A 72,089-nucleotide genomic window follows, 5' to 3' on the forward strand; every position below is an offset into this window, starting at 1 on the left:
ACCGAGAGTGAGATGGGGGGACGCGGTGGAATGAGATACGATAGTGGATGTGATGAGAGAAGAGGCACAGAGTAGACGCACGTGAAAATCTGAACAGTCGACCCCACACAATCATGAGACTTGTGGATTTGAAAAAGTCCCATGCTATTTATAATTTAGTCCTCAGAAATATAGGTTGCAAGAATTAAGGAAAAACCAAAAGTAATAATAGGGAAATTTGTAAATGTCTGTTCTTAATGTTTAGCATACTTCCCAACATGCAACAAACTTGAAATTTGGCATGTGGGTTTCTTCCAGACTGTACACAATGCAAAAAGTATAAAAATAGACTTTTGTATTTGGGGGGGTGGGGGGGTGCAATAATGCATATATATTGCACGGCAAGTGAGCGGTGACGTTACATCAGTGATGTCACCCGCATGCGGCAGCGTCACACAGTGTGCCTGCTGACGTCACGCACCCCCCCCCCCCACCCTCCGCATAGGCCGTGTATTAATCCAAGACAAGAATCCAAGTCTCAGGCGAAGCCGGGTCGCAAAGCTAGTAATTTCATATAAGTGACCACGAGTCTGACATTTAACTCACTTGCTGGCTCTGCGATCCAACATTTGCATCGCAGGCAGCTAAAGGGTCATGTTTATGCAGCGTATTAGTGACGGGGCTGGGATGTTAATCTTACTCAAGGGGCAACAACCTCGGTCTAGAACCCAGAGCCTCAGATTATGGCTCAGTGCCCTGAGACAAACATCGGTCCACAGAGCCGCAGTCATCTCTCAAAAAATAAACACGAGTGTGTAATTACATGTGCATTGCCCTTTTAGATATAACTTGTTTATTGATGTATCATACTTTATTTTAAGCACTCCCAATCGTGTGCAATGATCAACTCGGTACAACACGTGGATAATATCAACTGAGACAACACATTTATACATCTTAAAGTTACTACACAACCAATTGCCATGATCACAATAATTTATTCTTTTCAATAATACGTACCTCTAATTTTTATTTAATGGTTGCGAGTTCATCAAACCTTACGTTTCATAAGATTCTCATTGAGAAAATATCAATCATAATTGCTATTGCACATTGCTACAGATGGGTTCAGGTGAGTATACAGAGCACTGCTTCATTGTTCTCTCTGAGAGCAAGGTTATTGCTGCCTGCTGCAAGTATCCGTGTCCCTATGTGAGTGTGTGCCTCTGTTTTTAGTAAGGACGAGCACATTTTTGTTCATCACATTAACCACCACCTCACGGACCTACACAGGTCTCTTCCGCGAGGTCCACACATTGACGGGAATGCAACATTATTTTAATCATATGCAATTGTAACGATGTGCAATGGCTTGTTGCGTTGCGTGCTCGTTGGATTAATTTTTTTTTTAACATTATGGTTTTTAATATAACGTTTCAAATATATACGCCAATTGTATTTTCTACTATTTTTCTAATCGTATTTTTGTTTTAAATATGCTAAATCTGAACTCCGGTCATCCTCGCAGCGACTTTTGGCTAACCATCGAAAAAAGCCCGTCACCGCATTGCACACTTTCATGATGCGCGTCTTCGGCCGTCTGGAAAGTTCTTCCTTCAGATATTAGGAAACCACTGGAGCTATGCCCTTTGAAATCTAGATTTAAAACTCATTTCTTGAGAGCAGTTTTTTTTGTGTTTAGTTTGTTCTTCCCCCGCCCGGTTGGTTGTACGATGCGAAATTAGTTCAACACACCTGCAACTGGAATGGTAGTCGTAGCATAATAGTAATTATGATAATTATCATCATCGCCATCCATAACAGTGCACTGCTGAGTGTAGGGCTTCTCTGTGCTGTGTAGGTCACATGATCTGTTGGAGCGGGCTTGACCACACTGGTCAATGCGGGTTTCCAGGGATGGAGGTGGAGGACAAGACCGGTTTAGATATCACTCACCACTGACATTAGGTGTGGCTGAGACTAAAACTCAGGACGCTGGATATACAGGCTGCTTCAAAAACATGTTAACGCTGAGATGAGGCTAACGTTTTTAATGGGAAAAGAACGAATACACTGTAACATGATAACAAATGTCATGTTAATAGCTTCAAAAAGTAAGTCTCCACTTGTTCGACATCATTGTCAACACATGTCTGGAATCTTCTCCAGGTGGTCTCCAGAGACCGGAGGCACATTTATTGTGGTGTTCTTGCAAATTCTCAGAAGTGTTAACATTCTTTTGAAGCACACTGTATAGCGAAGTGCTCACCACTGTTTCCCCACTCAACTCCATTAGTGTCATAATGATAGTTCATATTATTGGAGTGTAACAATGTGTCTTTGGTACAATGTATATTATTGCGATAATCTTAGTACTGCAACTATACGATTTAAATCAAACACTGCACTTAGCCTCTCCTTAGAGCACACAGAATGGTTCTGAAAGGCACACATTGGCGCAAGTATCATTTGTTCACAAAGTAGAGTTCATGAGCAAAGCAGGATGGAATGTGTATTCTACAAAAAGCCGAGCCTAATATAGAAAATGCATTTCACAATTGAATAACTATCAACAATCACATGTGCTCGGCATTACTGATTCAAGTATTTGCCATCGGTAAAACAAGTCTTATGATAACAAAGTAATGGACCGAAGAAAACAATGTTATATGACTCCAATTTTACATGTTAGTTAATATAATGTTTGCACACGATTATTAAACGAATAACTGATATCTTGAAATTCTAACCATAAAAGGGAAACAGTACACAGACTTAAATTGTTCTTGTTTACTTCTTCCACTTCTAGAAGCTGAAAAAAAATATATCCATAATTAGCGTTAAATATATATACACACAAAAGTGTGTGGTTTCGACTGAGTATATACCACATTTGTGAATTCATGCATCAGAAATAAAAGGACGCAGCTGCTGGAAGAAGTGTTAAACGGAATGTCAGCTAGTCGATTGAACGCACAACGTGGTGGAATATGCAAAGAGAAGATGCGGCAAAGAATGTTACAGAGTAAATATTGCACACAGCAGCAGAGTATCACAAGCAGGAGCTCCAACATTTGAATGTATTCATGATCATTATATGAACCTTATGGCGGGACTCCGGGGTCCTATAAGCCCCCGGCTCTCGCATAAACTGCGTTGCGACGACATTTTATGTCTGTTGAAGGCGAACGACACGGCGATCAATTCCTCTCGACGAGCTCTACACGATGTGCTAATCAAAGTTTAAAAGTTTTGTTTTTTCTGCGCATTCGTCCTCGCTGCTGCGCTTGGACGACACGACAACAGAATGATCCGCGCCAGGCGGGTCGCGGCGTTTATGTGCGCGGTGGAACGGAGTCGCCAAAAATAAATTACGATTTTGACATCTGTTTATTCGGGACCCCGGAGTCCCGCCATAAGGTTCATATAATGATGTTTATAAATCGTATAAGGTAAAGGTGCAGCCCTGCAATTGCTTGCTCAGGCCACTTATGGTGGAAGGGCCTCCACTTGAAAGTCTCCTCGAGAGAGTCTCCCTATAGAAAGTAGTAGCGGCCTACTCTTCCATGCTGATCAGCCGTCTTGGAAGAGGTGGAAGTACCCACATTTTACGCCACCACATATAATCTGACAATCGACTGTGCTGTACCCAGAGGCGTGGTGGTGTGGGGGGGGGAATTGAAGAAACTTGCATTGTTTCAACTGTCGTGCCAGGTGATTGAATCGAACCAGCGATCTCTGGATTTCAAGTCCAATGTGCAATTACCACCGTGGCAGCATAACGAGTTCAGTAGATTCCTTTAATTATCTCCATTAAGAGCCGAACGTAAGGGTAGTAATAAGCTGTAGTAATATAAAAAGTTTAAGGAAATGTATTTTGATGATAACAATATTGTAGGTGACTGCTGATTATTATGACATTGGAGATGGTAACGGTTAGTCTTGCAACTATTGGTTGATTTATCGTAACTTCAACGAGTAGAATTAGAAATGGGCATACAATTTGTGTGCCAATTGCATGAATAAATAAGTTCGCACACGTGCCTCAAAAGGTCTGTTAAGCGCACCGGATAGAGGTCGACGGGAATTGATGACATTATCGTTGATGCTCACCGCATCATACAGGGCACACCCTGTGGGGAGTTTCTGACAGTCTGGTGGCCCAGTATACAAACATTTTGTATAAAGAAATGTTCTACAATTGATCAATTTAAGCAATTAATGATGTTAGCACTAATTCTGATAAACCTAATATTATTATTCTTGGGTCTTTCGGTAAAGTCACCTATATTGATGTTTCGATCGCAACACAAGCAATCGTCATCAGGAGAAAAAAGAGTGGGAAAGCTGCTGAGGCAGGCTCTTTTAAAGGTTTGAAATGGGTGTAGCCCAAGGGTCATAAGTGAAGTGGGTGGGGCTAGTGATGTTAAAGTGAGAAATTTGCATGTAAATGTAAGATCGGAGAGCTACCTCCATAACGACGAAGGCGCGGAGGTGGCCATTGTATTGTGAGAGATTAGCATGTCAATGTCAGGTGGCAGAGCCACCGCCACATCGAGGACATGAGCGATGGTGGCTGTGTTAGTGTGAGACATTTAACCTGTTAATCTAAAACCAGAGAGCCGAAAATAACTACTAACATTTGAAGGTAGGATGGAAACATCACAGCCAGTTATGACTTAAACTGGTTAATAACGTCCTTCCAATGATTTCTCAGTTTGTACCCCTCTTCTCAGTTGAAATTGTGTTTGTGTCTATATATATGGATGGCTTCATGAACAAATCTTTGTTGATAGCCAGTGGGCTTGCAAAGTGCCTTCGTATTAGAGAAATTAATTTCGTGTGAGCCCACCACATTAAAACAATGGTCCTACCGTGTTTCAGATCTGCCTTATGTTCACGAACACGGTCCGAGACATATCGCTTAGTTTCCCCAATAATATTATTATTGTTTGAAAGTGATGTTGATTTGATGCGTTAGAAGATTATATTGAAGAGGGTGACGGTGGATATGACCTTAAGGATATTGATCACAAAGCGCCCTCTCCCCTCGCCGTCATGGGGAAGCAGGGGGAGGTGGCGAGGTACCTGGGTGGGGTGGTTGGGAGTTTGGGATACCAGAAAACATTCCATTCGAAATTAAGCCCTGACATTGATCTTGTCGATGATGTTCATCACTACTGCAATAACAAGGATTAAGACACCGACTCAGTTCTCTGTGCCTACACATCTGGCAGGTACTGGTCCTCAAGGCCAGGCATGTATGTGAATCCCACAAAGGCGTCCGCAGCCTCGTCCACATTGGCACAGACGGAGCTCGTGTCGCTCGACTGTGCCATCGACATGGACAGCGGCTCCGCTGTGAAGGCCGGGTCAAAGTTGTGCAGGTCACAGGGTCCACTCTGAAGAGACAAAAGCACACACATGGTTGGGTGGTGGCGTAGTGGTGAGCACAGTCACCCACATAGTGGCCACGTGAATTGTCACTGCTGCCCGTTGCTTTCTGCTTACATATTCAACGACACATCGTCAAGTTAAAAGGCCTCGCTACTTTCATTCGACATTGCTCGTCTCCATGAGTGGCTCTTATTCAGTGGGGCGACATTACACGTATTTTTCAAAGGACAATGACTGTCCATTTCCCACAGAGTGGTACTCTTTTCACTGAGCTCAGTTGGAGGAAGGGCTGAGTCTGCCCTAAGCAAACTCACCAGTTTGGTTCAGGAAGGAAGGTCAAAGACCCTTAGGGACATGTTATGCCAATGTTATAACACGTAACAAAAGTTCGAAAATGATTCTCATCACAATTAGCAATATTATTCAGAATTGTGGTTATTTACTTGTAGGCTTTCTATGTATTTAGTGCAGAAGACACACTCGATACAGATGGGGGCAGCCAAAAGACCTGCCATTGGGCAGAGGTACAAAGGGAAAATTGGCAGTAAAATGGAAGCCTCCAACCTGAGCAAGTTCTTTTAGTTTGTGAAGGGATATTTGGACCACACTCTGGCTGGTCTTGCAATATGCACATTTTATATCTCCGTGGTATTGTCTGTATTAACTCACCACGCCAGGATTATATGGAGAAGGGATTCTCTTTGCATCCAGGTCATTCCAGTTGATCGTGGAGAAGAACACGTGGTTCTTAATTTCCAGCTGCGACAAAAAGAAGGGTATGATAGATTCACTGTGTCCAGCTCAGCACGTTACGCTGCACAGTATTCATTAAAAACCCATTATATTGAGTATTTAGGCACATGAGCTTGACCTAAATTCCACAGGTATTTGCTCCTGTAAAGCAATACGGCAAATGTACATTGGTTTCACGATTATCACAAATTGGCAGTGTTTATTTATTTCTTTTCTGTTTCCATATATCTCTCTCCAGTTCAGATATCACCCACCACTGGTGTTAGCCACGTCTGGGTTCATACCACAGTGCTATAACCACCGCACCATCTTTCCCCTCCTCCCCAACATGTTTATGAAATTCACTGGCATAAACATCTTTGTGCTGCGTCCCGTGAGGTAGCCATGGGATGAACCGAGGTCCATTTGGTGGAACACGCCCAAGCGAATGACGTGAAAAGGCCTATTGCAGTGGCGCAGTGTCCGTACGATGTCGCTGGTGGCCCCCAGCCGCTGGTGTGGGTCCTTGTGCAGGAGCCCCTCCAGCACGGAGATCGCCGCGTTTGTGGTGCAGGGCCTCAGCTGCAGCGGCTGGTGCAGGATCGATTCGTACATCTGCTTCAGGTTCTTGCTGTAGAACGGAGGCTGCGGCACGCACGCGCACACGCACGCACGCACGCACGGAAACACACCACGAACCATCGACGTCACCTTGAAGTCAACAGAGGCAAGGCCCTCTTGCATAACGTATGCACGAGCGTTATGATTACTGCAATTATCACTCACAAAATTAACAATTTTTGTATTTTACCAGGTAAGGCCCACTGAGCTATATCGCTCTTTTCCACCTTTGCTATCACGGTTATGATTCCTGTGTCAGTATTTCTGAACTCGACAGTTGTTCCCATGCTGGGTGCATGAGCGCGCAAGCTGTAGTGTAACATGGTGGATGGTAACGGTGGTGGTATGTGTGTATGTTTAACTTCTTTCACACCGTACGTATCCATCCAACTGTGCCAATCGGAGGTGTAGTAGTGGTGGTGGTCTCGTGCGCGTGTCGTCTGCGAGAGACCCTCACCAGCCCATAGAGCATCTCGTAAAGCACACAGCCCAGACACCACCAGTCCACCGTCCGGTCGTACGGGTGCTTCTTCAGAACCTCGGGTGCCAAATACTGGTGCACAAAACGCGAAACACGTGCAAAGTCCGACGCGAGGAGTAAGCGACTGAATTACTATTTGCACCCTTTTGTCAATAGACTGGTGGGTGAAGGCCTCGCCAGTCATGGCAGTTGCTTCACCGTATTTCACCGCTCTGGTTCATGAGAATTGGTGAATGGGAGTCACAGTCCCAGTTCAGGTCTCGCCCACTACTGATGTTAGCCATGGCCGTGAATTTACCTTGGCATTGGTGCACAGGTTGGCGCACTGCTATGAAAGCCAACAACCTGAGTTCGATTCCTGGCCACAGCAGGCATCAGTGGCTAGTGGTGCCAGAAGCTGGGTACCCACCCTCTCCAGCAACGCACACCATCATGGTGAAACAAAGTCAAACAAATCCCCATAACCATAAACGAAAGAGAATATGGAGGCCTTCATCCCCCAGTGGATTGACAAAGGGCTGTAAATTGTTATTTTTTAATGAATTTTCCATAGATGTAAAATAGGTGCTCAGTAACAGCACTTCCTCTTTACAAGTCTATAAAATAACAACGAGATCTTTGTCTTCATGCTGCAGGTACAGTTTATGCAAACGTTTTACTTGATTTGCTAATGATAAGGCCATGCATTACATTAAATAGCAGCACTTATAAAAACAGGATGGGCGGAAGGGCACACTCCTGTGAAATGCAAAAATGGGGTTTAGGTATAAAATGGGCAAACGAGTCCCGTAAAATACAGGATGGGTGAATCACGCCCACAAAATCAGAACGGACACATTCATCTTGTAAAACCCAACAAAATGCTGGACACCACACCTCTGGGGTCCCACAGAAGGTGCAGGTGGTGCTGTTTGGGTCGATGCCTTCCTTGCACAGCCCAAAGTCGGTGAGCACGATGTGGCCCTGTGTGACAACAAACAAACCGACATCACGCGGTGAAATATTCCATTACGCATTGCCATTTACATCTTCATTGAACACGCCTCACTGCTGTAGCATTTTGGTCCAGAGAGGTATCCTCAGACCAATTAAAAAGTATACTACTTATAATAATGACCCACCTTCCCTTGTCCAGAAATGCATCACTGAGTCTTAGGACAATTTTTCAGGTGGTTCATACATCGGAACGATTGGCTAAATAGCGTTTGGCTAATGGGAGAACACTGGAATGTCTGGAGAATATACGAAAGGATAACAAATGATAAACATCTGCGGGAATAACACTCGAAGGTCCACAACATAAGGGTCCAATCTACGTGCAGTACTGCCATCTTCTGGCCACATAAGCCCAGTCAATGGGTTTCGTAGTTTCACAAACTTGTGTGAGCTACCAATGCTCGCCTCTTAAAAGTGCACCATCCAAGGGTGGCACAGTCGGGTTTTTTACAATCGGGTTTAATTTTCTTTTTATATTAAACCCGATCATCTGAGATTGGGAGAAATCCGGTTTAATTGGTTCTAATTGCAGAACCGCACTTCGCCAACTTCTCAACGATGGGCTTCATCCATTCCAAGCTAAGGAACTCACTGGCGCCCACGATTGTGGAGAAGCTCATGTTCATCAAGACCAACCTGCCCACCGCATTCTACGACTACCCCGTGCCCGACGGCCCCGAGTACGATAGCAGCACCGACGAGGAAGCAGCCTAAGCCTATCAGACTTTCGTATTCATTAAACCAGGTTTTAATTCCCCGAAATCGGGTTTAATTGTATTAAAGAAAAAACCCGATGCCTGCCGCTGGAAAAATCGGGTTTTTTCCACCCATGGCACCATCATGCCTGGCTCACATTTTTGTGAGAAACCAAATGAGTTTAAATTGTGGAGGTAACCGGGTAGCTCAGAGGCCAGAGCGCTGAGCTGGCACGACTGAGATTCGGGTTTTGAATCTGGGAAGCTGCCCGTGATTAAACCGCGTCCCCAAACCGTCGCGGTCGAGTGTCTCACGGCCCCCAGTCACAATGGATGGACAGGAAAAACCCAACCAAATTGAGTTCGGGTTTTTCCACTTGATTTGGCTAAATTCCAGCGCTTTCATGTGCCAGAACACATGGGGAAATGTGCCCCCTACTGTGTAAAGACTAAAAGGCCAAATTAAGGTTATTTTTGGGAAGTCTGCGAAAATCCTTTTTTTCTTGGACCGTTCCCTGTCACACGATGTTATCCTCTCTGTGAGATTTCCAAATGGAGTGGTCATCTCCTGACATCATGCCCATAGCAGAAAACTTAAATTAATTTAGAAAAAAAAAACGCAGTATGCAGCATAAAATGCATTAAAGTAGCAGCGTACAATAGAACACTTTAATAAAAAAATAATAACAGGTTTTACCCTTTCAAACAATACGTTTCAAAGACTTGATTCCTTGCAAAAGGTTTCTATTTGATATTTGAACATCTTAACACCTGTTTAATTGCCAAAAAGCGTAAAACCTCTTCTTATTTTTTCTATCTACGTGGCTTTACCGAAATACCCAAAGAATAATTATTTTTCATACTTTGAAACTGGCAAAAAGGCCCCATGAGACAGATTATACAATAAATAAACTGCATGGAAAATATGTCACAATTATAATGTTATACTCTTATATGCATCCTTTTATAAGATTTTAATTAAATTTATTCAAAGTTATGATTCGAATTAATAATATATTTAGTCAAGTTTTTATTCTTTGGTTTACATTGCGTCTTGTTTGTAGAGCCTTTTTCCCTCCAATAGCTAAAGCTGCACGAATCAATATAAAAATGCATTTTTACACCCAACATTCGATGCATATAGCTTGCGTGAACAATCTATTTGAATTGATTGACGAATTAATGATAAGTGTAATACAAAACAGGGTCACCACCTCTGAGGTAAAACAAAAACAAACCCCGGGACATTATGGGAAGATGAATATCTCAAGATAGCGGAAGAAGGGATAACTAAATGTAAACGCATTGTCACAGCTCACAAAGCGCAGAACGCAGTTAGAATTTCGTTGGGCATAGACCATACATAGGCTGCCGAAATTCTAGTTACATTAACTCCTATTGGTGGGTTACACACAGTCATACAAAGCATGTATGTAATTCATTTACTGGCGTTCACTTGTTTAGGCAAATGCAATGTGGCAAAATGGTGATCATATAAATAATAGCACCTCCCATTAGTGCAGTTAGCTACATATGGTGCAAAAACAATTCAACATCACAGCATGGTTGGCTACGTATGGTGCAGATAATTCCATTTACCTGGAAGTCCAAGAGGATATTTTCTGGCTTCAAGTCCCTTAAAAACAAAATCAGACAATTGTAATGTATTGTAAAAAAGTCAAAGTCTAACAATGTAAACATACGGACTTGACTTCCTTCACACGACAGTGTCCATCACATGCTGTCCAGGGAACCCAGCGAAATAGATATGGCATCAAACTAAGCTACTCATACTCTTTGGTTCTTTCGGTAAAGTCACGTAGGTATAAAATCAATTAAAATTTTATTTTATTTTTATTTTACCGAAATAACCAAAGAGTATGGATTCCTGCAGTCACGAAAGCTTCAAATTAAGCTACTCATGATAAGGCAAGTAGCTATGCATCGATTCACATTAGTTCTTGTACTCTCCATAAACATCTACGTATTGCATTGTGCAGGGAAGAGTCGATCGTGTTTGGTTCGTAGATGTCAGAATGTCAGCTAAAGGAGGGAACAAGCCCAAAACGAAGTCCACTGCACAAACTGAGTGATGAATCAAATCGTGTATGTAGGAACTAGATGGACTTGTTGCATGGCAATCACAAGACCATGAGAGATGGTGGAAGCTTCTTCTAGCAGTAGATGGAACGTGGCTGATAATTAGAATTCAAAGTTGAACCTCATTACTTCACTTTGATTCTTTGCCACGGCTAACATCAGTGGCAAGTGATATCTGAACTGATTTTGAGCATCCCCCCTTCACCAACCCACTCTGGCTAGTGTGGTGAAGCACAGTCAAAACCCAAATGTCAGGGTGTGACGAGGCCCTCATCCAGCAGTGGATTGACAAATGGTTCTAAATTTGTATTTAAAACATAGAAATGTTGTTTCTAATTTGGTTAATGTAAACTCTGTAGCCGCTACAGGCACTGAACGTACCACAATTGGCAAAATAATATTCTTGGATCGAAGCGTGATCCTGAATCACCACAATTACACCAAATCGCAAGGGAGTGGTATAATCTTACACACCCATTTCTTGCAGTAACTGAAAAAGTTATGTTGTAATCAATAAAACACGCCCAAAATTATTAAATCACCTGCCGCTACGGGCTGATAGTACTTAAACACTGTTATTATCGACAACACACATGCTAACCGCATAACTACTGTGGGGAAAATTCAAGCTACTTTTTATTTTATTATCGTTGTTGCACGGGCCAGTTATAAGAAATGTTTGTGAATGATGACAGTGGCTGTGCAAGGGTAATAATGATTAACACTGCCCAGCGATTTCACAAACTGTCACACTTCAGGATTGTGATCAAAGGAACAATGTTTTTGACATGATGAAAGTGGCGGCCACGTCAATTCCCACACACGTGCATCGCAGCACATATTACGAGTTTAATCATTCATATTAATCGATGGCTTGTTACACCAATTGCATTTTATACTAAATTATGATTCACAGTAATTGTCACCAAACATCACGTTTTTCGAATAGTGGAGCTCAATAGACTCTCACCTGATTATATAAACAAGTTAAACGACATATTTTTGATTCACAAATGCTGTGAAGAAGGCCCGGTGCCTATGTTACGCAAGTTTTCCTTTTAAGGCAGTGTTTTTGACAAATGTGTTTTTGTTCTTGGTATTTGTACTTGTGCAACACACTGCCAACGCAGTATCACTAAATCATTATAATTTGTTAAAAATGGAACATCGTAGGTTACGTGAGCCCCTGATCACGTGGGCTCATTGCTCGCACAGCGTTGCTTTCAGAGTTTGAATGCGGCACAGACTTGCACTGCATTCAACTCTGAAAGCCACGCTTGGTGTAAAACGAGCCCCACCCCCCCCCCCCGTGTGCTCACGCACGCACGACGCGGCTAACTACATGCCACATGCAAAGCATGCGGGCAGACATTTTTAGCGCAAAAAAATAAAACCCCACGACGATGTCTGTTACTTGTTCCTGGACTGCTTCCAATCAGGACAGGTTTGGCCAGCATTCCATGTGAAAAAAAAACTGGCAGAGGCTATGTATGTGATCTTAGCTATCAGCATAAAAACCTGCCCCAGGGAGCCGGGGTTACGCGATTGCCGAGATTAGCACTCGTGGCAGTAAACGTTTAAGGGGGCTGTTCGACCCTGTTCTTTACGAGCAGCAGGAGGTGGGTCCTGGGTTGAAGCCCCAAGCAAATGCCAGAGACAGAACAGGTGATTTGCGCTGTGTAGGGAGTATGACAGCCTCAGCCTGGTCGCCAAATAAATGAAAGAAATTATGTATATACCTATGAAAAAATTGCATTTAGATTAATTTAATTTGTGTACTCAGTTAAATACATCCCAGCGATGAATGATTCGCGTGTGTTTGTAAAAAGACAAAGAGCAAAGCACTGTTTAATCCTCACAGACCACAGGCAGTGCCACCTTGTGGCTATGACGGGCTTTGTTGATTGGTATTTCTGGAATTTTTGAATGATACAGTAATACCTCGGTATAAGAAGTGGATGTGTTCCTGGAGCTTCATTCGTTAATTCAAACTTCGTATTTTGAGTAACTTATAACATTTAGCACTATGGAGGATGCGTTCCCAGCCTTCATAACTTACCATTTTATACTATAAATACTTCATAACTTACCATTTCATACAATACATACTTCATAATTTCGCATTCATATTGTTTATATTGAAAGTAATATATTGTATACAATAAAGTATTAAAGTTAAATACAAATTACATTAAAAAAAATCTGTGTACTCAATCCATATTATTATAATTTAATTCTTATTTAGTACTGTCGATCTATAAATCTATGTTTTACCCATGTCAGTACATTTATTATTTAACTTTAGTTTTCGTTTTATGTGTAAAATAATCGTAATTAATTAAAAGTTTGTTTCACCGAAACTTCATTTATCGAATGTACGCATATGGAGGTATTACTGTACTAGAAAACCGAGACGCTTTGTGTCATGGTGAGCGCACTAAACTTTGTATTCCAGTAGTCAACGGCTATATTCGGTGTCCTAGCACAACATTCGAAACAATCGTGCGAGTTTCTTAAACTCCCCCCTCGGAGCTCTGTCCACCCAGCAGACTAAACGGGTTCACCACAAGTTAGTCAGTTGGCAGGCCGCATGTCGCGGGCAATGTGTGGATATCCCCATCTCCTGCAACGTGCCCGGCCAGCGTGGAAGAGTAGACCAAAATACCCTCGAGATGGGGCTCTTTCCACTAGCAATGACGTAGGAAAGAAATTGCAGAGGTGCACCTATGCCCTGCACATAAGAAGCTGGGTCCACAAGATGACTTGATTTTTGATGTCTCAAGTAATCAAAACCAGTTTCCCAGCAGCAACAAACTTTGGTTGTTTGATGGAGGAACAGCGTTGGGGCTCCATGACCCACACAGTCACCTCAAACTGATAACGATGGTGGTGATAATGACGTTATGATGACGACGACGACAACGATGATAGGGGTTGATGTGATTATGGACTGGGTGAAGGTGTGTTACGTGGTTACCTGTACACAATGTTCAGGGAGTGGAGATATCCAATTGCGCTGCCAATCTCGGCAGCGTAAAACTGTGCACGAGATTCTGGAAAACTTCCCTGTCTCTGTAAGTGGAAAAACAGCTGCCAGCACACACACACACACAAACACACACAAGGTGAAAGATCATCTGTTCAGCCTCGACAGACTCCAGGCTGTTAGTGAGCATCAATTGCGTCTGAAAAAGACAAAACACCCAGTTGCTTTTGTCTCCACACTGGTCGAGTTTACATGCCATTGCAGGTATTCATTTCAGTGGCAATTGATATTTAAGAGGCCCACATCAATGTTTCGTCAGCCACCACAAGTTAAACATGGGATGCTGGTAATGCAGTGAGTTAAGTCACAAGCTGGTAAAGCAAATTAACTGCATAAACAAGAACAAAAGCCTGTATCACTTTCTGTGACATTTTATTTCAAGTTCAGTATATGAAGTATACTGATCAACAACAATAATATAAAAAAAAATATTTACAATCCTTTGTTAATCCAGTGTTGGATGAATGTCTCCCTTCACCATGTCAGCCATGAGGGTTGTTTGACCATACTTTACCACGCTGGTCAATGTTGGTTGGTTAAGGGGAGATTGAGGTCCGGTTCAGGTATCACTCACCATAGCCAGGAACCAAACTGGGTTCATTGTGCAGCGGATACATAAATACCGCAGTAATGATTTTGTAAAGTGAAAACAGAGACATTGCAGTGAGATTGAAAGGCTGAAACTGCAGACGAATTGTGATTCGATTCTGGATCATGATGAACATGTATATCCTGTTTCTTCTGTTAAATTTGTTCCATCAGTCTAATCATAACAAAGAAAATGGCAAAGTGATTTCCTGCTCAAATGAGCATTGAGAAAGTGTTAATATGCTGTACACAGCTCTTAGCCAGTGGTGGAAATTCCAGTTGATGTGACATGGCCGAGTCCATCCATTCGACGGCCACTGCTCATTCCTGACAAAGTGGTGTTTATTTTATCAACCCTGGAGGGACGATGGGCTGAATCAAGCGAGGATATGAACTCTCAACCTTCCGATTGCAAGCCACTCACTCGATGAGAACTGAGCCACCTGTCCAATAAACATGACAGTTGTACATAATCCACGGAAATCATAAACATTGCCATCGATTCATATACGTACTATTTTGGTTAGATTATCAGGAGTTTTTAGAATTGATTTTAATTGAAAAGTTGATGGACCACTACATGCCTCGTACCCACCTCACCACCGTTGACATAATCCATGACAAAGTACAATTTGTCTGCCGACTGGAACGAGTAGTGCAGGCCCACCAGGAAAGGATGACGCACATTCTTCACCAGGACATTTCTCTCTGCCATGATGTGCTTCTCCTAGTAGCAGCAGTATAGCAGCAGGACACAATCATGCAAAGGCAAAGCTCCCCCATATAGCATTAACAGACTGTTGGTGCAAGTGCTGTTAGCGAGTGTCTATGAAGACCGGCACGGCACACGATGGGGTGGGTGGCCAGCACCACAACCAACATTTACACATCGCACAGGTACTCATTTGAGGCTGAGTAGACCTAGGGGAGGCCTAGTACCGGTTCAGATATTTGTCACTGGTGTTGGCCGTGAGCGACAATCGTACTCGGGTCACCAAATTCGTGCTTACCGCGACACTAACGCTCCTCACTATCATGCGCGCACGCACACACACGTTTAAAGAAGGTCAATTTACTTATAATACTTACGCAAATGGAATGCAGCCATCATGAAATTGTCACAAACTGGATGTGCAATCCAGAGGTCGCCCTGTCTCTTTCCCGGTGCAGTAATTAGAATGGCAACTTTTCTAAACCTCCCTCGAGTGGACACTCTTCCGGCAGCAGTGGTGTGAGCGGTGCAATTTCAGTGTTCCACATTTATATTACCACACGTAAAAATACGTCTTCAATTGAAAACCAAACAGGAATCCCAGCGTACTTTTGCATGATGACATCACTATTGTTGTGCCTGTTCGGAATATAACCTTACGATGGCCACCCGCACAAAAGAGCCGAAATTGTGGCTTTTAAAAAAGATTCAATAGGACATTTTGTTTTGTACGATGCAATGGGATTTGCACTTAGTTTTGAGCATGTGTGCGAGAGCTCATCAAAATAATTTAAAGGATTACCTCCTTCTTTTGCAGTATTATTGACTTTTTCATCACTTTTACAGCATAGAATATCCCATCGCTCTTGTGTTTTGCAAGCAGAACCTGTGAACGACATACATTGCAATGTATTCATCTATTTCGTTGCTGTGTTTCGTTTATTGGTTTTTGCTTTCATAATTTTGGTCACCCAGTTCACTCTTGCAAATGAGTCATCCTGGTCTCTTTAGTTCTCACCTGGTTACACAAACACACTTGAATCTTGATGTGTTGGTATGTATAAGTGTGTGTGTGTGCGTCATTATTTCAGTATGCAGCCCATATTTCCCATCTTATTTTACATGTATAGAGCGCCTAAACTCAAGGCGCTTGATATCGTTTAAAAAATAAACGGTAACAGAAGAATGCTTATGATGACAGGGGCATGCAAAGATTGAGTAATGAGTGACCGCGATAGAGGGTACTTAGGGATCACGAAGGGGTGGGGGAGGTACGGAAAGGAGTGGAGGGGCGATGGGAGGGAAGAGGAAGGGAATGGGCAAAAGAGAAGAGGTGAGGTTTTAATAGAGGAACGGAAGGAGGTTAAGCAGGGGGACTGTGTGTGTGTGTGCAAGTTTTTCATCAGCAGCAGCACAATGAGCTACAAGCCGTGGCATCTCATATGATGTGACTGCCCTGTGTCCTGTTGGTGGGCACTGTTCCAAATGCACACACACCACAATTGTCCATGTATATATCTATTTAGATACTAAAAAAATACCTATCAAATACAAATGTTTACAGGTGTCCTGGAGTGATTATCAAATTACACGCGATTGCAGCACACGTGAAAAGTAATACACAGGAAAACAATGCACATGAATGGATTCTGTACCGCTTTCCAACGTGCGTTTGTCCTCGAAGGTGTTTAATTTGCGATAATAACGTTACCGTCCGAGTCGCACAATGTCATGACGACGTTATGCATGAGCATGGTGTATGATGCCATGGACTTTGCCCCGGGGGGCCTTATCCATTTAGCGCTCATTTTTTATCGGCAAGTTTTGGGCATCTTTTTGATCAATTTGGCCAGTTTTCAACAGGCTAAGTCGTACTGGGAGCACAACTTTATACCAAAATGCAATTTGCATTGGATGACCTCTACAATAGTTAGCATGACCTGCTGCAGACAGAGCTCATCAATGCTTTCAACCTGAGTTAGAAAACATTAAAGTTGAATACACAACTGAGCAATATTAATAAATCCATAGAATACCAAAGACACTAATGGATTGTAAGCAGATTATCGTTTACATTATGGGATGTACCTTTCCAAAACTGCCCTTTCCAAGGATGGTTAGAAAATCAAAGTCCGACGGCTTTGCCCTGTGGTGAGAAAAAACAAGGAAGACGTCTGCATGATTCTGTCACCAGCCAAATAGCTGAAACCTTGGTGGAGACATCTACTTATACGTTCTACAAAGCATGGGACATGTTAGCATATAATGGCTTACTCTTGCAGATGATGTCACAGTGTATACAATTACAACTTCACAACTGATGGAGCACTTTAGAAACAGACCGTGACAATATTGGCTTGTGGTTGGTATTGACTTTTAACTCTGAGAAAAGTGTCTCAGAATAATGGATAAAAACCACTCACTACCAGCTGCCGTTATGTCACCGAGTATTTGCTAAGCCAAGCATAATACGGCTGTTTGTGCACTTACTGTAGATTTGCAGAGGGCCCCAAGTTTATGTGGTCTGCATCATTCTGTGAAAATAAATATATATGTAGCTTTAAGAACAATATACAGTTCTTACATAACAGAGCACTAGTGTGGTGATTGCAAAGTAATTCATTCAAACCCACATCTGTGTCAAATTAATCTCATTATCAGTGTCATCATCATCATCATAAGTCTCATCTTGTCAGGGTTGATGAAGTGAGTTACACCGTGTGCAATTGTAATGATAGGTGGGAAATCGACAGCGCCGCCGGTTGCAAGGACAACCTGGGCTTTGGCAGAGGCATATGGGTAAAAACGATCGCTCCTTAGCAAATATTTCACCGTAGTGGAAAGTGTTCCAAGCAAAGGGGTGCGCTGGTGTCCAAACCCATGGCACAAGAAACCCAGATAAGTTTGAGTGATCGGGTCCTATGTGCAGTTGAGGTGTTATTTCATCTGCCTCTGCTTCTTTGTCCAAACAATCCCTCTTGTCTGCTTTCTTTATAGGCACGCCAACAATTCATATACTGTATCTACCAGCCACGGAATACTAGGAAACACGTACATTCAGAAGTGTGTTTCCTTGCTACAATCTGCTGTCTTACTGCTTTCGAAGCCGTAATTTTTGTAAAATTCTAGTCGATTTTAATATAAGAATATAAACCGCTTATTTTAGATTATTATCAACGTACAGGATTTGACAGAACCACTGGATTTGCCTCCGGTTTCGGCATTGTTTGTGTGAAACATCAAATCCAAGTTTATTTACACTGCTTCAGGAGAACTCCTCTTATCTACAGTGACGTGGGAGTTAAAACTTTGAGAATCATATTATCCACGAATGTATTTGTGAAATTATTCAATTCAGAATTTGCGGTTAATATTTTCCTGAAATGAATGCTGGGAAAAGGGATGGTCAAGATAATAGAAGTCGAGGGTAATAGGGCTGTGGATGAGAGTAATCCTACCGCATATAAGTGTCGCATTTCGATTGTGGAACGTAATAAATCAATACCATGTTTATGTGGTCTTCATCAGCCATCGGCTCCTGTGTCTGGTTCCGGGGGTTATCAAGTTGGAGGAATTTCCGTACGTCTGGACTGCACGACACAATGAAGCACACACACATAAACTCTTCCAATCCTGCTCATCATCATAAATATATATAACATATCACATAACATTATGTAACAAGCATCGGTGTAGTGATTCACGCAGTGATGAACTCAGTAATCTGAGTTAAAGTCCTGGTCACACCTAACATCAGTGGAGAGTGACATCTGAACTTGTTGTGGACCCTGCCTGCCCCCCCTCTTTATCAACACGCACTGACCAGCGTGGTGAAGTATGGTCAAAAAGCCCCCATAACCGAAACGACATGCAGCGGTGGATTGACAAAGGGCTGGAATTTTTTTTACATTATATTATTAGACAGTGTAAGATTAACCCCACGTATATATATACCACACACCCACACAATATACAAATTCCCAATTTAGACTTATAGACTGTTAGGACTACTTGAAATTGGGTCCATCTTTTTTAAACACCCTGTATTAAGGCTGACACGACGCTTCAACGGGTGGTGTGGCCAGAACCACTCCGTTCCACCTCTGTCTCCACTGCGTGTATCTTCATGTACCACACCAGGCACTCGTTTCAAGCTGAGTTGGCTTAGAGGTGGCCCAGGAAATCAGTATCCCATTGATGTTATCCCCGTGGTTACGGATTTAATTCAGGTCGCAAGGTTCATTCTCGTGTGCTAACCATTGCAGCACTAGTCCGCCCACCACCCACACATGTGTAATATGTCCTGCATATACACTGTAGTGAATATTCTACTCTACTCATAATAAGCAAACCACACTGGGCAATCAATGCAATAATCGGAACTTATGTTTAGCAATGCTTTTTAATAGCTCCGGTGACTTATAAAATAATTATTGAACCGAGTAGCCTCTGTGCATGCACGCATGTGGATTTGGCTGATACGGGTGTGGGTACGTGGCCCTCGCCAACATTCCTTGGGGCTGCGTGTCAAATTCAGTTGACACAACAATCTTTAACGTCACCTAAGTCCCAACGCGTGGATAATGTGCTGTATAAACAGACCTCTTTATTTATATGAAATAGTGAGGCATTTAAAGTGTTTTTTTCTTTCTTTAAATCTGCTATCACAATTTTAGCCTGATTGTGCTATCGCCTTCACGGCATAAGACGCAGAATCAATTTTAGTTTTTGATCTCCTCTCCTGCACCGTGTTCACTAGGTCCAAGAACTACAAACGCGTAATGATACTACGTTGAGGTTCAACTATCAGATATAATGCATCTTGTGATAAAATTGCATGTCCAGTAATGAGACGTAAACTCAAGACGTGAGATTATATAACCAAAAAAACATACAAATTGCCTGTTAAAACACACACGCATTCTACTTACGTTTGGCACATGCCGGGGTTTGACACCACTTTTTGCGTGAAGTCATTTAAACCAGTTTTCCGGTGTTTAAGAAAAGCTGAAGTAAAAAAAAGAACACGCATACATAATCACACACATATCCTCCCACTGGTCGACTTTGAGCACCATAACTGCCCCCTAAGTATAATGCCCTGAATACTGTACAATTTTGTTTGTCATGTGATGATGAAGTCAATGGTTGAAACAATAAACTAACTACACTTCATAACGTCGTTTATTTATGGGTGGCAATGCAGGATCTCAGGGGTACTGGCTCTGCCCTCCATCCCCTGAGCCACCAGGCCACCTTATTACCTCCTATAATTACCCAGAAATGTCTGTCCGTCCCGCACGTGACGTCACTCAACATGATGCCCCCCTCATTAATATTCATGAATGGGTGGATTTTAACACGAACGCAGAGGAAGGTCGAATTGAATTCAATAATTTATTGCGCAAAGTCGCTTCAGAAAGTGACGGTAAAAAATACATCTACGCAGCACAGTGCTACATCCGTGCGTGATGCCACTGAAAAATGAGGCCCCCCCCCCTTCATTAATATTTATGCCCGCGTGGAAATTTACACAAACGCACAAGGTCGCGCACTCCACATGCCGCACCCCTCCCCAATAACCATTAGCTGGTGACGTCACTCCACATTGGACCCCCACCCCGCATTAATAATCATGAGCTGAACAATTTTTCTATTGAATATTTCAGATTTACTGCAATATACACCCGTCCGACTGCAGGTATTGTGGTCAATGCAAACATGACTCCTTGTAAAAAAGGTGTCAGTTTTGTTGCCAGATAAAAGGGTAAAAAAACTATTATCATAGATGCAGTTTCTTGTTGATTTGAAGCTTTCGTGACTGCAGGAATCACTCTTTGGTTCTTTCGGTAAAGTCACGTAGAAAAATAATAATAGATCACGACGTTTCGATCGCCACACAAGCAATCGTCCTCAGGTGTGATTCTATCCCACCTATCCCACCTGGGATAGATTCTATCCCACCTGAGGACGATTGCTTGTGTGGCGATCGAAACGTCGTGATCTGTTATTATTTTTCTACGTGACTTTACCGAAAGAACCAAAGGGTACAGTTTCTTGTTTTCACGATTTCTTTTTTTATATCGTACGCATGCTAATTTATGTCGGAATTAAATTTGCTTAAAATCATTAAAAACCATTGTGTGTATTGTTTACTGTCAAATTAAGTTCGAGTCGCACGATAATAATTGTTTTGCCATGGAGCCTCATCATGATCACCATCATCAGCCATGGCCTATCCACTGCTGACACGATCCCTCGTGATATGACAATGCAACAATGTAGCTAGATTCTGCACACAAGTAGATCTCATCTCTCCATCTCCACGGTCGTTGTATTCTAGGGCATGCTCTGTCGTCCGTCACGACCACCAGCCGGCACCCTTCTAAGAATGCGTCCTGCCCAAGCCAATTTGATTCATTCAAAGGTTTTCGCAGTCACAGAGACAGTTAAAGGTACAACGTTAGTTACAGCAACATTAGAATATGTTTTCCAAGGGAAAACAATGGATTGGAGAAATAAAGGCATAAGCATACATGGAGAAAACATTCACAATATGAACAAGATTTGCTGATGAGATTGTAACTTTAACAACCAATGGCGATGAACTACGGGAAATAATTAAATTGCTTCATAAATATCCAATGCCATGAACAGCAAATTTTACAAACAGTTGAAAATATCTGTAGAGCTAGGACAGTCATAGAATGTGACTAAGATCAACATGATTCAGAAGATATTTTTTGGGGTCAGATCACGAAAGTAAAATGTGTGTCATAAACCCTCCTCCACCCAACACAGCAAACATGATATAATAAAGAGGTGGGCGACAGGAGGTTGCAGTGGTCTTGGAAAAGTGAATTTGATTATTACAAACAACATACCAAAGTGCAATCAAAGAATTAGATATTAATCCATGTACATTGCCTGCTATGACGTAAGGATTAGAAACATGGACATTGAAAAAGAAAATATAAGAAAGGCTGCAAATGGGCAAAAAAGTATGGAGATGGATTCTTTGAATTCGAGGAACACAGTTAGATACACCATATTAACTGTTCAGAGCACTTACAAATTGTAGCCGTATATCGATACATATTTGGAATTGCCATACATACCAACAAGCACTGTGGCAACTGCTCTCAATTTGGTGCACGATCGTCGTTTAGTTGGTTCATTCTTGACGGCCATGTTTTAGCAATGACAGAGGAAGGATGGTGGTAGTTCTATCCTATATGTTCAGCTCAAAAACTTCTTAAACATATTAAATATAGACGAAATTATGAAGCCACTTGGTTGCACAAGATGTCTTGGTATATTGGTTTACTCAGGATGTTTGATCCGTTTACGTTTGATCGTTGAACTAAATGTGGCTAAGTATCCACTAGGAATCATTGCCGAAGAGCAACATGAAATAATTTGCTTGAACGCAATCCAACACTACCAATCGGAAAAATAAGAAATCAGGTGTCACGCAAAAGTAAGCTGCTTTTGAAAAGAATAAGAACATCAACCTTTAAATGTTACTTAAAAAGGCCATGCCAGTTTTTTTTTTATATATAATGGACACAACTTGCAGGACGAAACCCTACAATTGTATGACTTTTCGTGCAGCACATCTCCTTTAGTAGACCTGTGCTGGGTGGCACGGGCGTGGTGGTGATTGTCGTTAAACACAGATGCCTTGTTTTATTTTGAAGCACATTCCTCTCATGCATTCCTTTATTCATTTTTGTCTTCATACAATGTCCTCCTGGACATGTTTATGACAACTACCCCCTCCCATTATCACGGTTGGCTATGTACTGTACGAAATAAGTTCAACGTATGTACATTTTGAAGTAATTTTACTAATCTCCCTCAATTATCAAATGCTCTAGATCAGAAATAGATTTGTTTTAAATAGCTTACATTTAATCGTCAATTTTTTTGTTAAACTAAATTTTAGCATAAAAAAATATAATTTGGATCCAAATTGTGCTAGAATCATCTGAACATATAGTGAAGTATTTTTTATTTATATATTTTTATCTTTCATTGCAGCTGGCCACTTGGTGGGTTAGACACTTTGGCCTTTGTTCAGCAACCATGATTAAAAAATAAATCTGGGTTATTGCTTTAAATAGCAGAGCCACACAATTTATCGTGGAACCTCAGAGCTAAAAATACATCAAAAACCTTGTGATATCCTTTAATGTTCTATATGTAGGCTGCATTTTCTTTAACTGTGAAGAGTGAGGGCCTTTCTTTGTACAGTTCTGCTGAATAACTGCGTAGCAATTTCACAAATAAATCCTTCAGTGTTGGAATGATACGACTTAAGTGAAGAATTATTTTTAATGACATTGTTTTTCATATGGGTCATTAGCGATTGACCTGCAACGGCCAACTCATTCCACGCAAGAGCTTGGTTTAATCTCAGGCTTCTATTAGTTTCATTTAAACCCAAGTACTCTGTAGGGATACCGTGTTTATGGAACGATTAGCATACTGGACTTGTATCCAGAGGTCATCGGTTTGGTTTCCCGGTGTATAAGTTCAAGCAATGGGCCACGTTCCTTAAATTTCCCTGCCACTGTCAACCTAGCAGTATAAATGAATACACTAGAGTATGATAATTGTTTTTTTACCCTTCTATCTGGCAACAAAACTGACACCTTTTTTTTACAAAGAGTCATGTTTGGATAGACCACAATACCTGCAGTCATAATGCAAACAAAAAACATAACTCTGATAATGTGCACTGTCCTTGAAGTTGATTGGTCCACACCCGAGACAGCTTTCCTTAGAGCCTAGTCTCACATGGGTTGGACCAGATGACGCTGTCTCGGGTGTGGACCAATCAACTTCAAGGACAGTGCACATTATCAGAGTTATGTTTTTTGTTTGCATTATGACTGCAGGTATTGTGCTCTATGCAAACATGACTCCTTGTAAAAAAAGGTGTCAGTTTTGTTGCCAGATAGAAGGGTAAAAAAAAACAATTATCATATTTTTTTTTACTGGAAAATAAGGTTCCAATGGTGTAAACAACAGAGTATGTTGATTGGCAGATCACGTGTTGTGGGGTAGAGTGTGGCTTCTCCAACCTATTCCAAAGACCTCTGGCCAACGTGCAAAAGTAGGAATAACACATTCTTTAAGGACTTTATAGAGTTCCCTTTAGTGGAGGCCCATGCGTCAACAGTGATGTGAGTAAGTAATTCCAGGGCTGCATCTTTAACTTCACTTATTATTGTGATATTGTAATTACCATTGACTTTTAGAGCCACCCAGCCATACTGGAACGATGTGATGGATACCCCCTACTGCAGTTGGTACAGCCTAACTGGCTCCCACCTGCTTCAACAACATAATATTACCAAGTCATGCTTGTGTGTAAATGCATAAATGACAAGGCCCTTGACTCATGGGTTAAGAACTATGTTAATGTGAATAATACCCTATGTCATGTGAAATGCAGGTTCGGTGTACGATTCACAATGTGTTGGCATGACCTTTAAAAAAAAGACTTGTGGGTATCACTGTGCAGGTTGTTGGAATATCATTCTTCGTTGTGCTCTCTTGCTACACTGCATTCAGTTTTTAAAACATCACCTTCAAATTACCCCTTGCACGTGACAAACAACCATGGGCCATACTTGCAGTGTCTGCAGCTGTCCCCACCAAGCACAAGGAGGAGCAGAGCAATATTGCCCCATGGAAGATGAAGTGAGATGCACACAGTTTATAAATATATGATGAACGCAGTGTCCAACGCAGTCCAATTACCCCAGGAAGCAGAACTGCCTGTTGCCTATGGGCAGATGGGATTCATAACAAGGTGGGTGATACTAGACCCAAAATATAATCCCTGCTTAGGGCACATAATGACCTTCATACATATATGGCGTGCGTGTGTGTCTTTGTCTGCACGAAAAAATCGTGCAGCCAAATCATCTCACCGGGATCAAAATGACTGCCAAAATTTCTTCTTGGTGGAAACTTGAGGTGCATCTCCGGGAATGTGTTCTTTAACTGTGCACACATTCAATAGCCACGAACCTGTTAGCTAAGAAACTGCATGTGTCAACCAAGATGAATACATCCATGCATGCGTCTGTGTAATAGTGCATGTGTACTTGTTGTCTGACAAAACAACCCCCCCAACTCCTCATGGCACCAGACGGTAACCCTGTTGTGTATTGTAAACAATGCTATTTGGGGAAAGGCTGATGTTAGCCAACTGGTTACGCTCACGTTATATTCAGATCCACGACAGTATCACATGCGGGCTCTGAACCCAAGTGAGCGGCTGGTAAACCCCTCCATGTATAGGTAATTCAAATAAATTGGGAGGCCCCAAGGGAGTGGGCATTAATGGCGTCCAATGACCAAACCCCATTTGGTATCAGCAGAGGACTAAAACTCCCTCTGGGGAGCCTCAAGAAACAAAAGATAATTGCTATAGCTCGCCACATGGGAAGTCTTAATGTTCGCTGGGGAGGAGAGCCTTCCATTTCTCTGTTGGGACCTGGACTAGTACCACATGGACCTCTGTGGAATCGAGGTCTTTCAGCCAAACTGGTTTTGGCTCTTGTCACTATGAGGAGTTGACCAATAACTCAATTTTGGGCAGGATAACATGAAAAACAAAGAGTGGCTCTTATTTGAATAAATAATGAATGAAGGGAGACTCTCAGCTTGCCAGTGGTGTGTGGGTGGCTGTGACTCCTGGGCTTTTATGGGCTTTCTTTTTCATCACCAGGAGGTGAGAGTGGTGGCAGTGGCTCTCTATGGCCCCACAGAAGATGGACATCTGTGGAGGGATGCAGGCAAGGCTGAAGAGTCAGATGCCTTATATAACCTACTCTCCTAGATGTTGGCCAAAGTTGCCCTTGAAGACAGTAATATTATTAGGTGACTTTATTGCCTGAGCGGGTCATGAACCTAGCACTTGGGCAGGGGTGATTTGAAGGCATGGGCCAAATCAGCTGAATAAGAAAGTTAGAAGACTCACTACGGGGGTAGGAGTTGACCTAGGACCCCATTCAAACCTATAAGTATTTTTTTAGGTAGCAATGTCACCGATGCTTAATGGAGAATGGCAGTTGGTATCAGTGGTGCTTTTTTTTATTAATTTCAAGCAGTTAACCCATAGCACCTGGGCCTGTGCCGTGACTTCCTGCCAGTGAGTGTACGATGCTTCATCCATATGGCTTCAAAGAGCACCTAGCCTGGTACAAGCACTGTGGTGATGTCACCAGCACTTAGTGTAAAATAGCTGGTATATGTGCGTGCATTGGAAGTTATGTATTAGTATTTAGCATAATGTTATTGCACTAACAGGCAGTGACCTTTGGCAAATTCCTTGCTGTGAAGCATGTGAAGCATGACGCCATTGGTAAAGATTATGTGTACCTGCCTTGCACCTCTTCTAGGTTGCCTTAGCCCAAATTAAGTTAACCATCTAGTATGTTTTAAGTCAGTCCTGGGGAAAGCAAAGGAAGTGGATGATGTGTATTTTTAAACACAACATCTCCTTGGGTGCCATAATAGCTTTAACAGGTTCCTGCTAACAGCTTTGGCTCCACGTGAGTCTGTGTATGCTGTGTGCCCATGTGAGTGTGTGGACGGTTACGAATACTCACGCTCTGGTACAGCTTGTAAAACTCGGCATAGCGACCCAACACAAACCAGGACTTGCCCTCGTTCGACACGACCACTTTATAGACCTGAAAAACACCCAGTCAAGATGTTGTTTAATGATTACACTGGTCAACACACTTTTTCTGGAATGAGGTATTCCAACGTTTTTAAGGTAATTTTGGGGTGCTGATTCCAAATCTGGCATCAGTTTTTGTCTATCACATCAGGTTTTTGAGATATCAACTATTGCATTTTCAATAAAAACTGCAGAAGAAAAATATTAAATAAATGTGGATATCTACATAAAATGATATTATAAACACACTATCCTAAAAATACAGCACCATATTTTAACACTAAAGCAGTCAGTGACTCGCAACAACTTGCAATCATAAGTAACAGAGTTAATTTCGGGTAAAATCAATGAAAATCGGGTATGCCGATAGCATAAAAATGAGATGTGATAGAGCAAATCTGAGATCAGATTTGGAATCAGCACCCTGAAATTAGTCTAAATCAGCTGCAAAAGTCCAGGCCAGAATTTTTTGTTGTTGTTGACCAGTGTTATTATTGGTATCACTAACATTACTATTACCAGCAATAATCATCAGCGTGGAAGAGTAGACCAAAATAACCTTTACAGAGGCTCTCTAGAGCTCGCTCTAGCGGAGGCTGCTCGACCAGCAGTGGCATGAGCGAGTAATTGAAGAGCTGCACCTTTACCTTACCTTATTCGTAAATTTAACTTTTTCATCACTCATTCAATACTGATACAGGTAAAGTGTCCTATTAAAAAGATATGCAGACCATTTGATTAACACGGCTCAGAGCGTTAAGATGCTGGCCACCTCAATTTTGAATTGGGATGTGTGTACTCCCCCAACGCGGCAGAAAAAAACACAAAAGCATCAACATTTACAACACATAGGTCAAAATGGGTTATTTAAAAAAAATCTAATCAACAACACTGCAAGCTTAGGTCATCGGTTACATTGGGTAATATGAGTATATTCTTAGGTGTAAATTTCTGACTGGACCACGTTATTCATTACATGTTACTTTTAGGAAAGGCTTTCTGATTAAAAATGAAAATTCCATTCCTTATTTTACAGATATTCTGAACGTTTCAAAAATGTATAAATGCAGTATGTTTATATGATGTAAATTATATGAAATTATATAATTATACATTGTACCAACCAAGATATTACGTGTTTGCACGTAAAATAATAATGATAGGGTACACGCACACTACAGGAAATCAATAGGGTTTTGTGATGTTAACACACCCCCAACCTAGCATTAAGCTTATTTTGAAGCCATAACCCAAGGGCATAACGTAAAATAGCTTAAGTGCCTCGATGTTATGGGCTGCTACAGTCTATTAGAAACCTAATAAGTCTGTGTGTACATTTAATCACCCATTCGCAAAACCTCTTGACTTCCCCTCGTGTGCACAGTGAGTTAAAAGGAAAGGGACTAAAATAATATAGAAACAAAGCAATCCTCGGAGAGTCCAGGATTTTTAAGAAAACAGCCACGAATTTTACATTATTTTGGTAACATCTCAGCACTTGTCTAATTAGCGTTGCGAATAGATTAAATTATGATGATGGACCAGCATTTAAGTGTTTTGCTTGCACATAAGTGTTGCCTGAAGGCTTAATTACAATAAAGGCTTTGTTCAGTTTGGCGAGACACTGGTCCTCATTTGTCAGGATCGATACAATGAAGGTCTGTTCCACGGGTCAAAGAAAATAAGTCTCAGAGGGGCAATTTAAAGTTTCATAATGAGTTTGGTTATTTCTTTGTGAAGTAAACAGGGCACTTGAGTGGTTTTGGCAGGAATGTTCCCAGAATTAATTGCACGTCAATCTTGTTACGGCTGTTGAAGAAAAAGAGTTGATTTCAGCATGACTTGGGCATAACAACAATCATTGGCCAAACAGGATTGATAATTAACCCAGGGGACATTACAACCCAAATTTATACTTTATGTACAACTATTTACATCCATGTGTCAAGACAAACTTCTGAGACAAACTCGTATACAGTAATGAAATGTCATAACAATCTACAGTGGATAATCTAGAAACGTTCCAAGTGGTGGTGGTACCAAAATATAACGCTATTGAAATAAGACTCTGCGTTTAATAAAATAACACATTTCATATATTTTCTCCGGTCTTGGATCCGTCAATTGGTCATGTACAGTAATAATAGTAACAACAGAACATAGTGCAGCATTGATTTGCTGATTAAAGAAAAAGTGAGGCTTGAAACTTTACCAGGAGTGTCCAATTAGAAAATGTATACTTCAGTACTTTTGCAGTTTTCCCCAAAAAAGGCAACGACCTGTACTGCTTTATTCAAGAACCTGGGTTCCATTCCGGTGGGTGTCTCACACTTGTCGAGTCTCATTCCCTATGCGATCCAAGACCCCAGGCTCTGAGTTGCTAGATTGTAGGTGCTTGCCACCATACACGGCTTACAATCACTACTAGTTCAGTGTTCTAAAAGGTTTGCATGCTCGGTGGCGAGATGTTAACTACCTCGCCTGGTATATAGGAGTTTGTGGGTTCCATCCCATCCCTGACGCCTATATATTTGGAATTTGCATGTTCTCCCCGTGGTCGCATGGATTTTTCTCCGTGTCCTCTGGTTTTCCCCCTCCACATTTAGAATCGACATGCGTTTATAGTATTTGGCTGCTATAAATTTCAACGTAAGCCAACACGTTGAGCTATCATTTGTGGCCAGGTCGCTCTACTGAAAAAGAGCTATGTAGCTAAGGGGACCTTACCTGGTGAGATACAAAAAATAGTTCAGAAATAATAGTTTAAATAGAAATGCTTTCCGTGATCGTTTGAACAAAGAATCGGCGGTGCTGTTGCTGTGCGGGTGAGCACGGTGTGAATTTAATACGTAGGCTTTCGTGACCAATATTATTAATAATAACGTTTTTTGGGTTAGGTCGCGTAAATATATTATTATGAGTACCGTATGGTGAGCTCGCTTCTCCCAGATGTCCAGGCTGCCGCTGACACTCGCGGATGGATGGGAAGTCTCAAAGTGGTTGCAGTCTCCCATCAGGCCGAGTTTACACGTCGTCCTGGATTGTACGTGCATGCAAAAAAGACAACGATACAAAGATCCACTTGTAGCATTTCCAGACCGGTGCGGTGAGTGCCGTTAGCGTGCACCTATGAAGACCGGCACTATGTCGCCCTGTAGAGGTAAGAATCATGCTGGGCATGGTGCTTGCCACCTATGCTAATCCTTAACACACCAGATACTCATTTAAGGCTGAATTGACAATGGGGAGGCCCAGAACTGGTTCAGATATCCGCCACTGGCTGATGATCTGAAGATTCATCATGCAGTGCACTAACCACTACACTACCGATTCCCACATGACAAGGACACAAGACAAAGATCCCCCATGTAGCCTTGACAGACTTTTGGGGCAAGTGCTGTGGGTAGCTAGCACCACACTCGCCTGCCTTTGTCTCCCCAGTGGTGATGTTTACACACCGCACCAGGTACCTATTTGAGGCTGAGTCGACCTAAGGGAGGCCTATGACTGGTTCAGATAATTGTCACAGGTGTTGGCCGTGAGCAGGAATCGAACTCGGGTTGCTGGGTTCATAGTCTGCCAATGCCCACACAAGGAAACACAGACACATGCACGCCCACACACAGCAAGTAACTAAGTTATTAATTCTCCGGGGCTTGATGCCAATATCACAATTGGACAGTTGGGATATTCGAAATTTGTGGAGAAAAACCAATATGCATTCATCAATAAAGGTTATTGTACCTCAAGGCATATGCGGTGATGATGTTAAAGAAACTAATATTGTCTGCAGTGAATGTGAATCCAGTGGTTGATAAAAATGTGAGCCGAATAAAGCAAAAGGTTAAACAATACACGCAAAGGAAACACACATCTGTATGGAGTTTGTATGGGAGAGCTGTTATGCGTAACGACTACATGCACATCTTCTTGGTTCTTTAGGTAAAGTCACGTAGAAGGGAAGTAATAAAATAATAAAAATAAAACAATAAACATAATAAAAATTATTTTTATTATTTTATTACTTCCCTTCTACGTGACTTTACCGAAAGAACCAGAAGATGAATCCCTGCAGTCACGAAAGCTTTAAATCGAAAGACTACATGCACAATTGTGGCAACAGGATAACGGAGCTGTAATGTACCAATGATTTATAATAAGCACAAAATCCGCTATAAAGTTGTCAAGTTCATTTACCACTGCACTGCCAACACAATGGAATACACTACGCAGTCACAAGTCATGAATTACTGTTGTGTTTCTGGAAATAACTTCACTTATTAATGGTTGTTATGTTACAAACGTTGAAACCTTTTGGAATTAATTACATCTTTGTAATGGGAACAATATAGGTCGAGTGTTGGCGTTTTCGTTTAAGATTACTTTGTGCTCTTACACGATGTCGTGACTGTAAAGGTGGCTCTATTTAAACCAATCGTCCATGAACAAGTGCAGTGTAATAAAGCACACAATGTAATATAATACAATAATATGCAGTAATATACTGTACCAGCGATGGGGGAACCCACAACCTGCGGCCAGATTAAAGCCTGCCACTTGGAAGCAGCCTGTAAATGATAAATTTACCTGTCACTGCAAGCATCATAGCTGCACTAATTGGATACTAGAGAGGGAAATATTTTCAATCGAGCAAAAATGTTGCTAATTTGAGCGTCGTCAGTGACCTCTGTCACTGAAAAGGGACGTTCTGTATAACATTGGAGCAGTCACATCACATTTCAGATAAAATAGGAGTCGTAGATGTAGCTGCTACTTCATAATAAACCAAAAAAAGTTAGGATTGCAGAGGAACGCCGGTCGCCCCCCCGCCCTCCACCACGCTGTCCCCGAGCACTTTGCCTCCTTCCTTTAACTGCGAGCTGCGATTTTGAAACTTTTCACAATTTCCCTCTTAATGAAGAGCTGCGGCTGCCCTTATTGTATGAGCCTGCTGCGAACGCATTACTGGCCTTGGAGCAGTGGAGCATATCCGCAATGAAAGAGCCTTCTAATGAAAGGGAGTCTTCAAAGTCAACTGGAGTTGGTTGGTTGGGGGGAGGTGGGGGGGGGTCACGATGCGTGTTAATGTGTGGCCTGTCGGAGACATTTGAAGGTCCTATTTGGCACTCTGGATAACGTTACCGGCCTTTTTTCTACAAAATACCTAACAGTATTCCTTAGCATGGCTCCAAGTGGTGAATAATCATCATAATAACAATGCAATTACTATATTCCACATATATCACTTTCCGTAGCTGCATTACTACATCTGAAAATGTAAGCTACACATGAAAATCGTCATGTGAATTAATGATACAGTAACGCTTCATCAAATGGATTTTTTTTTCTTTTGTAAAAATTAGCATTATCTTTCTTGTGTAGATAACGGAGGCATAAGTGAGCACACAAAATAATGTTGATGTTCTTAAATGATTATTATACGTATCGCATTGGCTTTTTCATCATGCTTAGACATTCAATTGTATGCGTGCGTGTCTGGGTGAGATTAGTAGCGTTATAGTGGTTATCACACTGCAATCCTGAGAATCTGGGTTCAACCCCAGGTCATCCATACCATCATTGGCAACTTGTACCTGATCCAGCCTTAACCCTTCCTATGGTAAATATAGCCTTACATAAGTTATCCTTCCCCTGCACCTCCGATTAGCATGGTTGGCTCCGTAGGATGCGATAGAAGTTCAACATACATCTTTACTGTACATATGTACCTGTGCAGTGCCTGAAAATCACTTCTGTGGTGCTTATGATATGACTTCAAGCTGTGCATTACACGCATTAATAGGTGTTTGCTAGCAGCACTTACCTTTGCAGTCTATAAGGCTAATTAAAATCACTTTTCTGTCCTTATTTGTGCATACTGTATATCTGTTTGCTAGATATTCATTTTATATATTCAATAAATAAATGTTTGAACGTGCCATACAAACGCATGCACTGGGCTATAAATACAGAAAAAGTAGGCATGTAACAATACACCAATTCCTCGATTAAAAATCAGTTTCAATGATAGATGTATTGCATGTGAGAAAATATGAAAATGGTATCCTTATACGTTTAAGCAAACTGAGTGAACAAACGTTTAAGAAGGATACCGAGAAAATACAAAACACAAATACAGACGTATGAATCGTTACTTAACTCAATGTCAGCCAAAATGCAGTATCGGTTATTGTTTTTATATCCACATACACAAAATAATTTGTGAAGGTCACATGAACGACTGCATTATGCAAGGCACAATGTCGAAGCTAAAATCAATCACCTTCATTACCTGTACAGTAAATATACAAAAACAACAAATTCCGAGATCTCTGTGTTGAAAAAAAAAGTAATATTATACTTCACATATACATTTTAACTCGTACAGCTGCTACATGATTATGTTGCCAGCAAGTGCATTGTTGTACTGCCCGATGCTTCAATGTCTCAGCTCCCCACCTTCACCACATCCTACACTGACCAGTATAGTGAGGCATGGTAAAATCACACTCATGATTCCGACAGCATAGGTAGGGCCCTCGTTCAGCAGTGCATTGATAAAAGAGCTGTACATGTCCATTATATATCTTATGAAGATTTCACATTGTTAAATGGGAAGCACTCAACTGCATTCGTGGCCCTATCAAGCCAGAAGGACTATTTAAATCCACTGCTATATTTAGGTCAGTATATTGTCCAGGGGTGGGGAACCTTTTTTCTGCCAAGGGCCATTTGGATATTTATAACATCGTTCGCGGGCCATACAGAATTATCAACTTAAACATTAGCCCGTTATATTTGTTCAAACAATTAATCAACTCACCCCTAATGTGATGGCTGGAACTGCTTCTCTTAGGTGAGGCGTGTGATGTTAGCTGGTATTGACGATATTGCTACTCGCAACTGCTTTTCCAGGTTTGCTCCTAGATTTATTGAATTTCGAGTCCCGCCTGCGGTTGCCTTGGCAGGGCCAGACCAAATGATTTCGCGGGCCTTACATGGCACGCGGGCCCGACGTTCTCCACCCCTGGTCTATACCATCTCCCTTACACATTGGCCTCAGTGTTAACAACTATAAAATGGATTGATTTACTGCTGTTGAAACACATTATTAAAGTTTATTTTAACAAAAATTCTCCTTTAAGGTTTCTATATGCTTATAAATGTCTAACATAGACTCGTTAAAATGTTTTCAAGGGCACTTTGGATAGTTTTAGAAACTATGTTTTAGTTTTTGCCCCCCACAATTGATATCACAACATTGCTGGAGGCACCCAGACACATTGCTACAAACACCCCCCTCTGTGATCCTCCCTACAAGCAGCATAGCTTCTTCATTTTGAAAAATCATATTGGAATATCCATCTTGGGGTTTGGTCTAACATCCTTCAAGAGTCTATCTTACAAAACCTCTGGAATGTGCTCTCTTAACCGACGTAGAAGAGTGCTTTGCTAAGTATTGGTGAGAATTCAAGATTTAATCCCAGGTTCTCGGCAATATTCTGCCACAGGAGCAGCAACAGCCGCCTGTGAAAGAAGTTGCCATTTGAACCTTTGGTTACTAGAGTGTGGTGGCTTGTGGCCAACAGCGATCAGCAGTTCTTTTTGGGAATTTAAGATTTAGGCTTTGCAAAGGTCAGCTCCTTCCTTAACAATGCAATCAAGAAATGCACCAATTCTTGGCTTGCAGTAGCACTGGAACTGCAATGACTGCATTTGCTTGATATTAGATTAAATATAACCTTCTAGAGAGATGTATTGAATTCAAACCAAGGGTCCCTTTAATCAAAATTCATGACCTCTTTTTCGAGGGGTCTCAAAATTTACGCAGATACTATTTTTAACAATTTAGTGTGGGTAGTTTTTACATTTGGGAATTTGGGCCATGAAACCAACACGATTCTGCATTCTTAAACATCCGCGATTTAGCAAGCAGATGGAAAACTTTGGACATTCCCAGCATTAAATCAGTGTAATGTCCATAATGTATAACGTCAACAGAATTTTTGTTTCATATTTTTAGGCAAGGTCCCAATGAGATGAGTATATTTTTTTCAAAGGAACTGCCAGTAATAAAATACGTGCATGAAAACGTAGGGTTTTTTTCTTCGAATTTTGCAATATAACACAATTTAAATAGTCATTAAACATTTTATAATAATCAAAGTATATTTGGACAGATATCATATAAGGTAAGTATACAAATACTCAGAATTCATATTTAGCTATACAAATTATTGGGAAAAATGTCATTGAAAATCTTGTTACTGAGAACCTTAGTAAGGCTGCCATAGCGCATCAGATGGTGGTGTGGCCAGTACCTCGCATGCCCTGCTGTCTCTGTCTCCCCAGTGCAATTTAGGCTGAGATGTTGAAAGGGAGGCCCATCGTAGGTTCATATTTTAATCGCCAATACCACATATGGAAAGGAATCAATCCACGTGTGTGTTTTTTATTGGAGTGCACTAAGGTAACCACTACTCCACAGCTTGCCATATTTGGCCACGTGGGAAATACACAGCATACACATTATGGAACATACCATTACTCAAGTGTAAAACAATTCCCTGTGGGAAGATGCTTGACACTGGCCATTGAATGAGCACCAACTGGCTATGTGGCTCGGCGGTAGAGGGAACGGCTCACAATCGGAAGGTTGCGCATTAACATCCTCATTGGCGGTTGACTCGGGTGCCACGGTGCAAGATGTTAACTACCTCGCCTGGTATATAGGAGGTCGTGGGTTCCATCATGACCCTTGACGCCTGTATATTTGGAGTTTGCATGTTCTCGTGGATTTTTGTTCTCACATTCTCCCTGCGGTCGCGTGGATTTTTTCTCCGGGTCCTCCGGTTTTTCCCTCCACATTTAGAAACATATGTTTTAGAGTGTTTGGATGCTATAGATTCCCACATGATACGCTGCTTCGTTGAGACAGGTTACTAAGAAAAGGGATGTATAGCTCAGTGGGCCTTACCTGGTAAAAAAAATAGTTTAGTTTACTGAGCCAATGATTCTCTTTGGAGTTGATAAAATCTTTACCACTGTGGTGAGGGCAAAGCAACAGTGGTTGTCTTTGGAAAAGACTCGCTCCCACCATGTGAATGCCGATTTTCCACCACTGGCTCAAGAGCTGTAAACCCGGGGCTCATTCGAGCAGGAAAAAAAATCACTTTAGCTTTTGAATGGGCACTGGCCCTTTATCGAGAGGGTCATTAATTCAGTGACCAAAAGGCTAATCAACGAACAGCTGCCATATGTACTCAGCCCTTTGTCTATTAAGTTGGCACAACAATCATTAAGCCATCATCTAGTGAACAAACATCAAACTTTAACTTTCGAATAGAGCCATGAAACAAATGCTAAACTTCACAAGAATGTTTGTAATTAATTTAAAATCGGTATACCTGTGCTATTTATATACTACTGTACTAAACTAAATTCGTGTTCCATAAAGATGGCATACAAAACAAATGTATGGTGTACTATATACTGAATATAATGCATGAAGTCTCTATTACACACAATACAATGTACGAAAGTACTGAATTCATATACTATCACCATCCACGATAAATCCACTGCTGGATTAAGGCCTTAAAATGCGGAATATAACACGTGGTAAGGTTTATAATGTACCCTGTATGCTTTGTACAAATACAATATAAAAATGTACACAATCTAAACAATAACATATACACAAGAAAACTCACAAAATTGTACAGCTCAAAACTAGAATATACATCCGCTTTGAACTGCTAAAATGTATAGATAGGTACAAACACTGCAATACAGTATATAACTACACACTATGGGATACAAATATTACACTAAATCACACCGCTAGTATTCACATACACTGCAGAATATACAGCAATGCATAACGTAACGTGTGCATTCAACAATGAATAAATACACATGCCGATAAATATTTATTTCTCAAAAAGCAACCCCATTGATTTGAACATTCCACTCCTGAGGAATGCAGAGAGCGCAGAGCAAGGAAGAAGCCCTTTAATTCCCACGTACCATTTACTCCCCATGTGCATAGAGTTGCAAGTCTAGGAGTGTGGTGTATATCGGTGTAAGATCAAGGGTACACACGTGGGTAACTCACGTTGAGCGTGGTGGATGAAGGAACGTGCCGGTTCACAGCCGTCACCTGCCTGTGACAGCAGCAGCAATGCACGCCTCTGGTTTTTGTGGCAGCGTCTGGAAGCCGGCGATGGGGCGCAGAATTTAACGCGGCTTCAGCTGTGACTCGGCGCAAGGGCATCTGGCCAAGCCCTGGCTCCACAGCAACAAAAAGTTGAGGGGGAGAAAAAAAATTCCATGGTTGCTGGATTTTTTTTAAGCGCGCAGGAATTGAGGATTTTTTTTTATTGGCAGCACGCCAGCCCTAACTTTTCACATACCCCGATGTAATATGATTCTCTCTGCATTCACTGCTTTATGAATGTACAATAGTGTTGGGTTACATACACATGGCATAGACAACTTCACACTTAGATTAAAGTAGCTCTTTCCAATGTAAAATGTTATATTGGCAGACCATGGCAGTGAGTAGAGAGCACTTCAATAACTGAACAAAAGGGATGCAACCTTCCTGGTCGTTAATGTCATGTTTAACTTGGCAATATTTGATGTCACATCTTTATTTTTCGGAACACGTGAGTTTTTTTAATGTCTACGTTTTCTAACCATGTAATGCCTTCGTAAAATGCAATGAGTTGAAGCATTTAAAAATTACAGTCTCGCGAAGGGTGATATGGTGGTAACGAATGCTGCCTAGTGAGATAACATCCTTTTGGACGTGCATTCTCACCATTATTCTGCAAATGTTCAGATGCCTTGCAAGGGCCGAGCTCCAGCCAATCGGGAGTGGGCTATGGTGGGAGTGTGTTTAGACGGGCAGGCTTTATTTAAAAGGCCCTAACACAAACAATTTGGTTGTATTTAGCATGACAATTAACTTTATCGTTCACTGGAATTTCTTTATGTTGCTCAGTCTTTCTGTCCCTGGCTCCTGTGTTAATCCTGTGCTTCTGTACTATTGTAACTTGTTGATTCAGGCAACCCGTGACAAAAGGGACGTGATGTCTCAATGGGCTCTTAACTCGTGACATCAAGTATGCAGCTACAGTACTGTAGTAGATACCATACAACCATAATAGGTGAATTATATTGTACAACCCTTTTTGTCAGTCCACTGCTGGATGAGGGCTTTCCCATGCCATGTAGGTCGCGGGGGGATGTTTTACCATACTTAATCACGCTGGTATTTATGGGTTGCTGAAGGCAGGGAAAATAAACGGTGGAGCATAGAAGCAAAGTCCAACAATGGAGTATGCTCTGCTGCCCTCTGTTGCCCAACACACGGCCCCACGGCAGCCTATAACAACCCGTTCCATGCGTAGTGTCACCCATTCAAGCACGATCCAGGCTCAAATCTTATTATTCGAGGATAACGAGTGCATTCAAAGTTATTTGGTCTTGAGCATGAGCCACGTAAACATGAAAATGTAAATTTAAAAATATCGTAGACTTTATGGTACATTGTAAATAAAAAGTGAATTCTTGACTTAAAGCTTTCGTGACAGCAGGAATTCATATTCTTTGGGTCTTTCGGTAAAGTCACGTAGATAGAAAAAAGAATAATAAAATAATATTTTATTATTATATGTAGAAAAAAGAATAATAAAATAATATTTTATTATTATATAAAAGTTAAATAATAATATGTTTTTGTTATTATTTTTTCTATTTACGTGACTTTACCGAAAGACCCAAAGAAAATAAAAGGTTAATAGAAATGAAGCATAAACACAAATACACATTTACAACGAAGCTAACATGGATATTTAGCCTCGATAGAAAAAGGCAGTCAGTTTAAAGCTTTAAAAGTATCAGTGGAGGGGTGAAAGAGATTGATTGAGGATGTTGTGAGAAAAGCCAGTATTTGCTGAGGGTTGGGTAAAATTACATGAGAGAGGAGCAGATCCATAAGGGATGTATTAACAGTGAGAAAGCTACTGTAGCTGATGTTCAATTAGACAGATATAGGATCAGGTGTGACCCCAGGTATGAGCTTTACATTTAAAAAAAATGATAATTCGAAGTGTGTACCCAGCATAAAAAAGACACACAGAGGTGAAAAGTGTTCTACGTGATCTTCTTGGTTCTTTCGGTAAAGTCACGTAGAAGGGAAATAGTTAAACATTAAAAAAAATGTATTTCCCTTCCACGTGACGTTATTATTTTAAAATATTTTATTATTTCCCTTCTACGTGACGTTACCGAAAGAACCAAGAATATGAATCCCTGCAGTCACGAAAGCTTTAAATAAAAATGTGGCCATATAACAGCAGTTTAATAGGCCTGATTCTGCTGATGAAACTGAGAAGTGTGAAACTGATTCAGTTTTTTCTTATAGAACATTAGCCATGAAGGCCCATTGGTTTATGAACTGGAAGACAGTATGTTTAACACGTAGGCTTTCACGACCAATATATAGGTTTTACAGGTTTTTGGGTTAGATCGCGTAAATATATAAATGTGCCATTAAAACCCGCCACCACCCGACACAGCCAACTAGTAAACAGAACATGCCAATTCGTGTTGGAGCCAAGCCCCAACATTTACAATCTGAGTACGACGTTTTGCCAGTAATTACAACTAGCTTCATCAGGCGACAGCCAGATTTGTGGAGAAGTCCACCTGTTTCGTTCCTTATATAGATGTGGTGATCACGCGTCTGTGCTCTTGCGCAAAGTGGGGGGGGATGAGTCGACGTTCATTATGCAAGCGCATTATGCGAGCCCTTTGATCTTGTCTTTTCTGTCTATTGTGTGTATTAAAATAGCCGTACCAACGGTAATCCCTATTGAAGTATGGTGCCCTTTATAGGCATGCATTTAAATAATGTGTTCTTTGATGATTTGCGTCCATGCAGCACTAAGGTGGTAGCTTTCTGAAAGGTTACAATGATTTTTTTCTTTTAATTTCGATAGATTCTCTAATTAGTCTTGGCCAGTAGTAGCTAATCTTGCACAGGACTTCAACATTATTAAAATAAATTTAGTGTCCTTGTTGGCACGCGTGTTCTGCTACTGCTGTATTCGGGAGAATTCAATATTTCTCTGATATTATTTTAGTCTCATGTTGATCATTCCTCCTGTTTGCCCAACATAACATTTTCCACACACACTGCAAATGAACGGTTACAATGATGCACAAATCAACAGGGCATTGAATGTCAAAACCAAATCAAATAACGTACATTGCGGGAGTAACTGATAAACTAGCCAGATGTTTGAAAAAACAAAACATCCGTGTCAGATTTGGCACGGTACATAAAATACAAAATTTATCTCTAATACAAAATATGTATTACCGAAGGTATCAACAGAAGGTGTGTACAGGATAAACAGCACGTGTGGAAAACGGGTTTATATTTACGCGATCTAACCCAAAAACACCTGTATTATGGATCAACCTGCATTGACCAGCATGGTGAGGTACGGTCAAGCAACCTCCATGACCAAAAGGCATCATGTACTGTGTTTGCCACATATGCCATAAATCAACCCCGCACTGGAAGGACAGAATGTGTCAGTCCACAGCACAATAAACGGCTGTAATCCAGACCATCCCTCCTCGTCCACAAGAATCACACACAAAGGCTATCCACCCTGCAGCATGTCCTCAATAGTGTCTGTTGCTAGAGTGAATGTTTATCTGTTATTCATGATGGAATTATTTTCCAAGCCTGCAGCTAACTGCTTTCACATTCAAAATGTCGCCCCATGGCGTGCATGTAGGCAACACAAACCCAAATTCAGTGTCTCTTCATCAACTTTGTGTGGATTAATTGGTAATTCATTCATCACTCACCTAACAATGAATGGCTTGCGGGCAGTTTTGGCAAATGTAGGACCTTCCAAGCTTGGCAAAGGGAGTTAATTGGTTTGGTTACTCATTATATTTTTAATGAGCACACAATGAAGACCCATGGCATTTAAAAAAAAATCAGTTAATAAGTATGCAGTATATATTAATGGATAATTTTATTCTGATGGCGGTACCCCGGGGTACCAAATAATACAAAATGGCCAAGGCAATTAAATATAGTATTTCTGGGACACTATTTTTTCCAGGGGTCTACTTAACTCCGCGACTGGGGTACCAATCAATCCGAAATCAGTGCTACTCCGCGATGTTGAAACGCCAAACATGAGCATAAAAAAAAATCTGTTATCAAAAAATTATACTTTGAAGAGTGCATCGTGTACAGCTCGTCGAGATGAGTCGATTGCCGCATCGCCGACCATCAACAGACTAAAAATGACTGCATCACGGACATGATGCGAGAGCCGGGGCACTATGGTAACCCCCGGGGTACCGCCATAAGGTTAATTTGTGTACTCTTGAAGATTATGGCACTGTCTACTTTGGGGTTTCTGTCTACTTTATAGCAGACTCAGAGAGTATATATTTTTAGCATTTTCATTACAATTTTCCCCCAATTTTATCCCGATTGTGCAATTGGCATCAGGCTGTGAGACGGCACACGGAAGTGGCTATAACAGAGCCATCTCTGAGATTCCTAGCGCTAGTGCGTTTGCCGCTTGTCGCATAGGTTCATGGTTTGAATCTAATGCCAACCATGAGTAATACTGCATATGTTGTGACGGTATTCACAATTTTCCTGAATTATTTTCCAAATGTAAAACAAATCACATGCAAATGACTCATTGGCGATTATACAGTACATATGTGAGGGTCGCTAGCCCCCGCGATCCCTCCCTCGGTACCCCTAACGGCCGGGTTAACCTCATTACTCGCCCCCTCGCTGCTAGGCGAACCGCTGCTGCGTTCTTCACCCATGGGGTGAGAGCCGTCGCTCCAGGATTCCCCTCCCCCGCGGGTCCGCGTAGTAGGCATGTTTAATTACGCACGCGCACACCCACACACAGCTCTGCGCGGCACTCACTCAACCCTCGCCGCTCACGTTATGATCGCGCACCGGGGGTACGCTGAATACGCACGCCGCGAGCTTACGCATACACAGTACCACACGCGTTCACACTTATAACACGAGATCACACGAGGCCACGATCAGCTATTAATGATTTATTGTCTGCTACGTGGGACTGGTTGTTGAGTCAGTATGAATCGACGAGGCTGCCTACTCTACTAACCCGGAACCTATTCCCTATTTATCGTTCACGAAACACTTTTACCTCCTTACTCACGGTTTGAGGCACTCGACGTTCCGTGGGTTTTCCTCGCTGCTCGCCTCGACACGTCGCACGGACGTCCGGAGGGCAGAGCTGGGGCAGTCCTGGACGTTGGCTTCTCGGAGCAAGAGAGCGATTTCCCCTTTGCGCTCCCCATTTACCCTCCCCACCTCAAAGGGAATGCGACTCTGGACAATAGGCTCGCGACCCTCTCGCATGCGCACCGCCGTTCCGGGCGCTTTTGATATGCTAATTAATGCTCAACCTGCGCGGCGCAAATTCCAATCAATCCCTTTCTCACGCAGGCCCCCCCCCCCCCATTATCGCAGTTTATGCGGCGGTGTCCATCACAAAGGCCCGTCGTGGGAAGCTGTGCATGGCTCCTCGCGCGCTCAAGCGTAATTATCCCAACCCTCCATGACTATGCGCAACAGCTCCTGCGGTCCCGCTATTCGTGCTGTCCCGTCCCTCCCCTGCTTGCCCCGTCGACCCGTGGGGGTGTGTGTGGGGGGAAAATGCACCTCAACCGCGGTGGCCGAATGCCCCATGCCGCGACCACACCATATTACGGCTGGTCGCAGCGCCGCGGCGCAACGTAGCACGGGGGAGGTCGTCCAATTCCCTGATCGCCGGAAACCGTGAGAGTTAACCCCGATAGGGGTTTCTCGGATAAAAACCGGTCGGCCAGGTGACCTCCCCTCGGAGCTCTATGGGGGGGGGGGAATGCGTGCGGGTGTGTTCGTGTGAGGTGAGGTGAGGGGGACGCGGGGTTGGCTCCGTTGCTTGGTGGTGGCGAAGTCGGGGGTTTGGGCGCCTGCCGAACGGCTTCGTGGCGGCGGCATCACATAGCCCCCCGAGGTGCCAGTCCCCGTCCCGGGTTGACTGGAGCACCTCGCTTGGGCCGCGCCCACGAGGAAACGTTGCGGGGTCCGGGGGATCCGTCCGGACCTGGTGGCTGGCCTCGGGGCGGGTGGTTCCGTCCTCTGTAGCTCCTGCGGCGGTCTCCTCCTCCACTCCAGCGGCTCTCCCCGTCCTCCGGCACCTGTGGGCTGGGGCACAAACTCAGCAGCGGAAGGGTTTAGTGGCCGTCGTCCGCGTCTTCTCCGGACTGGATCGGGGCGTCTCGGGGGCCCGACGGGGCCCATGTAGTGTGCGAGGCCCCCCAACACGAGGGGTGCGGGTACTCCGGGATTTCGGGGCCTTCGGGTGACGGGGTCCTCTCTCGCCGGGGCCGCTTTCCACGGTTTTAAGCGGCGGACGTTGACCACCGTCTCTCGATCCCTCTCCCCGCCATAGATTAGTACCGTCCAGGGGGATATCTGCCGCACCACGGTCCAGGGTCCCCGCCAGTAGGTCGTCAGTTTCCCCACCTGCCCGGCCCCGATGCGAGGGGTGTGTAGCCACACCTTAGCACCTGTCAGGAATAAGGGGGGTTCCATGCGGGGTCGGGTGCCCTGTTCCTGCCGCCGATGCGCGGCTTCCCCTTGCGGGTATGCTCGGCCTCGGGCTTCTCGCAGGGTCTCCAACAGGTGTTCCACGGGGCGGCTTCCCTCCTCCGGCTGGGGGGAAGGGACGCCGAATAGCAGATCTGCGGGTAAACGAGACTCACGGCCGAACATCATTAAAAACGGGGTTTGCCCCGTCGACGTGTGTACGGTGGTGGCGTAGGCGAAAAGGGCGTAGGGGAGGTGTTCGTCCCAATCCCGTTGATTTGCAGCCGCCATACGTTTGAGTTTCCCCGCTAGGGTCTGATTCATGCGTTCTACCATACCATTCGCCTGGGGGTGGTACGCTGTGGTTCGGTCCTTCTGGATTCCGAATTCTCGGCACAGTGCCTGGAACAGCTCGGCCTCGAACTCGCTACCCTGGTCGGTGAGGACTCGTTCTGGGATCCCGTGCTTGAGTACGTAATGTTCCACGAATGCCCGGGCCACCACCAAGGCCGTTTTATCAGGGATGGCCACTGCCACGGGGTAGCGGGTGAAATACTCTACTGCGACTAGAATATACCGGTTGCCTCGATGGGATCGTGGGAATGGCCCCTGTAGATCGATCCCGACCAGCTGATTCGTGCGGCTGACGCGGAACGGCCTTAGGGGTACCTGGTATCGTGCCGGTTTCGGCCCGCACTGCTGACAGGCGCGGCAGCCCTGTACCCAGGCCGCCACGTCTTGTGCCAATTTGGGCCAGAGATACTGGCGACGCAGGGTCTCTCGCGTGCGTCGTTCCCCATCGTGGCCCCCGAGTGGGTGGTCATGCACCAGCCGTAGCAGCTGGGGTCGCACCTGGGCAGGAACACAGATGCACCCCGGCTGGCCGGCCTCGGTTAACTCCCGTACCACTCCGTTCTGCACACACAACCGGGCATACAAACCGCTCCAGGGTCCTGGTAGGGCGCTCTTTTCCTCCCGCAGGGCCGCCTCCACTGCCGCCAGATCGGGATCTCGCTGCTGGGTCTGTCTCAGCTGCTCGTCGTTCAGGCCCGGGAAGGCGCAGCCGACGTCCTCCTGGATCCGTCCGATCGGGTCCCGAGCCGCGGGTCCCGCGCTTGCCGGGCGGTCGACGGGATCCTCGGTGCCACCTGTGAGGGCCTCTGTGGCGCACACTGCACTCTCTCTCGCTGGGGGGGGGTCAGTGGCCGCGGCCGCTCGGGGGTCCGTTGCCTGCCGGCAGCGTCCCCCCGTGAAACACGGGCAGGCCTCCTCCGCCCTTGTCTCGGCGTACACCGTGGGTCGCCTCGACAAGGCGTCCGCGTTTGCATGCGTCCGGCCAGCCCGATACTCGATTTGCAGGTTGTACTCCTGCAACTGCGCCAACCACCGGGCCATCTGCCCCCGCGGCTCCTTGAATGTAAGAAGGAACTGCAAAGCATAATGGTCAGTGCGTACGCGACATCTCCTGCCGTACAAATACGGCCGGAACTGTTTGCATGCGAAAATCACGGCGTACAACTCTTGGCGGGTCACGCAAGAGTTCAGCTCGGCCCCACTCAAGGTCCGGCTGGCGTACGCGATGACACGTTCTGTCCCATCCTGTACCTGTGACAACACCGCGCCCAGCCCGCTGCTGCAGGCGTCGGTGTCCAAAATAAAATCGGTGGTAAAATCGGGGAAAGCGAGGGTGGGGGCATGGGTGAGGTGGTCTTTGAGAGTGGTGAAGGCCGTCTGGCAGGCCCCCGTCCACTGATAGGGGTGCTTAGGGGAGGTGAGTTGGGTGAGGGGGCGTGCAATCTCGCTGAATCCCTTTACAAATCGACGATAATAGGTGGCGAGCCCCAAAAATGATCTGATCTCCGTCAGATTCCTTGGCCGTGGCCACTCCACTACGGCGCGTACCTTCTCCGGATCGGTACGCACGCCTGCCTCGCTGACGCGATGCCCGAGGTACCCCACCTCGCGTTGTGCGATGTAACACTTACGTGGCTTGAGCTTGAGATGAGCCGCTCGCAGTCGCTGGAACACCTCTCGTAGCCTGGACCAATGCTCAGACAAAGATCTACTGAACACGATCACATCGTCCAAGTAAATCAGGCACTGTTCCCATTGCAAACCCCGCATCACCAACTCCATCAGCCGCTGGAACGTCGCGGGTGCATTGGTGAGTCCGAACGGGAGTACTCGAAACTCGAATAGTCCCATCGGGGTGGTGAATGCGGTTTTCGGCCGATCCTCCTCCGCCATCTCCACCTGCCAGTACCCGGACGCGAGATCGAGGGTGGAAAAATATCGCGCTCCGGCGAGGCTGTCAAAAGTGTCGTCGATCCGGGGTATGGGGAAGGCGTCGCCGAGCGTGACTGCGTTCAGTTTACGGTAATCGACGCAGAACCGGGTTGACCCATCCTTTTTCGTTACTAGTACCACTGGGGCTGACCAGGGGCTCGCCGAGGGCTGAATTATGTTATCGCGAAGCATGTCCTCAACCGCCTCTTTGATCTGGGTGCGTTCGGGTGCGCCCACTCGGTATGCAGGGAGTTTGATGGGTCGGGCTGCACCGGTGTCAATTTGGTGCTTAACAAGATCGGTCCGACCCACGTCCGAGTCGTGTTCACTGAATACGTCGGCATACTCCCGCAGTAACTCGCGCAGCCGATCGGCCTCTCCCTTAGGTACATCCGCCCATGGTACATGTAACGCGTCGAGCAGGGGAACGACCTCGGCTCGGGGAGTCGGGCCGACTCGCCAGGCCAGGTCCTGGTCACCCTCAGAACGCCCGGGGTCCTCCGCCCAGAGTGCGAATACCGAGTCGTTAGAGTGGCGTGCGTGCAGGGGGTGTACGGTGGCTATCGGGGTGCGCCGTCGCAGTATCGCTGGGGTATTGTGGGGGTTAAACATCCGCATAAACAATCGGTCCCCATCTGCGTTTACCAACGTGGCGGATCCCACTATCCCATACCGTTTTGCCAACTCCGGGTGAGGAGTTAGCATTACCTCTCCTGATGGTCGGAGCGCGGGGTCGGTGGGGAATGTTGCCACCGGCACCAGCATCTCGGTGAGCGGGCCGATGGTGACTGCCGTCGCCAGGATAGCGGCCACAGGTGCGAAGCGGGGGCGCGTCGGTTCTCGTCCCAAGAACGGTATCCGCTCGCCGTTGCTCTCCATGGTGGCGCATCGCTGGCGGGGTTGCACGTTGAGTCCCAGCCGTTCTAAGAGGTCGGTACCTGCGATACACTCGTGACACAACGCACTCGACACGTAGAACTCCTGGGTGCACACCTGACTGCCTATGCGGACCTCTAGGGTGGCTCTCCCCAGCAGCCCCATTCCGGCTCCGCTCGCCGTGTGCAGCGCGCGGTCCGGTGCCTGCAGGTGACGCACGTCGACCCCGATCGCGCTGCAGTGCGCTGCGCTCACGAGCGAGGCCACCGCCCCCGTGTCTAGCAGGATTCGGGTACGCACTCCGTTAACCTCCCCTTCCACCAGCGACGTGGCCCCCGTGATCCCCGCCACCAGCTCCCGTAGCCAGTCGCCAGGAGTCACCGTTTCCGTGGGCGTTGTTGCTGGAACCTGTGTGGAGATCACTCGCTCGCCATTATTCTCATTATCGTCTATTTGTATCGGGACCGCGTCGATTGCACCCCTAGTTGGTCCGCTCACTAGGAGGCGTTGGAGTTTAACCCCCGCGCCTGCCGAGCTCGGGTGATTTCAGGACAGTCTCTCACTAGATGCCCTCGGCGATCGCACATATAACATGCCCGGGGAGGGGGGGCGGTTCCGTAGCGGGTCCCCTGTCCGCTCCCTCTCCCTCCCCCAGTACGCAGTTGCCCCACATCGGACTCTAATTGGGACACCCTCCCGGCTAGTCCCCCTACTGTCGAGCGTAGTTCACCCATCTCAGACTGGAGGGTCTTCACATTTTTATTTGCTTCCTCGCGTACTTGGTGTACCTGGCTAGCAATATCTCCCATGCCGGTCTGTAACCCAGCTACCCACCCCGGAGTTGTTTCGCTGGGTCTCTGGGGCTCCCTTGCCCGTCCCCTTACTGCAATGGCGAGCTCTTCCTCCTCGTCGGAGAGTAGGCTCGCTACGGCGCACTCTCGTCCCCTCCCTCGAGGCTGCGCGCGCTCACCCGAGAGTTTCTCGCATTTGCGCGCGCGCTCGACGAGGGTGTTAAAGGAGAGTCGTGCACCGTCTACATTTGGCTGCCACCACGGGGTGCGTGCCAAATATCGCTGGATTTTACCGGCGGCGAGGCCCTCAATTATTTTTGCCTCGTACTCTGGGTACGCGAGCTGGGTCAACATGCGCACATCCTCGGCGTAATCTCGTAGATCTTCGCCGGGTTGGCGGCGGCGTGCCTCTAAGGCCGTCTGCGCATCCTCCTCGTCATAGGCGCCGAAGCGTCGTTCGAGTTCGCACATTAATTTTTCCCACTGATTTTGTGCGCTTGCGGGCAAAGCTTCCACAAAGTCAGCTGCCCGCCCATCTAAATGTAGCTCTAACTGCTGCAACGCCTCCTCATCTGACCACCCATTAACCTTTTTCGCCCCCCTGATGCTGCGGGCAAACGATTTCCATGTTGGAATTCCTTTGCCCGTAAATGTGCATTTGATTTTAATCTGGGTTGGGGGGCCTCTTTCCCTTGGGGGTGCGGGGGATCGTCCCGTTTCTGACACCAATATGTGAGGGTCGCTAGCCCCCGCGATCCCTCCCTCGGTACCCCTAACGGCCGGGTTAACCTCATTACTCGCCCCCTCGCTGCTAGGCGAACCGCTGCTGCGTTCTTCACCCATGGGGTGAGAGCCGTCGCTCCAGGATTCCCCTCCCCCGCGGGTCCGCGTAGTAGGCATGTTTAATTACGCACGCGCACACCCACACACAGCTCTGCGCGGCACTCACTCAACCCTCGCCGCTCACGTTATGATCGCGCACCGGGGGTACGCTGAATACGCACGCCGCGAGCTTACGCATACACAGTACCACACGCGTTCACACTTATAACACGAGATCACACGAGGCCACGATCAGCTATTAATGATTTATTGTCTGCTACGTGGGACTGGTTGTTGAGTCAGTATGAATCGACGAGGCTGCCTACTCTACTAACCCGGAACCTATTCCCTATTTATCGTTCACGAAACACTTTTACCTCCTTACTCACGGTTTGAGGCACTCGACGTTCCGTGGGTTTTCCTCGCTGCTCGCCTCGACACGTCGCACGGACGTCCGGAGGGCAGAGCTGGGGCAGTCCTGGACGTTGGCTTCTCGGAGCAAGAGAGCGATTTCCCCTTTGCGCTCCCCATTTACCCTCCCCACCTCAAAGGGAATGCGACTCTGGACAATAGGCTCGCGACCCTCTCGCATGCGCACCGCCGTTCCGGGCGCTTTTGATATGCTAATTAATGCTCAACCTGCGCGGCGCAAATTCCAATCAATCCCTTTCTCACGCAGGCCCCCCCCCCCCCCATTATCGCAGTTTATGCGGCGGTGTCCATCACAAAGGCCCGTCGTGGGAAGCTGTGCATGGCTCCTCGCGCGCTCAAGCGTAATTATCCCAACCCTCCATGACTATGCGCAACAGCTCCTGCGGTCCCGCTATTCGTGCTGTCCCGTCCCTCCCCTGCTTGCCCCGTCGACCCGTGGGGGTGTGTGTGGGGGGAAAATGCACCTCAACCGCGGTGGCCGAATGCCCCATGCCGCGACCACACCATATTACGGCTGGTCGCAGCGCCGCGGCGCAACGTAGCACGGGGGAGGTCGTCCAATTCCCTGATCGCCGGAAACCGTGAGAGTTAACCCCGATAGGGGTTTCTCGGATAAAAACCGGTCGGCCAGGTGACCTCCCCTCGGAGCTCTATGGGGGGGGGGGAATGCGTGCGGGTGTGTTCGTGTGAGGTGAGGTGAGGGGGACGCGGGGTTGGCTCCGTTGCTTGGTGGTGGCGAAGTCGGGGGTTTGGGCGCCTGCCGAACGGCTTCGTGGCGGCGGCATCACACATACCAATTATATCTCTACTGTCAATTTTTGGCACCCTTTCCTGGCTGTCTTCCAGTTTGTGGTTTCCTGCCCTAACGACCGAGATGGACTGAATGGCTTCGTCATGTTCGTAACATTTCTGAAGTTCTGATTTTTTCCACCCACTCTGTAAATGAGAGTAATGTCCATTGGTTATACCGGTGGCATACCACGGGAATGGGAGTAGAGTCAGGATACAATGTATGGAAAAAGAAAAAAAGGAACAGGAAAAGGAGGAGAGAAGAGAAAGAATGGGAAGTAAGAGGAAACTCGTGGAGAAGGAACGGAAAAACGGGACCCAGGGGTCAGTAAAAGATGATAGGAATGGATTACAGAGCAGCGTCTTTTTTCACAGGGCGGCGGGCAGAGGGGATTGGTTCTGAGTGAGGGTAGTGATGCACAATTTACTTCATTTACAGGAAGCTTCAGCTGATTTAGATATATAGATGTTCGCGACCATATTTAGAGCATAAAACACACTGCTACATGGCACAAAACATTTACTGTGTTTTGGATGTGTAATTGAAATTGATTCTGTAAGCTGGATGAATTGGTTATATGCAAAGTGTTCATTATTAAGCGGCAATGCTTTTTTTGCTGAGGGTGGCTAGACAATCGAGGGGCCATTATGCCTTCTAGACATGTCTCCTGAACCCACTTATCCAACAGATAATGGCATTACATTTTCGCCAAATAATCTTATTTCAGATAACATGAAATATAATTTTGAGCCAAAATGACCATATTATTATTTAGCCTTCTGGTATTGTACTCTTAGATATATCATACGTCTGGCATGGGTGCTTTCATACAGCAGTGGAATGACTGTGGCTTAATATGTTGGTGATGGGTGCTTTTAGATTGGCGTTTTGCGTCTCAAATCATGGCATTAATGTTTAATTAGGACAACAAGCTCATGAAATGTAATGAATGCCTTCTAACAGAGCACAGTAAGAATTGACGCCTGCTACTTTACAGCAAATTGGATGGAAAAGCCACGATAAGGCAACCGCACGAGGCGTGTGGTACTAAATGAATATTAATTTGCTGCAGAATCTGGTCAGCAAATTTATATTTGTGACCTTTGCCAACAATGGCTCAGCGGTTACGCAGATGATGAATGGCATAAACATTTTTATAAGCGACGTTTCGGGCAATGAGCCTTCTTCATTGCACATACATAATATATACGCTTTACAGCTTATACTTTATTCAGTAATTGGCTTAAACTCTATACCGTAATGAATATTCATGAGTTACCGTGGTGACCGCTTGATTTTTTATGTGCGCTGTTGCTAAGCGACGAACATACCCTATTTCATAGCTAACATTAGCAGAAGCCGAACTATCCGCGCATGCGATTGGCTAATATTGGAACTCGGTGGCGATTGTAACCAATCACACGCTGCTTTGAACGTCTCTTGCGCGAGCACCGACCAATCACAAGCGCGGCTTTGGCTGACATGCTTATTCGTAGTAGGATTTGTGACAAGGGCTGCGGGCGCGTCAGACATGAACATGGCTCCGAGCGGCGTTCAGGTGGGGGAATGCCATAAAGAAGCAGAAGTGTAACGATAAACGAACATTAACATCTAATGCTAACAATGCCGAACATGTGTTCTCACGGCAAACGTTTATGTTGAAGTTTCGTTTGTGGAATAAGTCCGGTGAAGCTGCACAGTGGGCCTCGGAACGGTACGCGGCCGAGTGCAATTTGTGATATAAACACTTAACTATTACACGAAAGAGAACACATTATTAACACAATATAAGGTTTCTGTTCTTATGCTGTGCATTCAGCCCATCGGTTGTCTTCACTAGAGGCTATCCGGCACAGCTTTGAGGGGGTTCGTGCGTGAGGTGGCTACGTACGGTGCGAAAGAAATTCAACGCACATACAAAATATTAAAACATGTTTTTATTTTAATATATAAAGTTACGGTCATGGCGTCATGATCTGATTTTTTGTTTAGTTTGTTTAGTTTATTGGTCTTGCCCCGCGCCTCCGATTAGCACGGCTGGTTACGTACGGTGCGAAAGAAGTTCAATGTAAAGTACATCTATTTTTTCGATTTAAAGCTTTCGTGACTGCAGGGATTAAAATTCTTGGTTCTTTCGGTAAAGTCACGTAGAAGGGAAATAATAAAAAGTAACATGTTTTATTACAACCAAGAAAATGTAAAGTACATACTTAGAAGTCTTGTGAAGTCACCAATTCGGTTTAAGGTCCATAATACAGGTTTTTTTTTTACAAAACATGACGATTTCTACACAAATCTGGCTGTCCGCCTGATGGTGCTAGTTATAATTACTGGCGAAACGTCGTACTCAGATTGTAAATATTGTGGATTTGCTCTCCAACACACCGGTGTGTTGTACTAGTAACGAAATGGCATGTTCTGTTTACGTGACCAACATTACTAATTGGTTGTGTCGGGTGGTGGTGGGTTTTAACCACACATTTATATATTTACACGATCTAACCAAAAAACCTCTATTATGCACATTGTTCTTGTACCTCCCGTCGTTTGTGTGCAATAACATATTACTAGTTATTGTATGCACACAGGTCATCTCCATTGATGTATGGTGACCTGTATAGGCATGCATTTAAACAATGTATTAAACTTTTGATTCATATTCTTGGTTCTTTCGGTAAAGTCACGTAGAAGGGAAACAATTATTACGTATTAAACCTTACTAATTGGCTGTGTCGGGTGGTGGCGGGATTAACGACACATTCATATATATATACGCGATCTAACCCAAAAAACCTGTATTTTGGATGATATTGGTCGCGAAAGCGTATGTGTTAAACTGTTTTTAATCTGCCGCAGTGTGCTGCGAATTACGGGAGCTGTCACAAACCGCCAATAATCTGCGAATTGCAGGGATTCGTGGATAATTATTGGAGTGCGGCTTATTGGATTTCTATATAAAGTAACCTCAATAGCGTTTTTCGTTCTAGAAATGGCTTGTGATATTTGGTGGTGAAACCATAGTTGCTTTAAAATCGGGTTTTACTATTTAAAAAATTGAAAGTTGTAAATGGTAAAGATTTGATCTTTATTGAAATAAAGGTGTTTTTAGTAAAATGGATATATGAGGGCATCCCACCCTTGAATCTGAATTAGCCTGGTATTTACAAGCAGTTTAGTAACTGTTGAATTCAGTAACATAGTGTTATTGGTGACAGCAGTTGCGTGTCAGACACATGCAATATACCAATGTCGCTGATGGAGTCTTTGTGTGTGTTTGCACTATTCAGGCCACTGAAAGCAAGGAGCAACGCAACACTGTTATCTTCAATGCCTCAAAAAGGGAACTCTTCTCTGCCAACTCGGGCTACAAAACGCTGCAGAAGCGACTGCGAACCAACTGGAAGATACAAACGTAATGAACACGACACTTTAACTAGTTATAAGTACTTGTAGTGACGTGGATTTTCTGGTGAGTGGGCCAGACCACAGAACCACTTTGCACAATGGATGTATGATTAGATCTGGAGTAAACTGCCTGTAAAATAGATTTACAAATAATTTACTTGGATATAAGCATGCTTAAAAAAATCAGACCATTAAAAACTTAATCTATTTTCTAAAAAGACTCACTCCATCAAACGCCTTATGTTAAAAAGTACATTATAATATAATTTTTTTGTTATATATAACAGTCATTTTAAAATGTACCAACAAACTATCTAATTTGCCAACGCATGTTGCAAGATAATAAACGCTGGGACATTTCAGTAAGGAGTCACTACCTACTGCATGTTTTTGTACAATACAGCACACCTATGCATTTTAAAAATGCCAAATTTTTTAAAAAACTTTAAAGGTACTAACAAACAATCGTATTTACCAACGTCATATATTTCAAAGATTGTAAACACTGGAAATTTTCAGTAAGCAGTCACTACCGACTGGGACCCCCATTTATTTATTTATCAAACGTGCCTCATATGACTATAAAAATAAACTTAAGGAAAGACAACCCATGTAAACACATATAGAAAAATGCACCATGCCATGTTCTATATGTGCATTCAGTGACAAAATGGTCTAACAACAGTGTTTTCAAACATCCCCATCAAATTAACATATAAAGCATTGTATAATGTTCATGTGGTTTTATTTAGAATGCAGTGATTTCTGTACCTTTTTAAAATGTCAGCATGACTGTAAAACCATTTGCTCCATTACTGTTTGGCAAAATGACAAAGTATTTGCATCCCAATTGAATCTCACCTCTTTAAATGAAGGGCATTTCATTGAATAGTCAAGTAGTAAGTATACTAGCAACTAAGCCTGCAGTGTCATTGGTGCAGTGGAAATTTTACAGAATGCCATGCTAACAGTAAAGCTGACCTCAAAGATTGTGATATCACATGTAAGAGCCAGTCACTGTGAATCAGTGTAATCGCCAAAATCTCAAATTTGAATGTTACCTAGCTTGTAAAAACTACGACTAAAACTACGGTTACATTAGGTATATTTTGCCAAAGCAATTATACTTCACGATGGGGGCTCACTTAGTTTTCAATTGTGAAAACTGTCCCTGTGGCAACCTGAATAAAGTAGATTATTTTAGTCACTAAATTATAATTTGGTCAGTTAGTCATAGTGTTGTCAGATGTATTGAAAGCAAATTTGTGGAATTTGGCTACATTTATGACATTAAAGGTATGTGCTACCTGCTGTACATATTGGATTCGATGGCCTTATTACCTTAAATCAGGGGTGGGGAATATCCGGCCCGCGGGCTGTATAAGGCCCGCGAAATCATTTGGTCTGGCCCTGCCAAGGTAACCGCAGGCGGGACTCGAAATTCAATACATCTAGGAGCAAACCTAGAAAAGCAGTTGTGAGTAGCAACATCATCAATACCAGCTAACATCACACGCCTCACCAAAGAGAAGCAGTTCCAGCCATCACATTAGGGGTGAGTTAATTAAATGTTTGACGAAATATAACAGGCTAATTTTTAAGTTGATAATTTTGTATGGGCCGCGAATTATGTGATAAATATCCAAATGGCCCTTCGCAGAAAAAGGTTCCCCACCCCTGCTTTAAATCAACAGCGAAGTTCTGAAGTCCTCTGTAGGCCCCACCCCTTTATTAGGCCCCACCTCTACTTTATCAGGCCCCATCTTTTCCTTTTTCAGACCCACTTCTTGTTCATTAGAACTGATCACAGTCTTCCTTATAGCACGGCTTGTCATGCTGGTTTATTATGTCATAATTTGTGTGTATTTCCATTGCTTAAGGGCTAATAATCAAACTGATAGTGTTTTTTGTAGCAAAAAATGTAACAAGTATATTTACTTATGGTGTTTGTGTGCCAGGGGTTGAGGTGGATATGGAGTCAATTGAGAGATCCAAACTCTAGGGGTTAATTTTCTTCCATGTAAAACTGATGTAGTATATCAGCAAAATATAATTAAACAACGTATCTCTTTCCATTTAACGAAATGGCAAAATGCTATATGCAAATATGTAAAAAAAAATTAACCAATCTATGTAGTAATTACAAACCATACTGTAAACGCAAATGTTAATACAATATACAGTATATAACTTTCAATTAAGCCATTGAAATACTTCACAAGGCAATGGATCATGTCTTACTAGTAGGTAAAGTTAAAAGAATCATGAAACAGCAATATTTATAATAAATAGTGAGAGTACTTACACATTTGTAAATAAACCAATGTGTGCATCAGATTCCTTCGCAGTGCAGGATGGAAATATAGTAATTCCTACACAATTGCAAATAAGAGGTATTTCTTAAGGTTATTTAGATGTTCGGACATACGCATATTTAATTCTCGAAAATTGCCAGACTTTAACGCAATCAATTATTTCTACAATAAGCGCAGAGATTGCCACGTGTTCTAATCCAGCCAATTCTAAATTGCTGAGCTATTGTGCACCAGGCTAAATATTGCAGACCCCCTTAGTGGAAGTGGACAGCTGTTTTTGACTACCTTATTCCTGCCTGAACTTGTGTGGTCACTTTGAAGGTGTCTGTTTTATTTTTTGTTGGTATGCATTACACTGAACACTAATAAATGTTGACACGTGATGTTTTGAAAACAGATGCCACCTAACGAGCCCAGTGTGTACACCACACGCATTAATTTAGCAAGCAGCTTGCCTAGTAACATACGTATGCACATCACAAGAGCTGGTGGCATTGATTAGAAGGTTATGCAATAGCATGAAACACCTTGCTGTCACCTGCCCTTTCAACACTTGGCAAGTTTATACTGAGTTAATGGTTTGATTTCCTAGAGTAGTCTCGTAATATATGTAAGGATTTTCCATAGCATAGCATCGTCTAAAACGTGTATATTCATGATCATGTAATTTCATTCATACGATTTTTTGTGGAAGAATAATTTCCAATCACTCCAAACCTTATAAAAATGTAAATGATTAAATATGAATAGTCCGAACACCTACAAAGCACAGCATATTACCTTGACAGGTGTGAGCATGTATGGTCATTTGATGCTATGAATTCTGTGTCCATTTGACTCTTGTGATGGCTCAGCTTGAAGGATGAGGTGTCGGAGGAGAAGCTTTTGGGAGCTCGTGTGTGGATCAGTGGAGGCCCACGAGAGAAGTTTACAGCAGCTGAGGTACACCATTTAAATGATAAAAACGCTGACAAAACTCTACGTACAGTAACAGCTTTATTTCCGTTCATCAAGTTGGGTGGCTCAGTATATATTTGTGGTGAGTTATGTTTTTATATGGATAGGAAGCTTGACACTCAATCCAGTCACCATCGTTGCACTACACTAACATCATGCAATTTATACACTATGCAATATCTGATACAAAACTAATACAATTGTAAAGACAGTACGGGGTAATGTAGGGACAATACGGCTCCCCGGAACCATGGTTACTAATTAACGGAACAGGGTCATGTTAGGGTAATGTGGGACCTAAGTGGTTGCTAATGATGATTGATGGGACAACAGTTGATAGGGTTACGTGAGGGTAAGCACGGGACCCAACGCTCTTAAAATGTAATAAGGGCAGATATTGATATGGTGAGCGAGAGTTCTGGAATAGGGGCGTGGCCGGGTCGTGAGAGGGATAATAGCCGGCGAGAACCAGACCTCGCGGCTGTTGTTGTGGGGAATCGTCGTCGCCTTGGAACGGGTTGTCCTCATCATCCTGGAGTAGGCACCGTGTAGTCTTGAAGGGCTGGAGTTACGTTGTCTCAGGATAGAGTTGTATAATTACCCAAGTGTATATAGTCACTCGTAGTTACTCGTTAAGTTGTCAGCGGAATTTATTCGTAATAAATATACATCAAAGAACAAGACGGTGTCTTTGAGAGCTACATTACACAATTGTCTAAAGAAGTACTCAAATAGTAAATGTTGTGGATTTTCTCTCCAACACATGGGTGGGCTGAAGTAGTAGCTAATTGGTGTTTTGTTTACGTGACAAAATCCCTTACTAATTGGCTGTGTCGTGTGGTGGAGGGTTACGACACATTTATACTTACTCGATCTAACCCAAAAACCTTTTATGAATTTTGTTTGAGAAAGCCTACGTGTTAAACAGAAGTATCACTGTTCATTCTAATTGTCCTTTCGTGTCATCCAGTACCTGCACATAACCAATACCTATTTTAGTGCATAGATTGTTGTTGCATAATTTCAGAATTGGAGCACGGACTGCATTCAATTCAAGTCAAAATGCTATTTGTGCCAGAAAGAGTATAAACTTAGTTGCCAAGACCAAATCACATGGAATGCTCCCTGTGTTGTCATATCTCAAGATGCTAAGCAGTATTGAGCCTGGGTCGTGCCTGGATAGGTGACCAACATGCACAAACAGGTTGTCTTAGGGCTGCAGGGCTATGTGGTGGGCAGAATAGGGTAGTGCAGCAAAGTATCTTGTTTTACTGTAAACATGCTCCCTGCCTTCACAAACCCGCACTGACTTACGTATTGAAGTATGGTCAAATGTTCCCTGCCACCTGTATAATGTGGGGAGACACTCATCCAGCAGTTGATGGACAAAAGGGACTGGATATAAATTTAGTGAAATGCATGCGGGGAGGTATTTGGCTACAGACATGTAGTCTGGAGTTTCAATGGGAACAATGTTAGTCTGATGGCCTTGGGAGTTGGGCTTTTGCCAGTTTTTCATACATTTACTGGTTTTCACTAAACTGATGGGCAACACTACACATTTCACCCACCTCTTTGACGAAAAAATGTAATGCAGTCAGCCGCTATGACGTTTAAAGATGTTAATCCTATACAGTTGCGTGACCAGTCAATAAATGGGCTTCACTAGTTTTTTCATATAATTTTTGGGACTTAGGCTACTGGCCTTTATTAAACCAGGTGATATCCCATTGAGGTTATAGAGGGACAGTTATTCTTTCAGTTTCAAGTAATTTAGAATTTTATGACGCACATTTAGTCGCACGCCGCTGCAAATTATATTACACGGGCTGTTATGTCTACTTTACGACAGACTTCCCACAGTAGTGATACACCATTTGATGCAAGACAGTATTTCACCTAATTTACTTTTATTATTATACTTTCTAAACTGCCAGAACTCTTAATTTTCAAAGCTAATAATTTAAAAGAAAGCACTCGGCCTAATTTCATTGCACATCATTTATTTGTGGTTTGTCTCTGCAACCAGTTAATTGGTGATTACATTATTAACAGCACACTGCTCTCACTACGCATAAAAATACTTTGTTGCTCGGGGAGGCATACAGTTTGTGTGTGCCAGTTTCAAAAACACTAAAGCTTATGTCCTCTGCAGCTAATGAGAACCCACATCATCTGGATAAGCATGCAGGCTGGGACAAAAAGTCAAACAGACTATACTTATAATGTATCATGTATGCTGCTTCTCACACATTTATGCAGCGACTAGCTTGGCCATGTAGGTATTTACAATTATATTTGAGGCATTTACATCGATCAAATCTTTATTTGTATAATGTTGGGTACTCTTTCACTTTTTTTAGCCTACATGGCTAATGTGAAAGAAGCTAAATTCAAATTGATGGGACTACATTGACAGTTGTAAAGCGCAGGTGGAAATATATTTGTACCATCATTGACAACCATTGATTTGTGACTGGATAAAATACACGCTAAAGTTCTGCCCAATGTATGTCTGTTGAACTTCTTTCCCACCATAAGTAGTCAGTGGCCCTTGTTTAAAATAATGAAACATATGTAATGATGCATTTTTATTATCCCTTAACCTTTGAGATTGAAGCACTGAAGAGGTACCTGGACAGTGGGGGCACGGTGCTGGTGATGCTGGGTGAAGGAGGCGAGGCCAAACATGATACCAACATCAACTTCCTGCTTGAAGAGTTTGGAATTATGGTGAACAATGGTATTAATTCATCTGCCAGAGTGCTTGCGCGCACACCACCTCGCAAGACATTACATCTGTTCTCTTTTCTTTGCATTGGCTACCAGTCAAGTATCGAGTAGATTTATACGATTCTGCTGCTGACCTACAAGGCTCTCGGTGGGTTAGCCTCACAAAATTTGCAGGAACTAACCGATTTTTTTCGGCAATGATGTCCCTGAGATCTTCGGAATGCCTTCTAAGTACTCCGAGATCAAGGCTCTGTTCCTGGGGTGAATGGCCTTTTGGCAGTGCAGCTCCCAGAATATGCAACGCTTTACCTTTGGTAATACGACAGAGTCTTTAGGGCTATTTAAGCCCTATCTTGAAAACTCACCTCTCTAAATTGGCCTTTACCATTTGGGGAGTACCCCTAAAATTTAAGAAAATAAAATAGAATAAAATAGAAAATTGCACTCCCAAAGCTATAACATACAACTTGCTTTTAGTTATACTCTTAGTTTTTTCGGTAAAGTCACGTAGGTAAAAAAATGAAATTAAAATTAATAAAAATAAAATTGCTTTTAGTTGCATTACCATGCTGCGTTGAAAGATGCCAGACAATTGCAGTTTAGTACTGTACAGTAACTCCTGGTGAATTCTTTTTTATGAGTGTCATGCATGTAAAAGGCCACCAAAATACCTGGAGAAAACCTACATATAGGATAACACTCAATAATATATATGGGCTCATGTACCAATTTACTGTACTGCCATAATTTGGCCTCCTGCAACTCAACTAATTTGGGAGTCTTACAAATCCACAGTTATCCACAAATATTTGCCATTTACTCTGGTTCTGTTCGTTTTCTGCTTTCCATATACGGTGCATTGGGATCTACGGATGAAATGCACCTCATAAATGTAAATTATTATTGTGACCTATAGTAAATGGAACAACAATGTCAACTACATGATTATTCACAACATCACAGGAAAATTGCACTGTTTAACGTAATAATTGCAAGACTCTTTGCATTTACTTGAAGTATAAGTCTGTCATTAATAAAGCCTTTTTCCAAACTTGGAATTTGGGCACAAACTTAAGTAAAAACTAATCATTGTCACCAAATAATATTATTTGCTCTTTGCCTGGATTGAAATGGTGCAATTGAGGTATAATTGCTAAAAACGTATTAAAATGTATTTTAAACATGTTAAATTATTGTGCAATGTAGATTATGTAATTTTAATATAAACGGTTTTGTTTTACCAACAGATGCTGTGATACGAAATGTTTACTACAAGTACTACCATCCCAAGGAGGCCCTCATATCAAACGGTGTCCTGAACAGGTAAATTACTGCACTTGTCTGCTTGATAGTTGGAGATATATTGCAATGGACAGATATCTTTATGGAAAACAAAGAAAGTACTTAGTCATGCTTATGTTGACTGATGAGAGGAGTTGCTTTTTTTTCAAGGATGGATCTTGCATTGAGTGCCCAGAATGTTTTCACGACTCTACAGATTGCGATCAAAATAATGTTCGCGTATATACCGTGACCTGCATATAAATTTACCATTTGGCAGAGTACCCCTAAAAGTTAAGAAAAGAAAATAGAAAAAAATAGAAAAAAATAGAAAATTGCACTCCCAAAGCTATAACATACAACTTGCTTTTAGTTGCATTACCATGCTGCGCTGAAAGATGCCAGACAATCGAAGTTTAGTACTGTACAGTAACTCCTGGTAAATTCCTTTTTATGAGTGTCATGCATGTAAAAGGTCACCAGAATACCTGGAGAAAACCTACATATAGGACAATACTCAATAGGTTATATATATGGGCTCATGGACCAATTTACTGTACTGCCATAATTTGGCCTCCTGCAACTCAACTAATTTGGGAGGCTTACAAATCCACAGTTATTCACATATATTTGCCTCCAGAGCACTGGATTTCAGATGTGTGCCACAAGACATGGTGTAACAATAAGAAAATTAACATTCTGCTTTAACAGTACTCACGGGAGTAGCATTGTGGTACTGTACTGATAACTAAGACTAATTAATTATGAAACAATTAAAATATCATCTTTATACCAAGCAAAGCAAAATGCCCTAAAGGCATGTTATTTCCATTTTATTACCGTGTGAAATATTAATGCCCAGTAATAAAACATCTATATAACCTTAGAACAAATGTATCCATTATTTATCACATTGGTTGAATGTCACGTATGAAATGCCTTGTTACAAATTTTTCCCCTGCCGATTTCCCCCCTCTATTTGGCACCCTGAAATGTTATGCTTGGTTAAAACTTTGAAGGGAAATTAGATCTACTGCTGAATCATGTGTTTTTGCATTGTATGCTTGGCTTGTTTTAGGGAGATAAACCGGGCAGCCGGCAAGCCGGTTCCTGGAGCAGGGGATGATGAAAACGGCAGCCATATCTCACAGTGAGGCGCTACCCTTTCCTCAATCATTGTGTTACTTGTATATAAGTGAGGAACAATGTGTGAATTGAAATGAGATTATAAGGTTGACATTCCATGTTCTTATTCTTGGTTCTTTCGGTAAAGTCATGTAGAAGGGAAACAATACAATAATACAAATATAAAACAATAAAATTCTGACGACGTTTCGATTGCTTGTGTTGCAATTGCTTGTGTTGCAATCGAATCGTCGTGAGAATTTTATTGTTTAATATTTTTTTTATTTTATTGTTTCCCTTCTACGTGACTTTACCGAAAGAACCAAGAATATGAATCCCTGCAGTCACGAAAACTTTAAATCAAAATTCCATGTTCTATTTACCTTATTTTGTGCTTTAACCCATGGTAAATTTGGGCCAAAAGTGCAGAGATGGTTGACTTTACCGAAAGAACCAAGAATATGGTGGCTGATGCTTTACCATTTTTGGAAACAATTCCTAGGCTAGGTTGTCATATTTGTAACTTGATGGTGTTAGCTTGTCAAATGACATTAACTTTAAAACCACTTGAAAGCCCTTTCATGTGCAACATTATTTTGCCAGAGAGACCTTCGTAATTTTATTTAAGAAGACGTAAAGTTGTTATTATTAAGTAATTAGAGTGCATTTTTAAGTGTGATATTTGTGTTCTGGCATAGGCATGTAAGATTATGAAATGTAAATACCATTGCAATTTAGAGTAATTACACAATTGAACACTGAACTGTATATATTTTGCATTGCAATGCAAAGATACAATTGTTTTAATGATACATTTTTGGGCAGCCCATAGCATTTGTGTCACACGAAGAAGTTCAGAAGAAGTTCAAGTGCTTAAAATGATGTCATGTTCTCAAGTACATTTTGGCAAAACACAGTCCTAGTTCATGGACATGACAGCGCAGTTTTTGCTAACCTCTGCTTGTGATCTGTCTGCATCGAATATGTTTTGAAGCGGTTGTATTACCCACCCACTCACTCACCTCCCCTTCCACCTCTAGGGGTTTAACATTTGTGTACCCATACGGAGCAACCCTGAATGTCATGAAGCCGGCAGTGGCAGTGCTGTCTACGGGCAGTGTGTGCTTCCCACTTAATCGGCCTGTGCTTGCCTTCCATCACAACAAGGTGAGCAAGAGTCCAGAGCAGGACCAATGGGAGGATACATTGTAGTGTAGTTAGTACATGTTCAGCCATTTGTCAATTCACTGCTGGATGAGAGCCTCCCCACACCGTACAGGTTGTGATGTATATCTGCCCATACTTCAGTGCATGTTGATAGTGGGGAGCATAGACATAGAAGCATAGAAACAATACTGCTAAGGGTTTTCTGCACTGACTCTTGCTACTCAAAACATAGAACTGCAAGTGTAGTTCATAGCTTCACATAAATCTAGCTTTAATCAAAGACTATTTCAAAGTTACCGCATTAAGAACATTGCCAGTTTCAAACAATACAAAAAAGCGTGTAAAAAGCACATAGTCTCTTGTGCTTATGGAAAAACTATCAGCATTTTCTGAACAAGTGCATTGTGGTCCTCTTGTCTTATGTCTCCATCAAAATCAATTTTAACGAACGTGACCAACTGACAGGCAGCAGTGACACAGATAGACAACATTAGACCAGTTTTGTTCTTATTAGGACTCAACGGCACAGTTCAATATAGTCACCAATGCTCACGACTGCAAAGTCTGCCTTTGCAACCATATTTGTGGAGTCCCCACTTCTACACTATTGAGCAGATGAGCTTGGCTAATATCAAATAATAATACCTGCATATGAGAGAAACCCATAATAACAGAAAAACGGTGCATGCTGGAACATTATGGTTTTCCAGCCAGCACTTTTGTTGATTTGAAGCTTTCGTGACTGCAGGAATCCATACTCTTTGGTTCTTTCGGTAAAGTCACGTGGGTAGAAAATAAAATAAATCACGACGTTTCGGGCGCAACACAAGCGTGATTGGTTTATCTCATCCATTACATATTATATATATTTTTGATAACATTGAAATAGATGGTAGAAGTAGCTATAGGTGTCTCATGAGCGTATTTGCTATACCTGATAAATGCAGTGTTTGATCATATTAATGAATGTCCCAGCGATAATTTTATTAAAATTGCGAAGCTGTAACTTAACTTCAACATATATATTAACTGGACATGCATCGACATTTAAATAATTACAAAAACTGAACCTGCATAATTTGTTTTTCTTCAAACAGCAAAGTGGAGGGAAGCTTGCTGTACTGGGCTCATGTCACATGTTCAGTGATCAGTACCTGGACAAGGAGGAGAACAACAAGATTCTGGTAAACACTCTCCCCTGGCAGGTGTTTGGGTTCAATAATAATGGATGATAACGCTCAGAGGCAGGATTTTATTGAATGGCATTGCTCACAAGACAAATCTCTTTCAGATTACAATGCTGCCACCTGCTGCATGACCCAAGCCATTACACTTGTGATATATGTATGAAACCATGTGTGTGAGAATTATTTACGATTTATGCAATGAAATAAGAATAATTTGACTTTACGGTTAGGTGTATAAAGTTAACCAACCTGTATACATGTGAAAATATGTAGATAAGATGGTAAAAAATAAGACGAAAAATATTTGATTCTTAAATTGTTACCTTGAAACATACAATTTCATCAAATTACTGAGGCGAGGCTGTGGGGGGTAAATAGTTATATGCCTACTTACAGTACTGTCACTTGCAACCTTTGTTGGGCCAAAGGGAAATAATAGAATAAGTACACGTCTTTAAGCAGAAAAGGTGCATTGTCTGTTTTGCAAGTGAGGTCTTGCAAATGTTAGTTTTTGCAGAATAGTGATTTGACTATAACAATACCATTATGCCTATGAATCCATTTGACTGATCCAGTACAAGTTTATAACCATCAACAGTGCATAATCACTATTCATAGGACTTCTAAATATATTACTGCATAGATCATGCAAATCAAATAACGTGTTCATGATTTTTGCTGTTTCTTTCAATACTTAAACCCTTTAACAGGATGTTTTGATGCAGTGGCTCACAACGAAAGATGTTCAACTCAATCAAATTGATGCGGAGGACCCAGAGGTATTGACATTATACTCCACTAACACAGAAACCGCTACGTTGCACTAGTTGCTTAGATCGTGGCAGTGAAATGGACATGATATAAATGTTGGCGGAGAAAAACATTGATTAAGAAACGTTTTTTTTCCAACCAGTACACTGGTGGGGGGAGCGCAGTTCACAAAGACCAATACAAACACATTTCCTACGACCATGGGAGTGCACTGCGATGTCACCTTCTCGCGATAGCCATGTCGCATTGCTACCTGCTCAGCTTTTTTTCCCGCTATTGTGAGTGAGTAGAACACATTTTTACTCTGCTCCTTCAAGCATATTGACTTTATTGGTATTTTATCTATTTTCTCTACAGTTTTTCGGTACGGGGATGAAGCCGTTATTTTTTTCACACTGCAGGGCCCTCTTTGTAGGCAAATGTAGTAGTTATTGGTGGCTGTAGATGTAATTTCAGAATCACTTGATGATGGTGGAAATTTAAAAAGGCAGGAAAGGCAATCTATGTTAGATTTTCTGCTGGCCACACAGGGCTGCTGATCCTCATGAGCGGTGTGGCTTGTGCCTTGCAGGCTGACCATAATCCCCATGGGTGCATGGAATGTCAAAGCCTGTCTCTTAAATTCGGGCAGACTCCAGAGGAGCAGTGAGCAGCCTGCTGTGCCTGCCCACCTCTTATAAATTTGGCAGATTCCCATGTCCTTCATGGTTCATTCCACAAGGGTGGTCTCCACATCCTAGGCATTGGCAGCCTCAGTTTCGATTCCTAAGATTTGTAGGGCATCCACTTTGGCTCACCCAAAGGCTTTCATTAAGCATTATAGACTTTACAACGAGGCCTGCAATGAGGCTAGGTTTTGCAGACCAGTTTTGACTGCAGTAACTCAGACCAACTTCGGTTAAGAGCTCTGGTATGGTGGCACTTATAATGTGATGGTGTGTATGTTCATTTAGTATAACATTTGTTGGGGTGCTCGTTGCTCCTGAACTTTTGTAATTCTAACACACACACACATTGCCACATTACCAAGCCACCCTTCCTCCTTACTACGGGGTGCAGCATTATCGGCTGTGTTCTCCTCTGGTGGTCTTGGAATTTCTGTTTGTTTCTGAGGGAGAGGAAGCTTGCCTTGACAGCCCTTTGAAGTCCAAGCTGCATTCCCTACCCTCGTGTATTGGTTTGAATGAATATAATATAAAAACAATTCTGCTATGGTTAATTTTGTGTCCAATATGATCTTCGGGTATGTGCCACTGTGTGTGTGTTAGTTTTGGGGAGCGGTCGTGTAGTGGTCGTGTAGTGGTTAGCACACTGCGCTACGAACCCGGCAACGCGGGTTCCATTCACGCTCATGGCCATCACCAGTGACGATTATCTCAACCGGTTCTGGGCCTCCCGTAGGTTGACATAACAGCAATTGAGTACCTGGTGCGGTGTGTAAACATTGCCACTTGGGAGACAGGTGGCTGGGCATGGTGCTGACCACCAACCCCTTGTTTGCCATGCCAGACTTCATAGGTGCTCCCTAACAGCACTTGCTGTTACAGTATGTTAAGGCTATATTGGGGATCTTTGTGTGAGTTTCACAGAGTATTCTTGGTTATTTTGGTAAAGTCACGTAAATTAAAAAAATATATAAAATTTCTTTTTTTAATAATAAAAATATAATACAAATGAAAATAATAAATTGAAAATAATAAAAGCAAAAAACCCACAATAAGAATGAAAATAAAATACAATTTTTTAATTAAAATAAATACATTTCAAATAATAAAAGGAAAAAACCCACGAAGTTTCGATCGCAACACAAGCAGTCTTCATCAGGCGGAGAGAAAAGAGGGGGCATGCCTCCAAATGTAGCTGCTTATAACGGTTCCAAAGTGATTGGGCGAGGGAAAGAGCTGCGCAAGCAACACGAACGGCGCAAGCAGCGCGCTAATGTAGGAGCAACACAAAGGGGGAGTTGGGCGGAGGAGAGCTTGTGCAGCGCAAACAGCATGGGCGGAGCAGCCAGTCAGCCAGCGTTAACGTAGGAGCAGACAATGGTGGGTGGAGGAAGGGGGCAGAGACGGGGAGAGAGAGGCAGAGATAGGGGGGGTAGAGATGGGGGGGTGGCATTGCACCTCGCTACACACAACCACACTGCTGACAGTAGAGGTTGACAAGAAAACACAAATCAAGTCATGACCCAAAGTGGTTGATGACATCTTTCCAATGATTGCTGAGTTTAAAACCGTCGTCTCGGTTGAAATTGTGTCTGTCTGTGTATATTTTTTGTTTTCTATTTATGTGACTTTACCGAGAGAACCAAGAATATGAATTCCTGCAGTCACGAAAGTTTTAAGTCGGTATAACAGAGGTTCACGGGTGCTCAGCACTGCATCGAATGCTTCGCCATTCTTTGTTTTAACAAATTCCTTCATTTAGCTCAGTTATGAGGATGCCATGTTTTGATAATTGGTTTTTTACCCTTCTATCTGGCAACAAAACTGACACCTTTTTTACAAGGAGTCATGTTTGCATAGACCACAATACCTGCGGCCATAATGCAAAAAAAAACATAACTGATAATATATGCACTGTCCTTGAAGTTGATTGGTCCACACCCGAGACAGCTTTCCTTAGAGCCTAGTCTCACATGGGTTGGACCAGATGACGGATATATTATCAGAGTTATGTTTTTTGTTTGCATTATGGCTGCAGGTATTGTGGTCTATGCAAACATGACTCCTTGTAAAAAAGGTGTCAGTGTTGTTGCCAGATAGAAGGGTAAAAAAACTATTATCATATATATTACTGGCAAATGAGGTTCCAATGAAGCCATTTTTGATCGAGGAATGAGACAAATATGGATGGATTTAAATTATTCCTGATGACATGAGCCCATCTTGCAGTTAAATATAATTAGTGTATTATTTTTACAAGTGGTAAGCTACCATACTCACCAATTACATTATTTTCCCATATAATATAACCACTGTAGGCACCTGTACTAGAGTAATGCATTACTATAACATCGAGCATTTCAAAATAGGTTCACCTTGGGTCAGTACTATAAAGTCTTACTTCCAAACTCTTGTTAAAGGTATACTTTGCTGCAATATCTAGCCTAGCCACGAGATGGAACTTTCCCTTTGCAAAGTGAAGATTCCCTTTCGGGAATGGAATTGTCTGTTCTTCTCTTTGCAGATCTCGGACTACAACATGCTGCCCGATACGGGAAAGTTGGCTGAGAATCTGCGTGTCTGCCTGCAGGAGAGCGATGAGATTCCACGCGATTTTACCACCCTCTTTGACATCAACACCTTCTCCCTTGACATGACCTCGCTGCCCAAAGTTATTGAGTCAGTGACATTTACCTTCTTTTGTTTGAAAGTCACGCAGCATACAGATTCACATTGTATTTAAATGCAGAATGTCTTCACATATTCCAGCTTCAAAACTGAAGCAGGGTTCAGATGAGTGGGTGCGTCAAAGATCTAATGCTTTTCCAATGCCAGAACAGCTATCATCACTGCATTGATTCTACAGAAGCTGCCAGAAATAAAACAAGGGTTCTCTAGTGTTATGACTTTTGTAGTAACTACTGGTGACGACACCAAATATTAAAATCAAATTTAGTTTTGCAGCTTGCTTTGTATTATGTTTACTTTTTAACATATTTGATACCAGTATAAAGTGTGTGTTACCATATGGCCTCCATTATTCCCAATGTATTTTGTTTTTTCCAGAGCTTATGAGCAGCTAAACATTAAACATGAATCACTTCAACTCATTCAGCCGCAGTTCGAAACCCCACTGCCACCCCTCCAGCCAGCTGTAAGTACAAGTCCATGCAAAGAGTAAAAATTTTGGCTTTCATCAGTGCTAATCACTGCCTGTTAAGTGCATGATAGTGTGATCAATGTTTTTTGTAGGAAATACATAAATACATTTGTATTGTAATTAATGCGGTCGCATCTGAAGATGGCGCATAGAACAATGGGATGCCCGTCATAAGGGAAAAGGATGAATATGCTTTTTAAGGGAAGTCAGCCATAAACAGGAGAAGGTCTTTAGCCTGAACTTGGGACAGGCAGTTGGCCTGTGGCAGTACCAAACTACAGGGGCAGCAGAGAAGAAGGAGCAACGTTTAGAAAACCTTGGTTACATGAGTGGTTACATGAGAGGAGAGCACGTGAAGGAGTTCTATAAGAAGGGGGAGATAGATGGACCGAGTCCGTAGAGGATCTTGAATATGGTGAGTGTATTTTGTAGTTGATGAGAGACTAGATTGTGAGTTAGTGGATGTGTTGAGGCGTAGGGTGATGACGTCAGGGGGTAGTGGGATGAGGTCATGTCACGGGTATTGTAAGGGGGTACTTAAGGGGGACCCCGTGACGTGAGTGGGGTCGTTGTGGGAGCCCGGGATGGAGAGCGTCTGAAAGGAGGTCTTTCCTGCTCGTGACCGGACAGTGTTGGCTGATCCCCCGTCCGGGTTCTACGAGTAGGAGTGAGAGAGCCCAAGAGATAGCCAACAGATAGAGCCTGAGGGCCGTGTGAAGGACCGAGTGTAGGGACACCTACATCTGGTGTGGATTGTTACCCCTTGTGTTGATAAACTGGCGCAAGCCCTTACTAGGAGTTCTGTCTCCGAGTTGTTCTGCACTACACAACAGATGTATTGGAGTATTGGGATGATGTGGTCTTGTTTATCGTTGTGGTTGAGTAATATTGCAATGGTATTTGGCTTATCTGGAGTTTAGAGGTGAGCCATAGATAAGAGTTGCAGTAAAGTCAACAGGTGATATAGGTAGGCAAGGAAGTGGTAAAATGCAGATGGTTTTTCCGTTGAAGGTAAGAGGAGGTCCTGGAAAGTTGAGAGATAACTTGAGTTTGGGATTGATGATGGCCCCAAAATCACCACCAGTGTAATGCAGTTTATGATGTGTAGCCTTGAATTGGAGTCTTTATTTTGTATGGACATTTTGCCAATGATTACTTCAGTTTTAGAAATGTTTAGCTTGAGAAAGTTGGAACTAATCTGAGATCGCATCAAAGCAGGATGTGAGAGTGGACATACTACACCGACGTAGCCTTTCAGGTTTGCTCAGTAGCCTAGTGGTAAGTGTGCATTTCACCGAGTCAGTTTGCATGAAATTTACAAGTTACTGTTACTTCTCGGTCATTACTACATTTCTTCACTCTTAAAAAATCTTTGTTAAAGACAATTTTTTTTTACTGAAGGCCTTGGCAGTCAAATGTAACATCCCAATTTTGTCTCCTTTACAAAGGATGTAATTGGTTTGAAAATAATTCTCACCTTATAACATAAAGGATGTTTAATTCAATTTGTATGCAGGTATTTCCACCTAATTTTCGGGAACTGGGGCCCCCTCCACTGGAACTTTTTGACCTGGATGAAGCATTTTCATCAGAGAAAGTCCGTCTAGCACAGCTCACCAATAAATGTAAGCGCTGCATCTCACGTAATCACTGTGAAGGCCATATGTTGAACCTTTTAAATTGTGTATTTCTCAAGACACTGGAATGAACTTGCACCAAAAAGTTAATTTTTCTTTGCCCTGTATGGCAGAGACTTTCTTCCCAAGGCTTCTTTAAAATGCCCAAATAATGGCTATTCATTCCTGTATAAAATCTAGTAAACGTCCATGTGTAGTCTCGTATGGTTTAAAACTTGTTTTTTTTAAGGTAGGAAATAGATGTGATTAAATGTAAAATAAATAAACACTATACCAGAAACTTAACGACTGCGTCTGCATAACTAAAACAGTGATGTGCCATAAGTGCTTTACTGTGTGATCTATGCAACAGGCACAGATGACGATCTGGAGTACTATGTTCGGAAGTGCGGTGACATCTTGGGTGTGACAAGCAAGCTGCCAAGAGAGGCACAAGATGCCCGCCATGTTCTGCAGCATGTCTTTTTTCAGCTTGTTGAGTTTAAAAAACTGAACCAGGTACAGTGGCACTTTAACGATCGAGAATGTCATGATTGCCATCTTTCCGAGCACCTCCAACCTCTGCTCTCATAATAGTCATCTCCGTAAATTATCTTATCCTCATCAGCAATTTTTATGACCGACTTCACCATCTTCAATGGTGTCCTAATGTCTACAGTTATTAATTCTATATATGATTGGAGAACGTTGACTTAAATGTAAGCTGGGATTTGCATGGGTAAAAAAAGTATGGGTACACATTGGGCATATGCTGGGGTGAAATGTGAAAGTTTGAATCAGATGATTCTTGACAATCTAATTCAGATGTATTTTCTTCACTCTGTGCCACAATTGTGCAGGAGCAGGACATTGACACAGCAGAGTCATTCCAGAACTAACGACTGGCCGTTCATCATCCAGTCACATCTGCTGGGCAGCAGGGCCTTCCAAAGCTCTTTTTGAGCACCACATTTTCTCGAGTAATGTACAGTTCCATTGTTCATCATTTGTAAGCCGACCAGACAATCCTAATGATCTCTGAAGGCACATGCATAATTGTGTGTATGTGCGTGAGAGGAGCAGTGGTGTAGTTGTTTGTGTGCTTTCTTACCAATATCGTGACCTGGATTCAAGTCCTGGTTATGGATACCATCATTGGCAAATGTTATCTGTTGTGGGCCTCCTCTAGGTCGAATCACCCATATGAGAACCTGATTCAGCACCGAGAAGACAGGCATTTGGATGTGTTTATTGCCACATCACTCTGTCATTTGAGCCTGAGCAGGTGCACACTTACAGCACTGGCCCTAACATAACGTATGCTTTTTAGGAAAATGTTTGTCTTAATGTGAGAAAAAGGCACGTTTATGCTTGAAAACAAACATGCATAAATCAACACATTGCAAATATCGCTTTTAATCGAGTTATACTGTCATGTAAAATGGTTAATTTGGTCAATTTACATCTTTTTATGAAATATTCCCTGTGAATTAGACATTGTGTTGCTGGACTTATCCAATACAACCGAGTGAAAAAGAAATATGCACACCGCTTGACATATGCACATAGAAGTTGACAGGTTAATTACCCTTCAAACTGCCAATTTGATCCAAACATTCCACCCAAATTATATTGAGACTGAAAGAGATAAGAGACATTCAGATAATAATAATGTACAATGCATGGTAAGTGTAATTGGTACTATTTTTTTAAAATGCAAAATGAGTTTTGCAAAGTGTGAAACATCACAATATTTCAAATTCTGCCCTACCATTTTCATTACCTTTATGGAACCCTGCGGCTGATTGCCTAAAACACTTGACGTTTATTTTTTTGTTATTTTACGTTAGTTATTATAAACTAATGTAAAATGTCACTTATGGTGATTTATTGTATTTCCTGGAGGAAGGTAGAGAGAAGAGATTGGACGTGTGAAAAGTCCCACTTGATTTCATACATTAAATTGCAAGTACTGGAGGTAGTTTTT

The 72,089-nt window shown here is 43.0% G+C and overlaps 2 protein-coding genes across 4 annotated transcripts; one reads left to right on the forward strand and one right to left on the reverse strand.

Annotated features, from left to right (window-relative positions):
• Positions 1-809: 809 nt before the first annotated feature.
• LOC144722322 (serine/threonine-protein kinase Sgk2-like) lies at positions 810-37,333 on the reverse strand. 3 transcript variants are annotated; one of them, XM_078600492.1, is made up of 18 exons: positions 37,169-37,333; positions 31,562-31,619; positions 29,976-30,087; positions 26,978-27,061; positions 25,292-25,364; positions 20,279-20,354; positions 18,853-18,937; positions 17,838-17,881; positions 17,436-17,493; positions 16,150-16,233; positions 15,231-15,362; positions 13,979-14,091; positions 10,501-10,537; positions 8,087-8,173; positions 7,187-7,282; positions 6,598-6,753; positions 6,046-6,135; positions 810-5,381 (listed from the first exon to the last, which is right to left on the reverse strand). In XM_078600492.1, exons 3-18 carry the CDS (start codon positions 30,063-30,065, stop codon positions 5,202-5,204), a joined length of 1,485 nt encoding a protein of 494 aa, XP_078456618.1. In that variant the 5' UTR covers positions 30,066-30,087; positions 31,562-31,619; positions 37,169-37,333; the 3' UTR covers positions 810-5,201. The 3 variants fall into 3 exon arrangements, with proteins under 3 accessions (XP_078456618.1, XP_078456617.1, XP_078456619.1); XM_078600491.1 differs by lacking the exon at positions 31,562-31,619; XM_078600493.1 differs by lacking the exons at positions 25,292-25,364; positions 26,978-27,061; positions 29,976-30,087; positions 31,562-31,619; positions 37,169-37,333 and adding an exon at positions 22,466-22,955.
• A 13,877-nt stretch (positions 37,334-51,210) lies between these two features.
• IFT52 (intraflagellar transport 52) lies at positions 51,211-71,729 on the forward strand. The gene is made up of 14 exons (XM_078600494.1): positions 51,211-51,278; positions 53,008-53,132; positions 56,295-56,382; positions 59,011-59,140; positions 60,378-60,453; positions 61,490-61,561; positions 62,577-62,703; positions 63,801-63,887; positions 64,601-64,669; positions 67,851-68,005; positions 68,393-68,480; positions 70,003-70,111; positions 70,476-70,621; positions 70,963-71,729. Exons 1-14 carry the CDS (start codon positions 51,252-51,254, stop codon positions 70,999-71,001), a joined length of 1,338 nt encoding a protein of 445 aa, XP_078456620.1. The 5' UTR covers positions 51,211-51,251; the 3' UTR covers positions 71,002-71,729.
• Positions 71,730-72,089: the final 360 nt, after the last annotated feature.

This window comes from Lampetra planeri, chromosome 14 (assembly GCF_965212315.1).
Source record: "Lampetra planeri chromosome 14, kcLamPlan1.2.h2, whole genome shotgun sequence".
NCBI lineage: Eukaryota > Metazoa > Chordata > Hyperoartia > Petromyzontiformes > Petromyzontidae > Lampetra > Lampetra planeri.

Coding starts and splice junctions, on each gene's coding strand:
- IFT52 (XM_078600494.1), top strand. CDS start 51,252: ATGAACATGGCTCCGAGCGGCGTTCAG. Junction 53,133..56,294: donor ACCAACTGGAAGATACAAAC/GTAATGAACACG, acceptor GTGATGGCTCAG/CTTGAAGGATGAGGTGTCGG. Junction 56,383..59,010: donor AGAAGTTTACAGCAGCTGAG/GTACACCATTTA, acceptor TTAACCTTTGAG/ATTGAAGCACTGAAGAGGTA.
- LOC144722322 (XM_078600491.1), bottom strand. CDS start 30,065: ATGGGAGACTGCAACCACTTTGAGACTTCCCATCCATCCGCGAGTGTC. Junction 20,355..25,291: donor TGGCAGTCATTTTGATCCCG/GTGAGATGATTT, acceptor TTTTTACTTCAG/CTTTTCTTAAACACCGGAAA. Junction 14,092..15,230: donor ATTATGTCAACGGTGGTGAG/GTGGGTACGAGG, acceptor GTGTGCTGGCAG/CTGTTTTTCCACTTACAGAG.